At 60.1% G+C, this 63487-nt stretch overlaps 5 protein-coding genes across 20 annotated transcripts in view; 2 read left to right on the top strand and 3 right to left on the bottom strand.

Moving 5' to 3' along the window:
* The window catches only part of TMEM269 (transmembrane protein 269), a 4209-nt gene extending 1097 nt beyond the window's left edge, over nucleotides 1–3112 (top strand). Inside the window, exons 1-6 of one of the 2 annotated variants that reach the window (XM_054849555.1) lie at nucleotides 1–356; nucleotides 2012–2159; nucleotides 2250–2347; nucleotides 2437–2580; nucleotides 2672–2872; nucleotides 2976–3112. The exon at nucleotides 1–356 is cut by the window's left edge and continues 1097 nt beyond it. In XM_054849555.1, the coding sequence (XP_054705530.1) occupies nucleotides 332–356; nucleotides 2012–2159; nucleotides 2250–2347; nucleotides 2437–2580; nucleotides 2672–2872; nucleotides 2976–3085 (726 nt within the window). In that variant the 5' untranslated portion in view covers nucleotides 1–331 and the 3' untranslated portion in view covers nucleotides 3086–3112. Of the gene's footprint in view, nucleotides 357–2011; nucleotides 2160–2249; nucleotides 2348–2436; nucleotides 2581–2668; nucleotides 2873–2975 lie in introns of both variants that reach the window. The other variant, XM_054849554.1, reaches the window with a different exon arrangement.
* Nucleotides 3113–4041: 929 nt separating this feature from the next.
* SVBP (small vasohibin binding protein) lies at nucleotides 4042–5073 on the bottom strand. Its single transcript, XM_054849556.1, has 3 exons — nucleotides 4963–5073; nucleotides 4373–4494; nucleotides 4042–4271 (listed from the first exon to the last, which is right to left on the bottom strand). The coding sequence occupies exons 2-3, from the start codon at nucleotides 4490–4492 to the stop codon at nucleotides 4185–4187; spliced, it is 207 nt and encodes a 68-aa protein (XP_054705531.1). The 5' UTR covers nucleotides 4493–4494; nucleotides 4963–5073; the 3' UTR covers nucleotides 4042–4184.
* A 1892-nt stretch (nucleotides 5074–6965) lies between these two features.
* ERMAP (erythroblast membrane associated protein (Scianna blood group)) lies at nucleotides 6966–10870 on the bottom strand. Its single transcript, XM_054849529.1, has 6 exons — nucleotides 10703–10870; nucleotides 9433–9842; nucleotides 8798–8893; nucleotides 8073–8329; nucleotides 7868–7983; nucleotides 6966–7734 (listed from the first exon to the last, which is right to left on the bottom strand). Exons 2-6 carry the CDS (start codon nucleotides 9838–9840, stop codon nucleotides 7184–7186), a joined length of 1428 nt encoding a protein of 475 aa, XP_054705504.1. The 5' UTR covers nucleotides 9841–9842; nucleotides 10703–10870; the 3' UTR covers nucleotides 6966–7183.
* A 7040-nt stretch (nucleotides 10871–17910) lies between these two features.
* ZNF362 (zinc finger protein 362) lies at nucleotides 17911–30565 on the top strand. 10 transcript variants are annotated; one of them, XM_054849526.1, is made up of 11 exons: nucleotides 17926–17983; nucleotides 19925–20009; nucleotides 22223–22250; nucleotides 22359–22421; nucleotides 25677–25740; nucleotides 25902–26148; nucleotides 26291–26612; nucleotides 26718–26942; nucleotides 27989–28067; nucleotides 28181–28339; nucleotides 28417–30564. In XM_054849526.1, the coding sequence occupies exons 5-11, from the start codon at nucleotides 25678–25680 to the stop codon at nucleotides 28531–28533; spliced, it is 1212 nt and encodes a 403-aa protein (XP_054705501.1). In that variant the 5' UTR covers nucleotides 17926–17983; nucleotides 19925–20009; nucleotides 22223–22250; nucleotides 22359–22421; nucleotide 25677; the 3' UTR covers nucleotides 28534–30564. The 10 variants fall into 10 exon arrangements, with proteins under 10 accessions (XP_054705503.1, XP_054705501.1, XP_054705498.1 ...); XM_054849523.1 differs by having other exon boundaries at nucleotides 22223–22421; XM_054849518.1 differs by lacking the exons at nucleotides 22223–22250; nucleotides 22359–22421 and adding an exon at nucleotides 19788–19814 and having other exon boundaries at nucleotides 17955–17983; nucleotides 28417–30565.
* A 748-nt stretch (nucleotides 30566–31313) lies between these two features.
* PHC2 (polyhomeotic homolog 2) lies at nucleotides 31314–41599 on the bottom strand. 6 transcript variants are annotated; one of them, XM_054849512.1, is made up of 15 exons: nucleotides 41430–41599; nucleotides 38736–38924; nucleotides 38483–38641; nucleotides 38327–38404; nucleotides 38065–38226; nucleotides 37450–37554; nucleotides 37167–37380; nucleotides 36170–36495; nucleotides 35016–35175; nucleotides 33337–33545; nucleotides 33113–33242; nucleotides 32816–32930; nucleotides 32590–32731; nucleotides 32193–32499; nucleotides 31314–32114 (listed from the first exon to the last, which is right to left on the bottom strand). In XM_054849512.1, exons 2-15 carry the CDS (start codon nucleotides 38877–38879, stop codon nucleotides 31960–31962), a joined length of 2406 nt encoding a protein of 801 aa, XP_054705487.1. In that variant the 5' UTR covers nucleotides 38880–38924; nucleotides 41430–41599; the 3' UTR covers nucleotides 31314–31959. The 6 variants fall into 6 exon arrangements, with proteins under 6 accessions (XP_054705487.1, XP_054705486.1, XP_054705488.1 ...); XM_054849511.1 differs by having other exon boundaries at nucleotides 32816–32952; nucleotides 33114–33242; XM_054849513.1 differs by having other exon boundaries at nucleotides 32193–32442; nucleotides 32816–32952; nucleotides 33114–33242.
* Between the last annotated feature and the right edge of the window lie 21888 nt (nucleotides 41600–63487).

Here is a 63487-nt window from a genome sequence, read left to right as displayed (position 1 = left end):
CAGCCCTGGAACGGGCGTTACAAGGCTGGCATGGGAGCCGCGAGGCTGGCACGGGCGCTGTGAACCTGGCACGGGTGCCATGAGGCTGGCACGGCCGCCTGGCCCCCCCCGGGGCAGCTCCTCCTTCGCCGGCAGTGCCAGGCGCCTCCGAAAGCCCCCGTGTCCTCTGGCCGGACCCACCCCCGGCGCGGTGACTCAGCCCGCGAAGCCTTTCCTTATATAACGCGGCGTCGCCGTCGCGCCGGGGCGAACGCCCGCCGAACTGCCCCTGCCTCAGTTTCCCCCCCGCCTCGGCCGGGGCGTCACCGCTGCCACCGCCACCGCCGCAGCCATGTGGATGGTGTCACCGCCGGTCGGTAAGTGCCAACTTGACGCCCCGACGCCGCTCGGCTCCTTCGCGTCTTTCCTACACTCACCCACCCCTCAAAAATCGCCGTTTTGGAGGGTTTAGCAGAAAAATAAGGGTCACGGGCTGAGCGCTGCTTGCTCAGCCCTGCAAATTGGGGCAGAAAAGCAGAAATAACAATGAAGCAGCCCCAAAAAGACAGGTTAATTCTGCAGCTCCTCCGGCTGAACCCCCTTTTCTCCTCGTCCCTGGGGGGGGGTGAACCCCCCCAGGGGGCACAAGCCCCCCGTAACGCACATGGGGTCACCCGCGAAGAACCAAAACCGCTGTTTTTTACCCCAAAAAGAGTAGTAAAGAGCACCGGCAGCGGCGTGGGGTTGAGAAAGTCCATCCCACCCCGGCCCTTTGGTTTTGGGGTTAGAAATGACAACGGGCAAGTTTGGGCACCGCGGCGACGCCCAGGGATTATGATGCTCGCTGGCGCCTGGATCCGGTGTAGCGGCAGCACCGGTAACTCTCCCCAGGGGCCTGATCCTGCCCAGCACTGGGGAGGGTGGGGATGGCGATGGCGAGCCCCAAAATCGCCGGGTTTTGCCCCGTTTCGCCTTTGGAGACCCCAAAACCCACCGGATTAGCCCCAACCGAGGAAAAGAAGCAGGGGACGGTGCCGGGCATGCGCTCAGCTCCCCAAAAAACCACCAGATCTGGTAAAGTCCGAGGCGGTGGAGCAAGGGCAGCAGCAGATCGAGGGGGGATTTTCCATCCCCACCTGCCCAGCTCAGCCTGTACCGGCGGCTCGGGGCGCGGTGTCCAAAGGTCACCGGCGGTGGCCGCATCCATCCCACCGTCAGCACGCTGAGCCACCGACCCCGGCAGGATTCCCAAACCCAGGAATTTATTTTAACCCCTTGCAAATTAGGGTGGCTTTGGTGGTGGGTTTTTTTTATTATTTTTTAACACCCCAGGAGCCGTTTTCAGCGGCGTTTTGACGCCGGGACGGTGATGAATCGGCCTGGGCTCAGCCGGGAGCGGGTAAAAGGGGGGGGCGGCGAGGGGAGGGGGTGGTTTTTGTTTTGCTCTGACGTGCTGTTTTCTTTCAGATGAAGGATCTCACCAGCTTGCCTGGCTTTGGGACCACGGCAAAGGCAGGGTGCAAAGCCCACTAGTAGGACATGACCCTTAAACTCTTTCTCTAAAGCTTAGCTCTATAGGTACATAAGATCAATAGAGCTTAAAACCGGGGTTGGCTTTTAGTCTAAGCTTGGGTTTGGATTTATTTTTCTTTTTTTTTTTTTTTGCGGTTCTTTTATTGGTTTATTTGGTTTTATTATCACCTCCGGCGGGTAGATAAGAGGCAGGGCTTGCAAAACCAAGAAAAAAAACGTAATAAAAATCCCGCTGCTCGCTGAAAGTTTGGGAGTTTCGGTTCGAGGAGGGGGAACAGCCAGCAAGGCTCCCGCCATCGGCAGAAACCCCCCCCTCCCCGTCCCCCCAAATCTCCTCCAGCCCCTTCCCAGCGCTGGAAGGGGTGGGGGGCTGCGGGGTTTTGTTGTCCCCCCCTTTCCCCAGCATCGACTCGCTACCTCGGCGGGGGGTTTAAACACCTCCCCGGCTGGAAATCGGCCGCGGGTTCTGCTCTTCACCGGCCGCCTCGGCGGGTTGCAGGTATTTTCCAGTCCACCAAGAAGCTGTTCCTGAGCGAGCGAGCGGGCCGGGGTCAGACGCTGGAGTTCATCCGGAAAAATGCGGCTAACGGGCTCTCGGTGGCCAATCTGGTGGCGGGGCTCTCCTCCGTCCTCTGCAGCCTCAACAGGTGGGGAAAAAAAAGGAGAAATGGGGTAAAATGAAGGGGGTTAAGGGAGGGGGTGTCACCCCAGTTTCTTACCCTCTCCATCCTCCCCAGGCAATACCACCACTCGTGCTGGCTGCTGCTGGTAGGATTCCTGCTCGATCTGGCCGATGGCGCCGTCGCCCGACGGCTCGACGCCTGCTCGGCGTTGGGTGAGTGCATCCCGCCGCCCCAGGAAACCCCCCGCCGGGTTCTCCCCCTCCCCGTCGCCGTCTGGCAGCTGCCCGTTCGCTGCCCGCAGGTGCCAAACTGGACGATTTCGCCGACTTCACCACCTTCGGGCTGGCTACGTCTCTGCTGCTGCAGCCACGGGGCGTCCTGGACGGGCTGCTGGCCATTGCCTATGTGATGGCCGTATTCGCTCGCCTGTGCTTCTTCTCCAGCGGTAAGCCGGGCGTTTCGCGGGACGGCAGGGAGGGGCGGAAGGTTTTGGGGTGATTTTCCCCCCCCTCGGCTGAACGTCTGGCACCCAGCAGGGATCCCCTTCACGTACCGGGGGCTGCCCTGTCCCTACGCCTCCTCGCTGCTGGCGGGCACCTTCCTGCTGACGGGGGGTAATGTCACCCTGCTCTGCGTCGCCGCCATCGTCATGATCCTCTTCATGGTCGATCGGGGTTTCTACCCCCACGACAAGGTGCTGGAGTCCCAGCTCTGGAAGAAAGTGGTTTACGCCGGAGGTAAGGACGAGGACAAAATTAAGGCAGGGGGGTTAATTAAACCCACCGAGATGGTGGCGGAGGGGGAAGGAGCGGATCCCACAAAACGTTTCCCGATCTGCAGGGGTGGCCGCTGTTCTCTTCTCGCCAGCGGCGGTGGCTTCCGTCTATTGCCTCGCCTGGTCGACGTCCTACATCATCTTCCCCTGCGCCGTCTGGAGCTGCAAAGCCTAACCCTCGTCTCCGCCTAGTAAAGCCTTCCTCTTCTTCCTCCTCCTCCTCCACCGGGATGATCTCCCTCCGCTCTTCTCGCTGAATCTGAGCCACAGCAGGAGCCTGGTTAGAAAAGGGAAATGAGCAGTAGGAAAGGCTCTGCTTCAGGGGACCCCCAAAATACCCCCCTGCGCCCCGTCCCCCGAGGGGGGGACACGAGTGAACCCTCGTCCCCCACTACGAGAACAACAGCTCCGCCCCAGAGACCCCCAAACCCTTCCCCGTGCGAGGGGAACGTGAAATTTAGGGATCGCCGCCACTGTATGTTGTTAATTTATTACAAGGGGGAGGTTTACACCCCCAAAAAATGAGGACGCCCCCTCCCTGGGGGGGAGGAGGCCGCTGATCAAATCTCCAGAGAGTTTTTGAGACCCGATTCACCAGCAGAGTTTTGGTATTTATTAATTTTCCCGTCGCTGTATAGAAAGAATCTCTCTAATATTAGTGTTTTATTTCCCCCCCAACACTTCTCGGTGTTCGCTTGCTGGGGTGCGGGAGGGAGGCGGAAGGGGAAAGCGGGATTTAAAGCCGTCAATCCGAACTCTCTGGAAAGCCAGAGGATGCCGGACCGCGGCGGCTGGAAAGCCGAGGGCGTGTGGGTGGAGGAAGGAAACGAAGGTCAAACCTTGCGCCGAGCTGCGGAGAGAAACACTCGGGGTCCCCGGGGAGGCTCCTGCGGCACGAGCAGCTGCGAGAGCTGGATGCGGCCGAATCCAGGCACCGGCGGGCCAGGACCTTGGCGGGGAACCGGTGGACCGAGGTCCGGCTCGGCACAAAGAAGGCCGGAGCTGGCAGCCGGTGGCCGCAGCTGCTCTGGCCCCCGGCCCTGATCCAGCCACCCCCGCGCCATTCCCACCCGGCACCGGGGTGGGACGGAGCCACCGGCGCTGCTGAGGGAAACAGGAGCCGGAGAAACGTGGAATCACCACAGATTTTATTTAAAAAAAAAATCAACCAAACCAAAATGTTTGGTAATAAATAACAAAGGGCTTAAAAAAGGGGGTGGGTGGGCAGCAGATGGGGGAGCCTGAGGTCGTTTTGGGGGGCCACGCGTGCCGCCTCACTCGCCGGAGGCCTGCATCTGCTTGCAGAAGGAGTCGAACTGCTGCTGCTCCAGCTCCGTCATCACTCGGTTGAGGGCATAAATCTGGGGGAGGGGAGAGGGAAAAGAGGTGATGGGGGGGGTTCGGCCCCAGCGTTGCTGCCGTCCCCCCCCCCCGTCCTGCTGTGACCCCCCCGGTCGCTCACCTCCGCCCTCTGCCTCTGCTTCAGCTCCTGCTGGGCTGATTTCTGCTTGGCCTTCTCCAGCCGGGCTGACGGCTCCCGGGGCTTCGGCCTCTCCTTCCGCCCTGCCCCGCTCGGCTCCATGGCTGGAGCAGTGGGGGGGTGGGGAGGGTCACCTCAGGGCCCCCCTCCCCTCCTGCCAGCCCCACCGCCCTCAGCCCCCGGCCGGCCCCCATGTCCACCCCTGGTTCCACAGCCCCCTCGGCCTGCAGCTCTACCCCTGCCCCACGGCCCGCAACCCCCCCCCGAGCCAACCTCAGCTCCCATAGGGCCCCCCCAGCCATCCTGAGCCCCGCAGGTGCCCCCATAACACCCCCCGTGTCCCCCGGCCCCCTCAGCTGCCCCATCTCCCCGCACTCTGCCGCACAGCCCCCTCACAGCTGCCCCTCCATCCCCACAGCCCCCCGCTCCCCACAGCTCCCCCCATCCCCACAGCCCCCCGCTCCCCACAGCCCCCCTCCATCTCCACAGCCCTCCATCTCCACAGCCCCCCATGCCCACAGCTCCCCCCATCCATCTCCACAGCCCCCCCCAATCCCCGCAGCCCCCCGTACCGGCGGGGCCTTGCCCGGGCCAAGATGGCGGCGAGGCCCCGCCCACTCGGGGCGCAGCTGTCCGGCCTGCGGCGCACGCGCAGACGTGCCACAGGCGCGGCGGGCCTTCCCCCAGCGCGCATGCGCCGGCGCCCACCGCCGTGTGCCCAAGCGGGGCCAGCGAGAGCGCCGCGGAGTTGAACAGCGCCGCCTGGCGGGCGGGCGGGCAGCCGCGGGGGCGGTGCCCCAGTACGGTCCCAGTGACCCCAGTACGATCGGCACGGGGCCGCTGCGCCGTCCTGCACTGCCCTATAGCTCAGCACACCCTATAGATCACACCCCCTGTATATCACACCCCTATACATCATACCTGCTATATATCATCACACCCCCTATACATCATACCTCCTATATATCACACCCCCTATACATCACATCTCCCATAGCCCACCCCTATACATCACACCTCCTATATACCACACCCCTATACATCACACCCCCTATATATCACACCCCTATACATCACACCTCCTATATATCACACCCCCTATACATCACATCTCCCATAGCCCACCCCTATACATCACACCTCCTATATACCACACCCCTATACATCATACCTCCTATATATCACACCCCTATACATCACACCTCCTATATATCACACCCCCATACAGCATACCTCCTATATAGCCCACCCCTGTACCGCCTGACACGCGCAGCGCCCCACAGCAGTGCCCCACACTCCATGTCGTATCCCCTATACGTATATACATATATATACCTCCCGCGGCCCAGCCCCTCCCTGTGGTCCTACAGATAGCATCCCCTATATGGGAGCTGCTCCTATACATAGGCAGCAGCCCCTATAGAGACCCCTCCCCGCCCCCCCGGCGTCCCCGGGGCTGTGACAGCGTGGCACACGGCATACCACGGCACAGCACGTATGGCGCGGCACAGTATGGCACACCACGGTACGGCAAAGTACGCGTCATGTGGCACAGCACGGCGCAATACATACATCACGGTGCACCAAAGCATGGTACAGTACGTATAGCACGGCACAGTGTAGTACGTACGGTGTGGCGCAGCGTGGCACGGTGCAGTACGTACGGCACGGCACAGTCCGGTGCACGATGGCACAGTGCCATACATACAGCATGGCACAGCACGTATGGCACAGCACACCACGACACGCTGTGGTACGTATGGCGTGGCACAGCACGGTGCACGATGGCGCGGTGCCGTACACGTGGCACGGCACAGTATGTATGGCACGGCACGGCACGTACGGTGTGGCACAGCACGGCGCACCTCGGCACGCTGCAGCACGTACAGCACGGCGTAGCGCAGCACCTATGGCGTGGCACAGCACAGGCTGGCACAGCCTGGTACGGTGTGTATGGCACAGCACACTGCGGCACAGTGTGGTACGGCACACCCCAGCGCACCGCGGCACGGTGCTGTACCGGCAGCATGGCACGACACGGTGCACCACGGCACGGTGCAGTACGGCACAGTGCAGCACGTACGGCACATCCCAGTGGCACCACGGCACGGTGTGGTATGGCACAGCACGGTGCCGTACCCGCAGTATCGCACACCCTGGCACACCATGCACAGTGCAGCGGTGCCGTACCCGCAGTATGGCACACCCCGGCATGGTGCAGCGCATACGGCACACCCCGGCGCACCGCGGCATGGTGCCGTACCGGCAGCATGGCACGACACGGTGCACCACGGCACGGTGCAGTACGGCACAGTGCAGCACGTACGGCACATCCCAGTGGCACCACGGCACGGTGTGGTATGGCACAGCACGGTGCCGTACCCGCAGTATCACACACCCTGGCACACCATGGCACGGTGCAGCATGGCACGGCACGGTGCCGTACCCGCAGTATGGCACCCCCCGGCACGGTGCAGCGCATACGGCACACCCCGGCGCACCCCGGCACGGTGCCGTACCAGTGGCACGGCGCGCCCCGGCAGCCCCCCGCCCAGGGGTTCTCCACCACCCAGCCCCTTCTCTCCAAATCCTTTTATTGCAGCAGCCCGGCCCCCCCGCGCCGGGCCCCTCCTGGAAGCGCGGCACAGAGCGAACGGGGGGTGGAAACGCCGGATCCCGCCCAGCGCCGGCGGCAGTTCCTGGGGCAGGATCGGCCCCAACCTCCACCAAACTGCGGGCGAACGCCCGGGGAGGGGCGGGCGGGCGGTGGGGGGCAGAAGCCACCCCCCCCAGTCAGATGCGAACAGTGTTGATGCGCAGGGGCTGGACGTTCTTCCCGTTGGCGTGACTCTGCCCGGGGCTGAAATACGAGCAGAGCTTGCCGGGAAAGCGCTCCCGGAAGGTGTAGAGCCAGGACATGTCGTCGGCGTTGTAGAAGATGAGGAGCCCCTTGTCGTAGTCCAGGAAGACCCCCACCTTCTCCAACTTGCTCTTGACGTTGAGCCGGGTCCAGGGCTCGGTGCAGGCGCTGTACTGGTTCCCGTCGTGCATGACGATGCAATAAAACCCCCGGCTGGGTTGGATCTGGATGCTGCCCTTGCGGGTAACGGCTTCGTGGGCCAAACCGATCATCCACTGCGTCTTCTCGGAGACCACCACCTCCCAGTAGTGCACCCCGCCGCCGAACGCCTCCGAACCCAAAACCGAAACCTCCACGTCGAAGCGTTTGGGGGAGTCTTGCAGCGGCTGGGGGTGCAGGTTGCCGTACGCCACGATGGTGCAGTCGTCGGAGAGGATCAGGCGGTGGTGAGCCGTGCCGGGGTCCAGCGTCAGCGCCGCCGGCACTGCGGGGCGGGGGGACACACACAGACATCAGCGCAGGTTGGCTAAACCGCGGGGGTCACCGGTGCGCGCCCGTCCCTCGCCGGGAAGCCTCCCCCCACCCCGCCTCCGCCGCCTCGTCCCCGCGGCTCTCACCGGGATGAATGTCCTGGAAAAGGGATTTCCAGATGGTGTACTGCAGCGGCCCCATGTACTTGGAGGTGGGGAAGTCCTCGTAGGTCAGGTTGGTTTCGTGGATTTTCCCCTTCAGCCTGCGAGGGACACGATGGGGAATTGGGGGGGGGGACACCCCCACACCCCCCCCCGCAGGGGACCCCGGCGTCGCCTCGGTGCCGCTCACCTCTCGGAAAGGGACGCGACGCCGGCTAAAAAGACGTGTTTGTCGGCTTCGGCCAAGCGCTCCTGGAGGATCTGGCTGCCCTCCTGCACCTTGCGGAGCTGCTGGCTGTACCGCTGGATCTTCTGCTCGATGTCGGTCAGCGTCCGCGCCGTGTCCGCCTCCAGCTCCTCCAGCATCGCCTTCTGCCGCTCCCGCAGCAGCCGGTGCAACCGCTCGAAAGCCTCCCCGATAGTCACCCGCAGGCTCTTGGCTGAGGACTTTTTGGGGTGCGGGTGGGAGTCAGGAACCCCCAAACCCGCCCCGACCCCTCCATGAGTCCGTAATTGCCCAAATCAACCCCGTTAACCCAAACGATCCCGCGTGCTCCGAGCATCCAAGGATGGATGTTTGATCCCACGCCCCTACAGAAAACCTTAAAAATCCCCCCAAAACCCCAGGAATGGAGAGAAAAATTGAACCTCGCTGACAGTTGAACCCCTGAGCAAGGAGAAAGCGATAAATATAAAATACAAATTAATTAAAAAGATAAATAAAAGTAGCCCTGAAGGGAATTAAAGAGGGATGAGCAACTTGACGGGTGGCTTTGTTGAACAACGGGGTTTTGGAGAAGGAAAAAATGGGGCAGATCCCTGAAAGTGAGGGGTTTGGGGTCTTTGGAGGTCCCCAAATCAGGTCTGCAAGGCTTGGGGTGTTACTGGGGGGCACGGCCGCGTCCCCGCTCGTACCTTGGTCTCGGCCAGCTGCCGCTTGAGGAGGTGCAGGGCTTCGGTGTGGCCGCGCTCGCTCTCCTGCAGCCCCTGGAGCTGCTCCTTCAGCTCCCGCTGGGGAAAAAACCCAGAAAATAGGGGATTTGGGGGAAAAAAAAAAAAAAAAAGATCCCAGCAAGCAGCTCTCTTGCCAAAAGCCGGCTCGTGGGGTTACGGGGGACGTGGGGTTACGGGGGGCGTGGGAAAGGGGGTGCAGGGGGGGTGCAGGGGGTGCAGGGGCACGGTCGGTCGCTGCTGGCACAGGGGTCCCGTCCAGGGCAGAGCTGGGGGGTGGATGATGGATTGGGGGGCAGCTTGGAAGACCCATGGGGGTGCGCGGCCGGCTGGATTGGGGGTCCCAAAGGACCCCCCAGTGCGGATGGAGCCGGGGGGGATCCCATGGGGGCAGCCCCAGAAGTGTGGACAGACGGACGGGGGGAAACCCCGGGGCCGCCCCTGACCAGGACAGAAAGGGAGCAGGGACAGACGGGCGGGAGGTGACGCCCAGGCAAGAGGGGACAGACGGATGAAGGGGCTCGGAGGAGCCGCTCGGGGCAGGGGACCCTGCGGGGATGGTGCTCCAGGGCCAGGGAGGGACGGAGGGACGGACCCACCTGCAGCTCCTCAAAAGCGTCATCCACGTTGGTGACCTGGTGCTGCTCGTGCACGGCGGGCTCGTCGCAGAAGAAGCAGACGACGGCGCGGTCGGTGAGGCAGAAGAGTTTGACCTTCTCGTGGTCTTTGCAGGGGAAGGGGCTGCGCTGGGCGCCCAGGATGGCGTCCAAGGGAAAGGCGCTGTAACGCTCCACGATGTTGGCCAGCTTGAGGCTGGGGACCAGGGTGGGTTCGGCGAAGGTTCGGCGACACTCGGGGCAGTCGCGGGTGCCCTGGGGTTCCTGCCGTACCCAGTGCTCGGTGATGCACCGGCGGCAGAAGTAGTGCTCGCAGCCGAAGCTCACCGGGTCCTGGTAGATGCTCAGGCAGATGGAGCAGAGCAGCTCGTCCTTCAGGCTGCAGGCCATGGCTGGGGGGGCAGGTGGTAAAGGGGGGGGCCTGGGCAAAGGGGAGGAGGTTGGGGGGGGGGAATGGGGGGCCTGGGCGTGAGGCTGCACGTGAGGGGGCTGGGGAGGGGGGTTGCAATGGGGGAAATTGGGGGGTCAGGTTGCAAGGGGGGGGATTGGGGGGTCAGGCTGCAGTGAGGGGGCTGGAATGAGGGGAGTTGGGGGGTCAGGCTGGAATGGGGGGGCTGGAATGGGGGGAGTTGGGGGGGTCGGGCTGGAATGGGGGGGATGGAATGGGGGGAGTTGGGGGGTCAGGCTGCGATGGGGGGGAAATTGGGGGTCAGGCTGCAATGGAGGGGTTGCAATGGTGGGGAATTGGGGGGGGTCAGGCTGCAAGGGGGGGAATTGGGGGGTCAGGCTGCAATGGACAGGTTGCAGTGGGGGGGAATTGGGGGGGTCAGGCTGCAATGGGGGACAATTGGCAGGTTGGGCTGAAATGGGGGGGTTGCTATGGGGGGACTCGGGGGATCAGGTTGCACTGGGGGTAACTGGGGGTGAAGCCAACATGGGGAAGCTCCAGGGGGAGATACAATGGGGTTGCAATGGGAGTGGAAAGGGGGTGAAGCTGATGTGGGGGGGGTGCAATGGGGGGACAGGGGGTGAAGCCCCAGCCCGGCGGTGAGGCTGCAGCGGGGGCCCCAGGGGGGCGGCTGCCATGGGGGGCCGGGGGTGAAGCCGCACCGGGGGCCCGCGGGTTCGAGACCGCTCCCCGCTCCCGCCGGGACCCGGGTTCGAGACCGCTGCCCGCCCCGCGCCCCGCCAAGACCCCGGGTTCGAGCCCACCCTCCGCCTTCTCCCGGCCGCCGGCGCCCGCTGCCCTCACCCAGCCGCAGTCGGTGCCGGTGCCCGGTGCGGGATGGAACGATCCCGCCGCCGCCGCCGCCTCACAGCGCGCCCCGCCGCGACGGGCGGGGGGTGGGCGAGGAGGAGGGGGCGGGGCCGCCCGGCACTTCCTGCCCGCCCCCCGCCTCCTCCTCCCCCCCCCCCCGCGCAGCCACAGTGGTTCCGCCCCCGCCCCAGTGTCCCCCGCGCGGCGCGGCCCACCGGAGCGCACCACCGCCCGCCCGCGGGGGGGGAGAGGGGGGCGCTCTTAAAGGGGCCGCGGCGCCGCTTGGGGGGGCTCTTAAAGGGGCCGCGGCGCTTGGGGCCGCCCCCCGGGGCCACTCCCCGGGCTCTGCCGGGGGCTCCAGCCCGACCCTCGGCCCCGCAGCACCCCCCTCCGCGGCACCTCCACTCGCGTCCCGCCGCCTCCAGCCGTCCGTCTGTCCGGCCATCCGGCCGCCACCCGTTTGCCCTCCCAGCCCTCGGTCCGTTCTGTCCCTCCGTCCGTCCGGCTGTCTGTCCGTCCCTCAGTCCCCCGTCCAGCCACCTCCCTGTCCATCCCTCCATCCCCCATCTGTCCATCCTGCTGTCCTTCCTGCCGTCCCTCTGTCCCTCCATCCCTCCATCCATCCATCCCTTTGTCCATCCATCCGTCTGTCCATCCTTCCATCCATACCTCTGCCGTCCATCCATCTCTTCATCCATCCATCCCTCCATCCCTTTGTCCATCCATCCGTCTGTCCATCCTTCCATCCATACCTCTGCCGTCCATCCATCTCTTCATCCATCCATCCCTCCATCCCTTTGTCCATCCATCCCTTCATCCGTCCATCCCTCTGTCCGTCCATCCCTCTGTCCATCCATCTGCCCACCCCCAGCTTTCCGTGCCCACCCCACAGTGTCGTCCCCGCAGGGCACCCATGGGGACAAGGGACCGGGCACACCACAGGTGACACTGGCACAGCTATTGCTGAGAAAACACCCCTTTTCCCGGAATTTTACCAATTTGACCACAATTCACATTGAGAGGACTTTTGGGTGACGGGCATCTGCTGTCCCCTCCCATGGTCACCATGATGCTCGACCACGGTGGTGGGACCTATGGGGACCCATGGGGACCTATGGGAACTTATGGGGACCTATGGGGACTTATGGGGACTTATGGTAACCTATGGCAACCTATGGGGACCTATGGGGACTTATGGGGACCTATGGGAACCTATGGTGACCCATGGGGACCTATGGGGACCTATAGGGACCGGAGGGCTTTGCCAGCACCGGCTGCCCCACGGCGAAGCTCTCACCCCCCCAAAAGAGCCTGGGGAACCCCCCGAGGACCAAGCAAGCCAGAGGATGGGTCCCCCCAGCCCCGGGGCAGGAGGGGGGTGGCGGGCAGGGGACGAGGGGGTCTGGGGCCGGGGAACGGGGGCGGAGGGGGGACACGGGCACACGTGGACACACACACAGTTCCCGGGGCGGGGGGGGTTAAGCTGCATATTTCGGAGGCAGTGTGAGCGCCTGGCCGGGCGCCAAAGGGAACAAACTCTTCGGCTTTCACCGCCGAATCGCCCCGCTCCGGTTACCGGCACCCCCATGTCCTCCATCCCCCCTCCAGCACAACCCGGGGTACCCCCCCCCCGCCGTATCCCATCCCCTCCTTTCAGGGAATAACCACCCACGTTGTTCCTCTTCCCACCAGGCCCGAAAAGCTTGGAAAAAGCCAAAAAAAAAAACAACCCAGAAAAAAAATTTAAAAAAAATAAACCCACATGGGTTTGGTTTTTTCTGCTTGTTTTTCTGCATTAGGAATTCAGGTCTTGTCTCCCCTCCGGGACCCACCGGGGACCGAGGAACGGCTGAAATTAAATCATCAAAGAGCCGCGCCGGCGCGCCGGGATGGGGCCAGCTCTGCTGGAGAAAAAAGAAAAATCACCTTTTTTGTTACCCCAAATCCAGCCCAGCTCAGATTCAGGGCCGGAGGGGTCTCCCGTCCTGGGTCGTTAACGGGTTATGATTTAATTTGTATCCCAAAAGAGCCGGGAAATTTGGGCGACGGAGAGCATCGTCCTGCCGGACCACGTGGCGGCCAGCCGGGGTTGCCGTCGCTCATCCCGGCGGCTCGTTAGGCAACGAAGGGAAACCGCGGGGCGGGTGTGTTTGGGCAAACAGGGAAATTAATCCCGGTTAATTAGTAAATTGGCTTCGTTACCTCCAGGTAACCCCAGCACGAGCCGGGAGGGGGGCTCAATTCCCTGTTTTTTTTGGGGGGCGGGGGGGGCACGCAGCCCCTTTCTCTGCCGTGGCTCCATCGTGCCAGAGGACGCCGGGACGGCACGAGGGTCCGGGCGACGCGGCAAAGCGCGACGATGCGCCCGCCGGGCAGGGAAAACCCTGCTCCTTCCCACGTGTGCCGCGTGTGCCGGCTCTGCCCGCGGGATGCCGGCGGGAAGGGAGGCCCCCGAACCGCCGAGCTGGAATTTTCCCTCCCCGGCGCCCGATGAAACGGCGCTGCCGGCGGGATGGGCACGCCGGGACGTGCCCGCTTGGCTCTCGGTATGCGTGCTTCCATCCCGGCACGCTGGCGGAGAGCCGGGAGCATCCCTCGCCGTTTGTCGAGGCCTCCCGTTATCGGAGCCCGCCTTGGTGCTGGGTTTTAAGCCCGGCCTGGCTAGGCTCGGTTTAAGGAGTCCCCTCCTGATGGCGTCGCGGGAAGGGGATTTTAGCTGAAACCCCCGCCACGGAGAGCGCGAGGACGCAGGAAGCCGCCCCACGCTGACGCTTTTCATCTCCTAAGTGCTTTGCAAACATTAACTAATTAATCCTAATTAACTCATTACCTAATTAGAACCAAACGGCCCTCCCGTTTACCAGGAGAAAGGAAATTCGTGCGCCTTCGTTTCCACCCCCCCCCAGACACCCCAAAACCTCCATCGGCGTTGGCGAGGACCTCGGCGCACGACCTCCGACCTGGATCACCATGAGTCCGGGGTGAAAAAACCCACTTTACGGGTTCGTTAGCCCCAAGAAACTGGGAATAAGGATTTCCACCCGTCCGGGCTGAGCAGCACTGGGAACGCTGGCATCACCGACACCCGGCGCGGCCACGCCGTCGCGGGGACACCTCCTGCAGGGCAGGCGGCGGGCGCTTTCGGCATTTTTTCATGGAAAACGAGGGATTTCTTGTGAAGGAAGCGAGCGGGTGGGCGGGACGGAGGCGTTTTGGAGAGGCGATTCCCCAAGGATTTCCTGCCCGGAGTCCCGCAGACGGGGACACGGACCTTGGGGACACCGAAGCAGCTGGCCGGGACCCCCTGCGTCGCCCCTCAGGGACCGCGGTTTCCCACCGGCACCCCCAGGCCGCCCTCCAGAAACATCTCCCCTTCTCCGCCGAGCCAGCCGGAGGGGGTTCGCCGAGCACCGGTGCTGTGCCAGATGGATCCGGCGTGACGGCCATGCCGAAACGGGAAGGAGCCGCCATTCCAGGGGGAACGCACAGGTGTATTGGCCCCGCGGCTTTGCCGAACCCCCCGCGGCGGTGATTTACGGCGGTGATTTACCTCCGCTCCTGCCTTCCTCTCCTTTTAATCGCGGTCGGATCTATCCCGGGGGCAAAACCAGCCTTGGAACCATCTCGTTGGGTTTTTTTTTTTTTATTTGGGAAGACGAGCGCTTATTTCCTCCATTTTACACCCCAGGATGGAGACGGGCAAGGGTTTATTCTTATTACTTTATTTTTTTAATTTTTTTTTTAATCCCTGCATACCAACCACCTCCCCAGGAAAGGGGCCCCTTTCCCACACCCAAGATTAAATCCACCCAACGTAAGATCGGGAAAAAAAAAAGCCCGGAGCGTTCCTTATCTCAACAAGGACGGTCCCAGGAGATGTTCACCAACCCTTGACGGACCCCCCCCGACGTAGGTTTGGGGTTGGACAAGAATCCTCTGAAACGGTGCGGAGGTTTAAAACTGCCGGTTTCATAATCACGGCCAAAAAAAAAAAAAAAAAGAAATATTAAAAATCCCGGCAGCCGAAAGCCCCGGCGCTGCGGCAGAAGTGAAAGCGCCGATGAAAATAAACCCAACGGGGGGGAATTTGGCGGCGGCGGGGACAGACACCGGTGGCTTAAAGGACACCAGGGAAGCTCCGAGATGTTCCAGCCTGTCCTGGCGTCCCGTTTTGGGGTGACACCAGCGTCGAGTGGGAACTGCTAGGTGTCGACGTCTGCAAATCAGATGAAAAGGGAGTTTTTGAGCTGCTGGCTGAGGTCCTTGGCTGAGTCACGGATAATTAATGGCCCTGGGGACCGCCACGATGGGGAAATGTTGGGCGATGGGGGATCCCAGGCCAGTCAGCTGGGGGTGGTGCTCGAGAAGCGGAGGGGACGTGGGTAGGGGACGCAGCCAGACACGAGAGGGCACTGGGGGTGACAGCGCTTCTTCCCCAGCGCCATCACCTTGGCCAGGACCTTCCCCAGGGTCTTCATGCTTGCCCAGGGCAGCTGTAGATGGATGTCCACAACTCAGCGGAGATCTCTTGGAAGCTCATCCCACCTCATCCCATCCCACCTCATCCCATCCCATCCCATATTACCTCATCCTATCTGAACTCAACCCATCCCCATCCCATCCCCATCCCCATCCCCATCCCATCCCATCCCCATCCCATGTCACCTCATCTCATCCCAATTCATCCCACCTCATCCCATGCCACCTCATCTCATTTCATCCCATCCCACCACATCCCATCCCCATCCCATCCCCATCTCATCCCATCCCATCCCATCCCATCCCCATCCCATCCCCATCCTATCCCATCCCATCCCCATCCCCATCCCATCCCCATCCCACCTCATCCCACCTCATCCCATCCCCATCTCCATCCCCATCCCCATCCCCATCCCATCCCAATCCCATCCCCATCCCATGCCACCTCATCTCATTTCATCCCATCCCACCACATCCCATCCCCATCCCATCCCCATCCCATGCCACCTCATCTCATCTCATCCCATCCCATCCCATCCCATCCCCATCCCATGTCACCTCATCTCATCCCAATTCATCCCACCTCATCCCATGCCACCTCATCTCATTTCATCCCATCCCACCACATCCCATCCCCATCCCATCCCCATCTCATCCCATCCCATCCCATCCCCATCCCATCCCCATCCCATCCCCATCCTATCCCATCCCATCCCCATCCCATCCCCATCCCATCCCCATCCCATCCCCATCCCCATCCCATCCCCATCCCATCCCCATCCCACCTCATCCCACCTCATCCCATCCCCATCTCCATCCCCATCCCCATCCCCATCCCATCCCCATCTCCATCCCACCTCATCCCATCCCCATCCCATCCCAATCCCATCCCCATCCCCATCCCATCCCCATCTCCATCCCATCCCCATCCCATCCCCATCCCATCCCAATCCCATCCCCATCCCATCCCCATCCCATCCCCATCCCAATCCCATCCCCATCCCAATCCCCATCCCCATCCCATCCCCATCTCCATCCCACCTCATCCCATCTCCATCCCACCTCATCCCATCCCCATCCCATCCCAATCCCATCCCCATCCCCATCCCATCCCCATCTCCATCCCATCCCCATCCCATCCCCATCCCATCCCAATCCCATCCCCATCCCATCCCCATCCCATCCCCATCCCAATCCCATCCCCATCCCAATCCCCATCCCCATCCCATCCCCATCTCCATCCCACCTCATCCCATCTCCATCCCACCTCATCCCATCCCAATCCCATCCCCATCCCATCCCCATCCCCATCCCCATCCCCATCCCATCCCATCCCCATCCCATCCCCATCCCATCCCATCCCCATCCCCATCCCATCCCCATCCCATCCCATCCCCATCCCATCCCCATCCCCATCCCATCCCCATCCCATCCCATCCCCATCCCATCCCCATCCCATCCCCATCCCCATCCCCATCCCATCCCCATCCCATCCCCATCCCATCCCATCCCCATCCCATCCCCATCCCCATCCCATCCCCATCCCATCCCATCCCCATCCCATCCCCATCCCCATCCCCATCCCCATCCCCATCCCATCCCATCCCCATCCCCATCCCCATCCCATCCCCATCCCATCCCAATCCCATCCCATCCCATCCCATCCCCACCCCACCCCACCCCACCCCATGGACACCCCCCGTACCAGTCAGGGCTCTGCCCACTCAGGGGACCCCCCCTCCCCCATTGCCTTGACCACCCCGTTTGGGAAAGGGCGAAAAATCCCCATTTTATTTTTTTTAAATTATTTTTAAATCGGAACCTCAGCAGCCTGAACGTTGGGGGGACGGGGGGGGACCCCAGTGGGACCTGCCCCCCCCTTCCCTCGTGGGCTGTGTGTGCAGGGTGGGGGCGAGGGGCTGGGGGGGACCGTGGGATCGAAACGCTGGCAACCCCGAGAAAGAAATGGAAAAGTAAAATGGGGGGGTGGATAAGGGCCGGGGGTGGGGGGTGCAGGGCCCCCGGCATGGGGTGGGGGGTGCAGGGTGGTGACTGGGGGTGCACGTGCTCCCACGGTGCCCAGCGGAACCCGAACTGCTGGGGGTCGGGGGGGTGTATGGGGGTGTGGGGGGGCGGGATGAGGGGGGCAGTGTCTGGGGTGGTGGGGGGTGTCTGTGGGGGGCAGGGTGTGTGTGGGGTGTCTGTGGGGGGTGGGGGTGTGTGTGTGGAGGGTGTCCGTGGGGGGTGTGTGGGGGGGGTGTGTGTGGGTGTCTGTGGGGGGCAGGGTGTGTGTGGGGTGTCTGTGGGGGGTGGGGGTGTGTGTGTGGAGGGTGTCCGTGGGGGGTGTGTGGGGGGGGTGTGTGTGGGTGTCTGGGGGGGGCAGGGTGTGTGTGTGTGTGGGGAGCAGTGGGGGTGTGTGTGTGTGGGGGGGGTGTCTATGTGTGTGTGTGGGTGTGTGTGTCTGTGAGGGGGCAGGGTGCGTGTGTCTGGGGGGGTGTGTGGGGGGGCACGGGGTGTGTGTGTGTGGAGCAGTGGGGGTGTGTGTCTGGGGGGGGTGTCTGTGTGTGGGGGGTGTGTGTCTGTGGGGGTCTCTGTGTGTGTGTGTGTGTGTCCGGGGGGGTCCCTGTGTCCGGGGGGGTCCCCGTGTCTGGGGGGGGCGGTGCCGGCCGTGCCGGGCGCGTCCCGCGCTGGGCGGGCGGGGGCGGGGGCGGGCGCGGGGGCGGGCGGCGCGCGGGGCGCCCATCTTCCTCCGTGCGGCGGAGCCGGCGGGACGCGGCGGGGGCAGCATGGCTGTTGGTATAGGAAGTGTCTCTTTTTTTTTGTTGTTTTTTTTTCTCTCCTTCCCCCCCCCCCTTTTTTCCCCCCTCTTTTTTTTTTCCCCTCTTCCCTCCCCCCCCCCATCCTTCCAAAGCACTTCCCCCCCCTCACCCCCCCTCACGGCCCCCCACCCCCTCCCCTCCCGCGCTACGTTTGGGGGGGGGCGGCTTTAATTTAAACTCTTTTTTTTTTTTCCCAAATTATTATTCTCATTCCCCCCCCCTTTTTTTTTTCCCTCACCCCCCTTCTCCCCTCCTCGCAGATCTGCAGAATATGGCGTCCCCGTCCTAGCGTTTTAAAAATAAGCCGGGGCTGCCATTTTTGTTTTCCTTTTGTCTGCGAATTTTAATAAAACCGTCTGAGAATGTGGGAGAGGCGACGGATGAAGGGGGGGGGAAGCTCCTAGGCCGGGCCAGCCCCCCCCCCCCCCTTCCCCTTTCCCTCCATCCCCATCCCCCGGCCTTTTTGTCTGGAAGAAAAAAAAAAAAAAAAAAAAAAGCCTCCCCCCCCCCCCCAATTTCCCCTCCCAGGTCGAGGATTTCAACTTCACTTAACGCCAAACTTCGCCTTTTTCCACCCCTTTTTATTATTATTATTTTTATTTTTACCCCCCCCCCTTTGCACCGGGGAGGAAGAAGAAGGAGAAAAAAAAAAAAGAGGGGGGGGAAAGGGAGGAAAAAGGGGGGGACATCCAGGAAAATCCCCATTTTGCTGGATTTTCTCTTTTTCTCTCCCTCTGGATGGTCTAATGGAAAAGTTAATTGCAGCCGAACGTACCTATTTTTGTGGATGTTGCATGTTGGGGGGGGTGTTTGCATTTTTATTTATTCACGGCTTTTTTCTTACGCGGGGGGGGCGGAAGAAGCACGGGGGGGGCGGTTATCATTATCATCATCATCATCATCATCATTTTTATTCCTTTTTTAATTTTTTCCCCCCTTTTTTCCCTTCCCTTTCCTCTCTTTCCGCATTAACCGGTTTTGTCTCCAAAGTGGTCTCGCTGGCTGGAAGGTCTAAGGGAAAGGGGGGGCTGGGGGGGGGAATATTTCTTTTTTTTTTTTTTCGCATCGCGCTTTGGCAGGAATGCGGCAGCTTTAGCGAGGGACCCAAATTTCCGTGGCGGTACTTAGAGAGGTCTGTCTGTCCGCCTGGACGTATATTTAGCCATATACTATTTATACATCCATAATCTCCCGGCCACGTCGGGGGGCCCGGGGTGGGGAGCTTAAAAATCCGGCGTGGCCGCGGCGAAACCGAACCAAGATGCGTTTTAACCCAGGAATGATTAATTTGCTGATTTTATTATTTTTATTTTATTTTTTTGTTTTTCCTCCAGCAAATACCCCGCAAGGTCGGAGGATGCTCCTTGTTTTGTTTTGTTTTGTTTTGGGGTTTGGTTTTTTTTTTTGGTTTTTGGTTTTTTTTTTTCCCCCTCCTGCGGTCCTTCGGATATCAACCGGGTTTTTTAATCCGGGGAGGATGAAGCGGGTGATAGCGGCTTCGAGCCTGAGGCCTTTTGAGATTATAAAGTGATATTTTAGCAGAGAGGTAAAAAAGTTTTCGGGCCCTCCCGGCGTGCAATTTGCCGAGAGGCGGAGGGTCCGGGGCGAGGGGATGGATTTCAACCCCGATTTTCCAGCCAGCTCCCCATCCCTCGGTTTCGGAGGCAGCTTGGGGCTAAACCGGGCTTAACAAAAAAAAAAAACCCACCCCAAAAAATTGCTTTTTTTTTTTTTCTTCTTTTTTTCTTTTGCTTTTTTTTTTTTTTTTTCTCTATTTTCAGGAAAAACCCCACGTTCCCACGGGTCGGGTAGGTCGGAGCCGCTTCGCTTTTGTTCCTTCGCTCTGGGATCTCGCGTACCGGGGGCTGGCGGTGGGTTCGGGGTGTATGAAGTTGTCCTCCTCCTTGTCCCCCCGTAGAAAAACGCCCCGCGTGCAGCACCCGGTCTCAGCTAGAGCTGGAGATGGACGCGGATAAGGGGAAGCAACGCCAGTACTCGCAGAGGTGGGCATTATTAGGGCAAAAAAGGGAAAAAAAACCCCCCACCACCCTATATATATATATATTTACGCGGTAAAATAATGTATATGGGCTCAATGGTGTGCATGCGTGCGGTTATGGATGTGCATGTAAAAATAATATGTATGTGCACATGATAACGTGGGTATTAGCGTGTGCGTATATATATTTATATATAAGTGGCGGCAGATTTTGGGCCTCCCTGGGGGATTTTGGGGGGGTGGGGGGTGGGGGTGTCACCTGCCGGCCCCCCCACCCCGCGGGGAGGGGACCCCGCTCACGGCGTAAGCGTGACCGCTTGAAATTGCCATTTGACGATAACGTGTCTTTATATCCGTAAAATAATCTTTTTCTCCCTCGGAACACACCCCCATCCCCCCTCACCCCCCCCCCCCCAATTATTTATTATTTTTCCCCCCCTTAAAAACCGCGGATTTTCGGTCGGCGGGTGCGATGTCACGACAAGTGCATGGCGGGTTGGGCGCACGCTCGCTGCCTCCTCGGGGTGACACCCCCCCCAGCTGACTGTGCCTCGGTTTCGCCACCCGCCGCGGCGGTCCCGTCGGTGTGCGGTGTCACCCGTGGGTGCTCTCCGGACCCCCGCACCGCTGCCATGGGGGGTGGGGGGCTGGCTGCACCACCCCCCCCCCCGGAGCCGGCTGGATTGTGGGTGCCCGGGCAGTCTCTTTTAGGGGGGTGGGTGTATTTGGGGGGCTGGGGGAGCAGGTGCCCCCCCCCAGCACTGGGGAGCGGTGTGTTTTGGGGGGGGGGTGGGGCCGGCGTTCCCTGTGTGCTGTCCCCACGTCCCCGTTGGGTGATGGGACGGACGGACGGCGTTTTGACCCCCCCCGAGGATTTGGGGGGGGGGGGCGTGTGCCGCCTCGACCCCCATCTTTTGGGGAGCGTTGTCTCCCCTCCTTCGCCCCCCTGCCCCGGGGAGGGGGCACCCCGCCGTGCTCCCCAGCCTGGCTTTGCCCCCCCCTTCCGCTTCCCGCCGGCGCTCGGCTCCCAGTCCCCGCGCCCCCCCTTTTCCCACGCGGGGACCCCCAGCCCAGGACGGGGCTTCCTTCGCTCGGGGGCTCGTTTTGGGTTGATTTGGCTGAAAATCTGCAGGAGAACCACCAGCGAACGGCCCTTTTGGGGGGGGGGGGGGCGGAAACGCGGGGTTTAATTGGTTCCATCTTGGGTGAATTCTTCTGGCGCGCGGTTTGGCCCCCCCCGTTCCCCCCCCCCCTTTCCCCGAGCGATGGGGAATTTTGGGTCTCGCCCGTCGTTTCTGCTTCCTTGGCCTCGCCTGCCTCCTGCCACCGCTGCTTTGGGGTAAATCCCGCCCGGATGAGGACAATCCGGGCGGGCAGGGATGCGGGTTCCCCGAGGACGGGACCGGGATGCTGCTGGACGCCGTTTCCCACCCCGGCGGCTCCGGGATGGGTTTTGGTTTGGGGCTTTTTTGGGTTTTTTTGTGGTTTGGTTTTTTTTTATGTTTTTTTTTTTTCTGGCAGAAGGGCACTCTCTTTCCCTCGGAAAATCCTGCTGCTCCGGGCAAACCCTGCTTGCACGCGGCGGGGGGGGAGCGTGTCCTCACGGAAGGGGGGGGGGGCAGGGAGAAGGGCCGTGACCTCCTGGTGTTTTGGGGAAACTGAGGCACGGCGTTGGGGCAGAGCCGGGTGCTGCCCTCGCCCAGCTGCGGGAGGTGGGGGGCACGCAGCTACGCCGGCGTCACCGTCCCCCGTCTGTCCCATGGCGGTGAGGGCGTGCTGGGATTTTGGGGGGGGGGGGCAGGAAGGGGGGTGACACGCACACAGGGGACCTCACCCCGCTTGGCTTTCGCCCACCGCGCCGTCTCGGGCCGCCGTCGGCTTTCCTGCGCTCGCTGCTTGGCACGGAGGTGGCGGGGGGGGGGATCTCTGTGCCCCGATGCTCTCGCTGGGACCCTTGGGGACAGGACGCTGCGGTCGGGGACCCCGAGGGCTCCGCTTCTTGCTCGGCCGATGGCACATCCCACCCCTCCGCTCCCCCCGAATCCCTCCCCTCGCTTCTCATCCCCCCCCAAATTTCCCGGCTTTACCGGCTGGGGCGATCGCTCCCCATCCTCAGGCTTTACCGGGACGTTGGCCCCCTTATTTTTTTTTTTATTTTTTTACATTTTTTTTTCGGCGATGCCGTGAAAAGAAATCTCTTCTTTCTTTTTATTTCAGCGAAGGCGAGACAGAGAGGGCTGCCAAGGTAGAGGCGTTCCCTAGAGAACTGTAGCTTGACTTAGCGGCAGTTGGGTGGGAACTTGGAGGCTCTAGTGAGCTCGTGCCCACCCGTGCCATCATCTACCTCCATCAGTCTGGAGCCTCATCGACACGTCTCCCCAGGCAGCTGCGGCCACCTGGCTTCTGAGCCCAGCCTGTGAGTACCAAAACACCGGCGTCCTGCCGTATCTCGCCGCCGCCGCCGCCGTCCCTTTCCCGCCCCGGCATCACCCCTGGCCCCGGCTGACCGGCTCCTCGCGTTCTCTTCCTTCCCCCCGCGGGTGCGGAGGCGATGATTTTAAATTTTTTTAATTTTTTTTTTTGATTTTTTTTTCTGGTGTCTTTTTTGTTTTTAGGGTCGCCCGGTTGAGCGGCGACGCCGGGTACCGCGCCGTCCCGCCGGAATTTGGGGGTTCGGCCCCTGGTTTTTGGGGTCCCGCGCATCTTCCCGCATGTCCTTCCGACATCCGTCTCCTCCGGCCGTGCCCGCTCGGGCGGCCGCGATGCTTTTGGCACCCACCCCTGTCCCTCGGGACGACCCTTGCTGTCCCCTCGCCAAATCCGGTGCCCGCGCAGGATGCCGAGGGGGGGCTTTTCCTCTGCCCAGCCAAAAACTGGGGGGCACAGAGAGCCCCAACGCACCCTGCAGAGCCGGGGGGAGACGCGCTGCAGCGCTCCCCACCCTTCATAATTTCCATTTTAATGGACTTTCTTCCTTCTTTTTTTTTTCCCTTTGCTGTGTGTCAGCTTCCATTTTTCATAGTTAGCTGAGAATATAGGAAAAGGGAGGTTTTTTATATATATACATATAAATTTTCCATCTGCTTTATATCCCCTCCTGCTCCCTCCTCCAGCCATCCCAGCCCTGGGAGAGGGGGAAGCCGCTCCCGACGAAATACCGCACGATTTCTAACATCACATCGGGACAGGAACAGGGATTTTTTTTTTTATTATTATTTTATTTCATTTATTTTTTTATTATTTTTTGGCACGCCAACCATTTCTTTCCTCTCTATTCCGGGCAGGTTCATCAACTTCTGAGCGCGGTGGTTTTGCAAATAGTTTATAATTTATTTAATAAGACCTCAGGTGGAGGCAGAGTGGCGGAGATACACGTGACATTTGCGCTTTTCGCCCCAAAATTCCCTTCGTGCCTTTGCCAACACCCACCCCTGCCCCCCCCGCCTCCAGCTTTGCACAAGGGGTCCTGGGACTGTTCGTAGCGCTTCGTGCCGTGTCCCGGTGATGGTTCGGGGGCCGTGGCGGCGTTTCCATCCTTGGTGCCACTGATGGCTCCGACGGAGCCCGGCGTGCTGTCGGGACGGGGGGACGGACGGACGGAGGGTGCGGGGCACCTGCTGTGACGGGGGAGCAGCTCCAAAAAATCCCTTTTCCAACCACAGCTCCGCTTTCCTGTTTTCCCACGCCGCGGGGCTGCCGCCGGCCGAGCCGGGACGGTGGGGGGGCGTGCCGGGGTGCTTGGCTGCGTTGGGGGGGGAACACACGCACAGACGGGACCCGGCGCCCTCCTGCCTGCGCTCTGCCCACGCTCTGCCTGCGCTCTGCCTGCCCCTTCTGCCTGGCTCCATCCCGAGGGCTTTTCCCTGCCCCAAACTCCTCTTTCGGCCCCGGCACACCAGCCCCTCCGCCGTCACCCCCCACCCCGCAGTCCCCCATCCCATGGACCGATCCTACATATACATCTATATATATATACACATGTAGCCGGTGGGTAAACTCAGGCGTGGGCGGTGTGCGGGTACATATATAATCTATATAAAAGAGCCGGTGACGGGCGCGCACGTGTACGGGAAGGCGTGTTTAATAGCCCCAGCAATTGCCCTTCTGGGCGCGCAGGCGTGGGGCAGAGCCGGGGGGGAATACGGCGGATGGAGAGAAAATGGGGGGGACACCAATCGTGCCTGGGGAGATCGCGAGGATCCGGGTCCACTTTCACTTGAAAAAGCCTAAATTTGGTGACGCGGAGCGGTTCGAGGCAGGAAGGGGGAATTTCTGAAGCTGGTCGGGATGCTCGGTGCCCGGGTGGTCTCCCGGCACGGCTGCGGCGTTGTCGCCCCAAAACGCGCCTTGTCCTGTGCCGTGCTGCTCCGTCGGGCTGTCCCCTCCTCCCTGCCTCAGTTTCCCCCAAAAAACGAGCCTGGAGGGCTCCAGCCCGCGGCCGGGGCGGCCGTACAGGTGCTGAGTCCCTGGTGGGACCAGGACCCCCTTTGCCAGGTGCTGCCCGCGGAGAGCTCGGGGGCCGATTTAAACCGAGGGGCAGCGAGCGAGTGCGGGGAGGAGGAGGAGGAGGAGGAGGAAGGCTCATCGCCCCATCCCACCCCAGGGTGCTGGTTTTTCCGGGAGCAGAGCTGCTCCCGCACGCCACCGGCACCCTTGGGAGGAGGAGGCCGCCCGCCCGCCCGGCAGTCGCAGGACCCCATCCGAATCCCCGCAGCCGTGACCCGGGGCTCTCCGTGCCTCAGTTTCCCCAGCCGCCGCCCTGCCGTAGGCACCTCGCCCCCAATTCCCGCTTTCAGGGATGCGCTTTGCCGGAGGTGCCGGTCGAGTTTCTCCCGGGATCCCGGCCGCGGCCTGGTTTATATTCTGTCCGGAGCTCCTCGGGGACCTCCGCTGTACGTTCCGCCAGAGGCCCTTAACGACTTCGCACCCCGGTAACGGGGTTTGCCGGCGCGGCGATGCCCGTTTCTGCCGGCGTCGTTTTCTCGCCGTCCCCCTTTCAGATGTTTTCTATTACCCGAAAATGGATTTAGAATTCATTTTTCCCAACGTGTTTAAGCGTCTCCGTAAATCTCCCGGCCCCGCTGCAGTCGGTTTTCCTGCCGAGCCGCTCGTCGCGGGTCGCTTCGCTTGGAGTTGGGGGGGGCTTTAGTTTTTTGGGGGGTCGGGGGATTCTGCCGGGGTCGGCTTTGCCGCTGTCTTGCTCGTCCTCTCCCATGGCAGCGTCCCGTCCGCCTCCGTAATCCCTCCTGGAGATACCGGCGGAGCAGCGCGGATACCTCTGGGGTTTGGGAGATTTGGGGGGTTTTCCCCAAATTTCCTGATGCACACCCCCTCACACGCCTTTGCCAAATTGCATCCTCGGGCGCTCGCTGGCGTTTTGGGGTGTTTTGGGGTGCTCGGCATCGCCCTGATCCCGCAGGAATTTCCAGCTGGGAAGATGCTCCAGAGGTTCCCTGGCCCTGCCCGCTCCCTGCCCGCTCCCTGCCTGCTCCCTGCCCTCTCTTACAGGCCGGGTGTTGGTTTTTGGGGTGGGGGGGGTTGGTGTCGGTGGGGTTCGAGCCCTGGAGGGGAGGCGGGGTGGGGGGTGTCCGTGTGTCGCCCGATGCTGCCCCGTGACCCCCCCCGTAACCCCCCCCATAACTCCCCCCGTAACCCCCCGTCTCTCCCGCAGGATGGCGGAGCCTCGCTTCAACAACCCCTACTTCTGGCCGCCCCCCCCCACCATGCCCAGCCAGGTAGGGACCCCCCCGCCCCGGGACAGCGGGATTTCGGGGAGGCGGGAGGACAGACGGACACGGGGGACACCTGGAGCGGGGCGGGGGGGGGGCAAGCTGGGGGTCCCGGTTCCTCCACCCCCGACCCACCTCTCTGCTTTCTTCTCCCCCCCTCCGCCAAGCTGGACAACCTGGTCCTGATCAACAAAATCAAGGAGCAGTTGATGGCGGAGAAGATCCGACCCCCGCACTTGCCCCCCACCTCCGTGGCCTCCCAGCAGCCCCTCCTGGTGCCCCCCTCGCCCGCCGAGAGCAGCCAGTCCATCATGTCCCTCCCGAAGCTGCAGCAGGTCCCGGGTCTCCATCCCCAAGCCGTCCCCCAGCCCGACGTGGCTCTGCACGCCCGGCCGGCCACCAGCACCGTCACAGGTACCGCCGTGGGGGGGGGGGCGGTTTGGGGAGAGATCCCCCCAATTTGGGACGCTGCCATGTGAGAAGAGGGGACGGGACCCTCGCGAGCGTTAACACACCCCCCCTTTTTTTTCTTTTTTTTTTTTTCTTGCCCCGCCAGGGTTGGGGCTGGCTTCCCGCGCGCCGGCGGTCAGCACCTCGGAATCCAGCACGGGGACGGGGACCACCACCCCGTCGACCCCCACCTCCACCAGCCAGAGCCGCCTCATCGCCTCCTCGCCCACCCTAATCTCAGGAATCACCAGCCCCCCCCTCCTCGACTCCATAAAGACAATCCAGGGCCACGGCTTGTTGGGGGCACCCAAGGCGGAACGGGGCCGTAAGAAGATCAAGGCGGAAAATCCTTCGGGACCGCCGGTCCTGGTGGTGCCGTATCCCATCCTGGCCTCGGGAGAGACCGCCAAAGAGGGGAAGACGTACAGGTAGGCACCCACCCACCCGTTTTGGGAGGGGGTCGGGGTGATGGCGGGGTGCCCCCCCCCAAGCCCAGCCCGGTCCCTGCGGGGTTCTCCCCCCACCCTCTCCAGGTGTAAGGTCTGCCCCTTGACGTTCTTCACCAAGTCGGAGATGCAGATCCACTCCAAGTCGCACACAGAGGCCAAGCCCCACAAGTGCCCCCATTGCTCCAAATCCTTCGCCAACGCCTCCTACCTGGCCCAGCACCTCCGCATCCACCTGGGCGTCAAACCCTACCACTGCTCCTACTGCGAGAAGTCCTTCCGCCAGCTGTCCCACCTCCAGCAGCACACCAGGTGAGGGCACGGTGTCCCCGCGGGGCCGGGGGGGGGACCTGGGAGGCTGGGGGGGGCCCTTTAGCCCCGTCTTCCCTCAGGGGGGTGGCGGGGCACGCACCCAGCATCTCCTGTGCCGTGCTCGTTGTCCCCACCATCTTCTTCATCCCTGCCATACTCCTCTGTCCCCACCGTGCTCATCATCCTGAGCATCTTCATCATCCGTACCGTACCAGTCTGTCCCCTCTGCCTTCATCATCCCCACCACGCTCATCATCCCCATCACACCAAGCCGTCCCCACCGCCTTCATCATCCCCACCATGCCAATCCATTCCGTCTGCCTTCCATCATCTCCAGCACCTTCATCATCCCCACCGTGCTCATCTCCCACACTTTTGTTGTCCCCACCATGCTCATCATCTCCATCACCTTCGCTGACCCCATCACACCGAGCCGTCCCCACCACCTTCATTGCCCCTCCACACTCATCTGCCCCCACCATGCCAATCCATCCCCACCACCTTCGTAATCCCCACCATGTTCATCTCCAGCACCTTTGTTGTCCCCGCCATGCTCATCATCCTCACCACCTTCACCATCCCCACCACTCTCATCCATCCCCACCATGCCAATCCATCCCCACTGCCTTCATCGTCCTCCACCACACTCATCATCTCCAGCACCTTCATCATTCCCACCATGCCAATCCATCCCCACCACCTTCGTTGTCCCCTCCACGCTCATCTATCCCCACCATGCCAGTCCATCCCCTCTGCCTTCGTCATCCCCACCATGCTCATCATCCCCAGCATCTTCGTCATCCCCACCATGCTCCTCATCTCCAGCACCTTTGTTGTCCCTGCCGTGCTCATCATCCTCGCCACCTTCATCATCCCTACCATGCTCATCCGTCCCCACCATGCCAGTCCATCCCCTCTGCCTTCATCGTCCTCCTGGCTCTCAGCCCCGGGTCCCCCCCGTGTTGTGGGAGCAGCGCTGGCCCTGGGGGGGTGCTGGGGCGGGGGGGTGGGCAGAGAGAGGCCACTGACCGGACGTGCCCCCCCAGAATCCACACCGGCGACAGACCCTACAAGTGCCCGCACCCCGGCTGTGAAAAGGCCTTCACGCAACTCTCCAACCTCCAGGTCAGCTCCGTGGGGCGGCGGCGGGCGCAGCGGGAGGGGGGAGCGGAGCCCCAAACACCCCCCCACCCCGGTGGCTGCCGTGCCCCCCCTGACCCCCCCGCTCCGTTTCTCAGTCTCACCAGCGACAGCACAACAAGGACAAACCCTACAAGTGCCCCAACTGCTACCGGGCGTACACGGACTCGGCCTCGCTGCAGATCCACCTCTCCGCTCACGCCATCAAACACGCCAAGGCTTACTGCTGCAGCATGTGCGGCCGCGCCTATACCTCGGTGAGACACGGGGGGGGACGGACACCCCCGAAACCTCCCCCTCCCCGGCCCCCCCGCTGAGCCCCCTCTCCCTGCAGGAGACCTACCTGATGAAGCACATGTCCAAGCACACGGTGGTGGAGCACCTCGTCAGCCAGCACTCGCCGCAGAGGACGGAGTCGCCCGGCATTCCCGTACGGATCTCCCTCATCTGAGCGGGGACGCCTTCGGCAGCGGGGAGGCGGGGAGGGGGGAGAACGGGACACCCCCAGACCGAGGAGGAGGAGGAGGAGGAAGAAGCGAAGCCCCCCCCCAGCCCAGCCCCGGTGGGACGTGCCCCGGGGCCGTGTCCCCCCCCCACCCTGCTCCGCGTCCCCGCAGGTTTGGTGACATCCAAAGACGGTTTCAGAGCACTTTGAATCTCTGCGGTTTGGTTTATTTTTTTTTTTTTTAATTTTTTTTTTTTTCCGGGGAGGGGGCAGCAGGGAGAGGTTTCCCCTTCTCCCGCCAGTCCCTGCCCCCTCCCCTCTCATTTTTTTTGGATACAAATATATATATATATTTATTGGCCAAGAAGTTGGTGCTGCTAAAAAAAAAAAACTAAAAAAAAAAAAAAAAAACCCAGAAATTAAGACCCAAAACGAACCGTGGATGGAGAGAAAAAGAAAAAAAAAAAAAAAAAGAAGCTGGGGGGGGTCCCGCTGCCGCCACCCCCCCACGGACTCTCCGGCGGGAGCATTCGGGACTCGGGGACCGCGGCGGCGCCGCCTCTTTGGGGACGTTTGGGGTTGATTTTTAAACATTTGGGGGGGGGGGGGGGATGTGTGTGTGTTTATTTTTGGGGTCCCTTTTGAGGGAGAAGCCGGCGGATGGAGCCGCGTCCCTCCGGGGCTGGATCCGACCCCCCCCAGTTCCCAGGATCCCCAAAACTCCGTCGTGGGGGGGTTTGGGGGGGGGGGTCAGTCGCTTTGCCTTGTGCCCGCCGGCCCCGGGCGCCTGTACATAAACCCGTGTATAGAGCCGGGGGGGTCGCGCCCCCCGCAGAGCCGCGACAAAAAACTCATCTATATTCTCTACTCTTTGGTTCCGTTTTTGGATATTAACTGTGTTATTTTTTTATACACTTTTTAAGCCTTAACTCATCGGTTATTTTGGTTTTTTTTGGTTTTTTTTTTTTTTTTTGTGTGTTGTTTTATTTTCCCCCAGGGTGTTTTATTTACCTTGCTTATTAATTTTTAATCCCCCCCCACCCCATTATTTTTTATTCCCCCCCCATTTCCTCATTTTCCCCCCCTTGATGTTGTACGATACTCAATATTGTAATCTTTTTTGTCAGCATGTTAATACTGTGTAAATACGCCTCTTATACACTTAACACCCCCTTTTCCCTCCCCCCCCCCCTTCCCCTCGTTTTGGGGCTTTTTTTTTATTTTCCTCGATGGAAATCCAGGCCACGCGTCCCTAGAGCTAGTTCTTACCTTATTAAAAAAGGAGAAAAAAAATAAATAAAAGGAAAAAAAAGAGAAAAGAAGAGAAAAATAATCAGAAAAAAAAAAAGCCCTTCCCCCCCCCCCGCTGTCTTGCATTGTGGTTCACGGAAAAGCTGGGGGGGGGAACCGCGGCCTCGCCGGGAGCGTTCGTGGTGTGGAAAAGGAGTGAAACCCCCCCAAAACCGGTGCCCGTTTCCAAAAAAAAGGAAAAAAAAAAAAAGAAAGAAAAAAAGAAGAATAAAACAGAACAAAAAACCCCCCAAATTAATCAATTTTGTTTGTGTTTGTTGCGGAAAAGCCCCCAAAAAATTGAGACTAAAAGTGGAAATGGTGGCGGTGAGCGAGGGGCCGGTGGCTCCTCCGGGGACGAAGGCGGTGGCCCGGTGAAGCCGTGGGTCACCCTGGCAGCGGGTGGGGGGTGTCCCCAGGGGAGCAGCAGCATCTTGGGGGTGAAGGTGGCAGCTCTGCGTCCTGGGGTGGGGTGGCCTGGGGTGGGGACCCCCCCGGGGACCAGCAGGTCTGGGGGGGACACGCCAGGACCTGCTGCTGCTGGGGCACCGGCCCCAGGGCCACCTCGGCATGGCCACCACGGCCAGGGCCACCTCGCCACTTTGGGGACACCACACCAACAGGGTGGCAGCTCCAGGGACCCCTCACAGCCACCACCTCCAGAGATGTGTCCCCAGCTCCAGGGACCCCTCACCACAGCCACCACCTCCAGAGACGTGTCCCCAGCTCCAGGGACCCCTCACCACAGCCACCACCTCCAGAGACGTGTCCCCAGCTCCAGGGACCCCTCACCACAGCCACCACCTCCAGAGACGTGTCCCCAGCTCCAGGGACCCCTCACAGCCACCACCTCCAGAGACGTGTCCCCAGCTCCAGGGACACCTCACCGTGGCCACCGCCTCTGAGGACGTTCCCAGCTCCAGGGACACCTCGCTGCTGTGGGAACCCTCGAGGACATCACGTCACCACCAGCACCTCTGGGGACACTTCACCACTGCAGCCACCACCTCCAGGGACACCTAACCATGGCCACCGGCTCCAGGGACATGTCACCATGGGCACCAGCTCCAGGGACACCAAACTGTGGCCACGGGCTCCAGGGACACCTCACCACCACCAGCATCTCTGGGGACACCTCACCAGCTCCGAGGATGTGTCACCATCATGCGTAGGAGCCCCAGGGATGTGTCACCAAGGCCACCGGCAGGTGTCCCCTCCCCACCTCACGTACTCTGGGGCCCTGTTGCAGCCCCGAGATTTTGGGGTCACCCTGCAGACATGGAGGGGTCCACCTCCATTCTGGGCTCCTCAGAGCCCCCCCCCCCCCCCGAGTCAAACGGGCCAGGGGGGCAGCGGGGAGGTGACGCCCATCACCCACGGAGCGTCCCACCACCCTCGGTGGCACCTGGGGACATCCCCGAGGTGCTGCCTCAGTTTACCTGGGAAGGAAATGGGGGGGGGGGGGGAAGAGGAGGAAAAGTGGGGGGGCCCCAAGATTTTTTTTTTTTCTTCAGTGTTTATTAAAAACAAAACAGGAAAAAAAGGGGGTGTGGGGGCTGTGTGTTTTTTTCCTTTTTTTTTTTTCTTTTTTTTTTCTTAAAAAGACCGTGGCGGCCGGGGGGGGTGTGGGTGTGGGGGGGTCCTTACCTGCCGGGGGGGGCACCCCTCGCCGCCACCTTCCTCTACTAAGATACCCCCAAAACAGCCCCAAGCGTGGGGGTGACGCCTTCTCTGCGCCCCGGCACCCCGAGACACTTCCCCCCCCCCCCCCCCCAATGTGGGGCTAACACCCCCCCAGGGCTGGTAGCCCAAATCCCAGCTGGGGGGGGGGGGCACATGTTAAGGCAATTGTCCTGCTTCGCCCTGCCGTTTTGGGGGTTGGGGGGACACAGGGAGGACATAGGGACCCCCCCTCCCTGCTGGAGAAGAGGAGGGAGGGGGTGACCCCCCCCCATATGGGGGACGCTATTGCTACGGGCTATATACACACCCCGGGGGACGTGGGGGGGGCCGGGGGTTGGTTGTGCTCAGAAGTGGCTCCCCCCCCTCCAGCCCCCTCCCCACAGCCAGACAAGGGGTTTGGGGGGGCGGGGGGGTGTGTGTGTGTGTGTCCCATGGGTGCCACCCTCCCCTCCACCGGCTCTAGGAGTCCTTGAGCATGCTGATGCGGGCGTAGATCTTGAGGGCCGGCCCCAGTTTGATGTTCATGGTGCTCATGAGATGATCCTCCTTCAGCAGCAGCAGCGCCTGCCCGTCGATCTCCTGCGCCCGGAACTCCTCCGCGATCTCCTGGCAGCCTGCGGGGAGGGGGCCACGCTCAGCAAACCCCCCCCCCAACCCTCCCTCCAAAGGATTCATCCCTAAATATTCCTCACCTGGTAAGGAACGGATGAATTCATAGACGTCCTCCACGTTCCACTTGCTGGGTTCGCTGGGGAGGAAGCGATGGCCGATACTCGCCAAGTCCCGGACGTGAACGTCGGGTAGTTCCATCTCGCGCAGTTCCAGGTCTCGCTCGCCCTGCCGTCGGCGGGACGTGGAGGAACTGGCCGAGATGGGGGAGAGCGGTTCCTCGTAGCTCGAATTATCCGAACAACGACTCGAATCTTCTTGGCTGTGGTTGAGCTGCAACGACGCCGTCACGGAAAGAGGCACCGAACCCGGCGGGAGGGAAACCGGCGGCTGCGGGACGGAGCAGCGCCGGCCTCAGAGCCCACCCCGCGTGCGTCGCCCTGAATTTGGGGACAAATCCCGCCCGTCCCCCGCCCTCACCTGCTTCTTGGCGTCTTTGCTGAGGGTGGGCAACGTCCCCTTGCAGGTTCGACGGCGGCCGTGGGGGGGACCGCCGGGTTTTTGCAGCTTGCTGCGATCGGGGTGGAACAAACCCACCCGCTTTGTGCACCCCACGTTGTACCTGCGGGGAGGGGAAGGGGTGAGGGAGGGGGGACAGATCCCGGCGGGGGGGGACGGGGTTTTTTTGGGGGGGGTGTGGTGTTACCTCTTGGCACAAGCCATGGAGCAGAAGCGCTTGGAGCGCTTGAATTTGTAAGCAAAGTCGACGCGGCCGCAGAGCTCGCACTTCAGTTTGGGGGGGTTCCCCTCCTCTTTGGATTCTGGGGGGCGCGGAGGGACACCCAGAGAGAGAAATGCAACCAGCTCAGCCGCGGGGAGGGAGGGGGGGACACACGACACCCCCAAAACATCACCCGGCTGTGATGGGGGGGTGGGGGGCTCTACCACACCCCGCTTGGCGAGGAAATCGTTTTTTGGAGGGGGGGGGGGGGCCGGGCGCTACCTTGTAAATAGGGTTCCTCCATTTCGGAGTCGGTGGTGGTGGTGTTGTCCTGCTGCGGGAGTTTCTCAGCCAGCAGCTCCTGCGCATACTTCTTCTTCAGATTCCCCACCAGCAACGAGGAGCGCCCCACCTGAGATGGAAAAACACTAGTGGGTTCCGCCCCCCCACCCCCCCCAATCCAGCTTCACAAACAGGACTAAGGATACGGACGGGGGATACGTTACCGGGAACGGTTCTGCCCCTTCCTGGATGACGAAGCCCTCGATAACGTGGGTGAGAATTTGGGGTTTCACGATGGCCTGGGGCGGTTTGTTCTCACCATTGTGGGGGGCAGCGCCGGCGACGGTGGAGGCAGAGCTCCCGGTCCCCGAGGTCATGCCGGGAACGCTGGCGAGGGTCTGGGGCTGAGCATGAAGGCGGTCGGCGGGCGGCTCTGCGGGGGCGAAAGGAAAGAAGGGGGGGGGACACACGACACACGGGTGGTTACGGGGGACGCGGTGACGCCGGCGGTGACGCCGGGGCCTGTATTACCATACAGCTGGGCTGCTTTGGGGAAAGGGGAGGGGAAGGGGGGGGGAGAGCAGCTGCTGCCGCTCCCAGTGTGGCCCAGTGGGTCCCAGTAAGCACCGATATGTCCCCAAAGGTCCTCGTGTATCCCGGGAGGGGGCTCCAGGGAGCCCCAAAATCCCCCAGAGCGCCCCAAAGAGCCCCCAAATATCCCGGCGGTCCCCGGACAGCCCCCAAATACCCCGGCAGAGCCTCAGGAGCCCCCCGAGGCGCCCAGCAAGCCCCCAGTCCGCCCCAGCACAGCCTCAATACATGTCAGCAAGGCCCCGGTACGCCCCAGCAAGGCCCGATCTCCCCGGGAAAGGCCCGATCTCCCCCAGTACGGCCCAGTACGCCCCAGTAAGGCCTCATCTGCCCCCGCACGGCCCGGTAGGTGCCGGTAAGGCCCCGGCAGGCCTCGCTAGGCCCCGGTAGGCCCCACCACCTTTGTCCGGCGGCCGGACCCGCTCCCCCCCGCCCCTACCTGTGCCCGGGCCGCGGCGGCGGGGCCGGGACCGGGGAGGGGGGGGAGGAGGGGGGGCGGATGCGGAAGTGAGGTCAGCGCCCGCCGCCCCGCCGGGCCGAGCCGGGCCGGACCAGGCCCGAGCCTCGTCGGGGCGGATCTGGGCGGGGCCGGGCCGCACTCACCGGCGGCGCTCAGCGGCTCGGAGGCCCCATGGCGCGGACAAAGGCGGAGGGAGCGGGCGGGCGGCGGCGGCGGCGGAGCGGGGACAAAGGCGGCGGCGGCGGCGGGGCCGGGCCGGGCCGGGGCGGCGGCGGCGACTGCGCGGGTGAGGGCGGGGCCTGGCGCTGGACACGCCCCCCGCGCCTCGATTGGCCGCCGCCGCGCGCGCGCGCCCACGCCGCCACCAGAGGGCGGAGCCGCGGGGGGGAGGGGGGAAGAGGGGGTAGGGCCGATGGGCGGGGCCTCGTGGAGGGGGCGGGGCCTCGGGAGGGGCGGGGCCACACCGCCCCCAGCAGCCGGAGCCGCCCCCCCCCCCTCCCCGTGCCCACGCGTGGGGGGGGCCGGTCCCGCTGGCGGGGGCCACCATTCCGCTGCTAACGGACCGGGGACCCCCTCCTACAGCCAGAGAGGACCCCTACACTCAGCCCGACACCCCCCACCCACTTCTGTCACCCGTGGGGCGATGCCATGAGCACCCGTGGGCTCACGGAAACCCCCCCGAAGCACAGCCCCGCCCCACGCGGGGTCACAGCTGAAGCCCTGCCGGCGCCGCACGCCCACCTGTGCCTCAGTTTCCCTGCACTGAGGCCCATCGGGGTGTGTGCGTGACGGGGGGGGGGGGGCAGCTCCACCCCACGAGTGGGTGCCCGTGGGGGGTGGCGTGGGGCTTACCGTGAGCGGGGGGCCGCTCGCCCTCGGGGGTGTCGGGGCCCGGGGGGGCAGCGGGCGGCGAGAGGGCGGGGGGCTGCGGCGGGGCGGCGGGCGGGCTCTCGGCGCTCCTCGGGGCGGGCAGCGGGTCCCGGCGGGCGCCCTCGGGGACCCCGAGTGGGGGCTGCGCGGCGGGGGCACACGCGTGTGCAAGGGTCAGACACACGTGCGTGGATGGCGATGCACGGGCGTGCACGCATGTGCATGGATCACGTGCATGTGTGCGCGTGGGTCGGGCACACACACGTCCATGGATCGTGCACGCGCGTGCACACACGCACGTGCGTGGAGCTGGCACAAGTGCTTGCACACACATGCACGGATCAGACACGCGTGGATCAAGCACACATGCAACACATGTGCGTGGATTGGGGGCACACGTGCACGGACACGTGCATGGATCAGGCATGCGAGTGTGCACACACACGTGTGCACATGCATACGGGTGCCTGGAGCTGGCAAGCCTGTGCACACCCGTGTGCATGGATCCAGTACACACATGCATGGATCTGGCACGAGTGTGTGCACGCATGCACGATCAGACATGGATAAAGCACACGTGCACACACATGTGCATGGATCAGGCATGCATTTGCACAAACACACGTGCACAGATCAGGCAAACACATCCACGCACATCTGCACGGACCACTTACACACGTGCATGGAGCTGGCACGAGTGTGTGCACACATGCAGGATCTGACACACATGGATAAAGCACGTGTGCACACACATGCATGGATGAGGGGCACACATGCACACACACGCGCACGGATTGGGCATGCATTTGCACGCACACACACACATCCACGGATGAGGCAAACATCTGCACAGACCAGTTACACACTTGCACGCACACGGAGCTGGCACGAGCGTGCACACACACACACACGCATCAGACACACATGCATCAAGCACGCGTGCAAGGGCCAGGCACACCTGCACCCCCCCCGAGCACAGACCAGGGGCGCGCACGCGCACACACACACACGCACGCGTGTGCGCAGATCAGGCCCCCCCCATCCCTCCTCCCCACGCACACGGACGCCCCCCCCCCCATCCCGCCCCCCCAAACCGTGCCGGGGGGTTTGGGGGTGCGGGGGGGGGCGCCCCTCACCGTGGCAGCAGGCTGCAGCTGCAGGATGACGGCGGAGGCGTGCTGGAACTTGCGGGGGGCAGCGTGGCAGCCGGGGTGACCGTTGGGGGGGCCCCCCTCGCCCCCCGCTCCTTGGGGAACCCCCGTTTTGGGTTGGGGGGCCGGGCCGGGGCTGGCGGGGGGCAGGGGTTGGAGTTGGGGGGCCGCGGGGGGGCCCGGGGGGGGCTGCCCACGGGGAGCCAGTTGCTGCTGCTGGATGACGAACTGCTGCTGCTGCGGCTGCTGCTGCGGCTGCATCGGCTTCGGCGGCTGCTGCAGGAACTGGGGGGGCTGCAGCGGGGCGTAGGCTGCGGGGACAGCGACGGGGGGACAGGGACCCCCCCCTCGTCACCGACACCTCAGCCCCAGGGGACCCCACCCCCAGGATTTGCCTGCTCCCCCCCTCCCCCCCCAAGGCTTCTTCTCACGCTCACATCTGTTCACTCTGGTGCCTACTGACAACGAGCTTTGCCAGCTCCTGGCGCGGATGGGCTCAGGCTGCCCCGGGGGGGAGGGTGTCCCCCTATTTTGGGAGCTGCATCAGCACAGCACCCCCAGGATCCATCACCCTGTGGGGTCCTCTGCCCCATACCCTCACTGCTCCAGCCCCCTGCACCCCACTCCAGAGGCTCACCCCACGGGGGCCCGGGCCCCTACGGGTGTTGTGGGTGCTGGGTCCCGTCCCAGGCAGGGCCCCTGACGGGGGAGCAGGCCCACAGATCCCAAATACAAGGGGGATGCCAACATGCAGGAAACACCAATGCAGGAAACCATCATTAGGTTTCAGAGTGAACACCCCATGAGGCTGCTTGGCCAAGGGCTGCACCCCCCCAAGGGGGTGGCAGCACGCCCATGAATTGGGGCTGCCTGTCCCACGTACGGACCAGAAAACCATTGTTAGGTTTCAGAGTGAACGCCCCACCTCGTGACTCCCCCAGCACCCACGGGTGCCCCCCCTCAGCGTGACGCAGCACCTTACCTGGGGTGACAAGCGGGTGGGCGGCAGCGGGGGCGGCGGCACGGGCCAGGGGGTGGGCGCGGGTGTCAGGCCCCTCATTTTTTTTGAGGTGCTCGGCAGGGGGGTCGGGCGGGGGGCCCCGGGGGGGGCCGGCCCGGGGTGGGGGGCCACCGGGGGGCTTCATAGCCAGGGCGGGGAGGTGGGGGCCGGCGGGGCGCAGGGCCAGGCTGTGCACCTGCAACGGCAGCGGGTCAGGGGGGTCCCGGAGGGGGGATTTGGGGGGCTGGTGGGTGGGGGAGCTCACCTGGGGGGCAGCGGGCGGCGGGGCGGGCGGCGGTGCCGGCGGCGGTGCCGGCGCGGGGCTCTCGGGCCGGACGGCGCTGACGGGGCCCGTGGGTGTGAAGATGAGCTGGGGAGGGTGACAGAGAGTGGGTGCGTGGGTCCCTACGGGGGGGATGGCACCCCGTGTGTCCCCCATGGGGTGGGGTGTGGGTAGGGTGACACGTGTGTCCTCCTGCCTGTGTCCCCAGGGACCCACGGGGCCAGGAGGGGTGCAAGGGACGGGCACCCTATGGGGTCTGGGCACCCCCCAAAAGGCAAAGAGCACCCTCGTGGGCTTGGGCACCCCGCAATGGGTGGGGTGTGGGTGCCCTGTGGGTCTGGGTGCCCCACAGTGGGGCAGGGGACACCCTATATGGTGATGGGCACCTTGTGGGTCCCAGACACCCCACAGCAGGGTGAGGGGCACCCTATGGGGTCAGGGACCCTCTAGGGTCCTCGCCACCCTGCAACGGGGCGATGGGGACCCTCTGAGTCCTGGCCACGCCCCAGCAGGACGATGGGCACCCCACGGGTCCCGGTCACCCCACAGTGCCGTGGGGCAGGGTGCCAGACACGACGGTCGCCCCCCCGCCCTTACCATCTGCGCCCGCAGGTACATCTGGGCCTGGCTGGCGGTGAGGGCGGGCGACGCGGCGTTACCCAGCAGCACGGCTTGCTGCGCAATGCCCGACGCCCCGGGGGCGACGCTCTGCGCCCGGTTCAGGAGCTGCGCGGCCGCCGGCGACGTTGCCAGGTTGATCTGCAACAGGGCGGCGGGAGACGTTGGGGTGCCGCGCCGGATCGGCGGGTGGGAGACGGCGAGAAGGGTGCCGGAGGGGGACGGGGAACGGGGAACTCACCGTGGGTTGCTGTGCCGGCGTCGGCTGGGCGCCATTGCCGCCCGAAGAGCCGCTCTGCCTGTTTGCCGCCAGGCTCGCCTGGGGAGAAGAGCTGAGCGTCAGCCGTGTGCCGCCACTGCAGCACCCATGGGTGCCCCCCGGGGAGGTGTCCCGTACCTGCTGGACGGCGGCCAGGCTCTGGAGCTGGGCGCTGGTGAGGTGCTGCTGCTGGAGCGCGGCCGTCTGCAGCATCAGGTGCTGCTGCTGTGCCGCGTACATCTGCTGCAGGTACTGCGCCGCCGTGTTGGGCTGCCGGTGCAGCGCTTGCTGGATCACCTTTTTGGGGGCGCGAACGCATCACCGGGCTGCACCCCGACCCCAAAACGCCACCCCCACCCCCAACCTTCAACGCTCCCCCGAAATGCCGTACCTGGACGGTCTGGCGGTCGGGGATGCCGCTGTAGACGGAGATCTGGGGAGCAGGAGGGCGGGCAGTGCCGGTGCTGCTGGGCGTCGTGGTGGTGCCGCCGGCGCTGCTGGAGGGCGGCGGTGCCGGGAGCTGCTCGTTCTCCATGGCGGTTTGCCGGGGCGCTGCGAGGCGGCGGGGGTCAGGCTAGAGCTGGCAGGGGAGGGAGGGCGAAAAAGTGTGAAGGGGGGCACCTTGTGGCACCCAAAGTTGGCACCCGATGTCTGCTCTGAGCCTTGGCGCAGCGTTACGGCCGGGGTGCCGGTGTGCCCGTGCCGATGGGCGTGCGGGGTCGCTGCATCCCCCCCCAGGGTGTTTGAGATGGGGATAAGACCCCCCCCCCCGATATCGATGGAGAGGGAGGAAGAGGATGACGGGGTGGAGGAAGGATGGTGGGAGGCCCCGTGGTTCATCCTCTCCCCTTAAAGAGGGGGGTCAGCGGGTCCCCCACCCCCCCCCAGGGTGACAGGGGCTGGGGCCCCATCCTGCCCTGGGTGCTGGGGGAGGAGGAGCCCCCAGGACGGGGGGAGATGGGGACAGAGGGCCGGCTGGGAGGGAGGCAGAGACAAAGGTAAGGATGCAGGGACGGACAGACGGACGGGAGGGGGAGAGGGATGAAGGGACGGACGGACAGAAGGAAATGAGGGAAGGGAAGGAGGGAAGTAGGAAAGGGACAAAGGACAGGAGAGAAGGACAGAAGGACGGATGGAAGGAGGATGGGACAGAAGGAAGGAGGAAAGGGATGGAAGGAAGAAGAGAGACTGAGGGAGGGAGAGACAGAGGTAGGAAAGGACAGACAGAAGGACAGACGGAAGTAGGAAAGGAATGGAGGGAAAGGTCGAAGGAGAGACAGAACGGGAGGAGGAAAAGGATGGACAGAAGGATGGATGGAGAGGGAGGGAAGGACGGACTGAGAAAGGATGGATGGGAAGAGGAAAGGGATGGAAGAAGGGAAGGAAGGATGGACAGACAGACGGAAGGACAGAAGGGAAGAGGAAAGGGACCAGGGGGCAGCATCACCATCACCACCGCGACCATGGTGGCCATGAGGCTCCGTGGTCACCGACAGCCACCCAGAGCCACCACGCTCTGGTGGCCTCGTGCATGCCAAGGGACCTCTGGTCACCTGCCCGTGACACCCATCCCTGCCGAGCCCCTGCGCTGCCAGGCAACGGGTGCTACCGCCATGGGTGCCACCATGATGGGTGCCACCGCCATGGGTGCCACCATGGCAGGACCAGGGACAGCACGCGGGGCGCTGCAGACCATGGACAGCGGCCACGGTGGGTGGCCTTGGTGGCCACGGTGGGTGGCCTTGGTGGCCACGCCACAGCATGGCCCCACCAACCCACACCAGCCACCTCCAGCCCCAGCCCGGCACCTGAGGGACGTGGCAGTGGCGACGTCCCCGGCCTCGGTGGCCCGTGGGGTTGTGTCCCCTGAGGGCATCAGTGCCCCGGATCATGGGGTGGGACGTGCACGTGTCCACGGGGGGTGGCGGCACGTGTCCTCACCGCTCCTTCGTGTGGCCGATGACACTCCCAGCCCCGTGTCTGTCCGCTGGCACGTGTCCACCACGAACAGGAGAAATTTTGGGAAGCGCTTTTCCCTGCTGAGCGGCCACGGACTTTTTATTCCCCCCTAGACGACCCCGGTGGCATTGGGGTGACACGAGGCCACCACGGTGACAAACGGAGGAACCACGCCAGGCCCATCTGGAGCCACAAACCCCCCGGGAGGAGCACGGCGCAGAAACCCCCCGGCAGCTCCCATCGTCCACCCGCCGTGGGTCCGAGCTGCCCTGCACCAAACTCCCGTGGACTTTGGGGTGTCACGACGGGGGGGACCTCACTTTTGAACCACAGCTGACAGACACAATCCACTTCTGATACCTGCGAACCGCCCCAACACCATGAAACCCACCCAAAATAAGAAAAGAAAGGGGAGGAATTCCCTGGCTGAGCGATGGCAGGACCCACCACGGGTGGGGGGCGCGGGGGGGGGGTGTCCCCCAGCCGGCATGGGGAAGAGCCATGGAGCTGGAACTCCCCAAAATGGGGGTGAAAAATTACGGGGGGGTGTGGGGAAATCATAGCAAGGGTGGGAGGTAACGGGGGGGGTGGGATAGGACAGAGGGGGGCAGACAGAACGGAGGGGGCTGGAATAGTAAGGGGGTGCAAAATCGAAAAGGGGGGTGCAAGAGAATGGTGAGGAGTGGGATACGGTGGTTTGGGGGGGAACACTAGGGGGGGCGGCATGTGACAGTAAGCAGTGAAACATGACGGCGGGGGTGGGAAGTAATAATAAGGGGGTGCAAAACCAGAGGAGGGGGCGCAGGATGACGGGGAGGGGTGGGAAACGCTAGTGGGGGTGGGACACCGGGGGGGGCGGGGAACGGCGGGGGACACACGGACACCGGCGGGGGGGACACACGGACACCGGCGGGGGGGACACACGGACACCGGCGGGGTCAGGGCCGGGCCGGGCGGGCGGCGGTGGGCGCCCCGCTGGGTAAACTGAGGCACGGCGGGTCCCGGGGCGCATGCGCGGCGCGGCCCCCCCTCACCCCACCCCCCCCATCCTTCTCTCAGTCCCCCCCGGCCCCGGCCCGGCCCAGACAAAGCCGCCGGGGCCCGGTAGCGGCGGCAAGCGCGGTACCTGCGGCCCGGGCGGAGCGGCTCCCGCCGGCCACGGCCATGGCCCAGGCGGCTCCGGGGGCGGGCGGGGGGCGGAGCGGGGGGTCCCGGTGCCGGTGCCGGTGCCGGCGGGGCCGGGCCCGCGGCCGCTCCCTCCTCCCTCAGGCGGCGGCGCGGCGGCCCGATGCCATAACTCATTTGCATTCCTCCGCGCGTCACGTGGGACGGCCGGCCAATCACCGCTCCGCCCGCCCCGACGGACACGCCCACCGAGCCCCGCGCCCGCCGCGACGGCGGCCGCCGCTCGCGCTCGCTATGGCAACGTGGGGAGGGGAGGGGGGGTCGCCATGGCAACGGGGAGGGGGGAGGAAGGGGGGGGGAGTCCCGGCGCCCGCCCCGGGCAGCGGATGCGCCCCGAGGGGGGGGGGGGGGGCGGTACCGGAGAGATGCTGCGGTACGGAGGGGGTGGGTGGCACCGGTCCCCGTGTCCCCGGTGCTGCCTGGGGTCACCCCGGGGTGTCCAGGGCCGGTACCGGCGGGGGGATGCTGCACCGGAGGGGTGGTGGCACCGGCCCCCGTGCTGCCTGGGGTCACCCCGGGGTGCTCCCGGGGGTGCTGAGGGCCGGTACCGGCGGGACACCGCACCGGAGGGGTGGTGGCACCAGTCCCCGGTGCTGCCTGGGGTCACCCCGGGGTGTCCAGGGCCGGTACCGGCGGGGGGATGCTGCACCGGAGGGGTGGTGGCACCGGGCCCCGTGTCCCCGGTGCTGCCTGGGGTCACCCCGGGGTGCTCCCGGGGGTGCTGAGGGCCGGGCAGGCGCTGGGTGGGTGCTGCTCCCGTCCCGTGTCCCCGCCGCTGAGCGCGGTCACCCTGGGGCCCACCCGATTCTCCGCGCCGCAGGGACGATGCCGCCGCCGGGGCCGTTCTTTGCAAGGAGGGGTTTTGGGCGCTGAAATTTGGGCTGCTAATCGCGCCTCATTAGCCGCTGGCTAATTAACACCTCTTCATCCGGGGTGCCCGAGACAACCCGGCAGGTAACCCCCAAACGCCCGCGGGGCCGGCCGGAGCCGGAGGCCGCTGGGTGGGTCCCTGCCCCCCCCCCCCCCCCCCCGGGCAGGACCCGGACTTTGCCCCCCTCGGGAGATCCGGCCCGGGGGGGGCGAATGGTGCCGGGCCCCGGGGCCCCGGGTGCTGGCCACGCCACGGGCTGGAAAATAAAAATATCTGCTGAAGGGCTCGGGGGTCTGCAAGGGGGCTCAGGGGTTTGGAAAAGGGGCTTGGGGGTTTCAATGGGGCTTGTGGGTTTGCAAAAGGGGCTTGGAGGTTTGCAAGGGGGCTTGTGGATTTGCAAAAGGGGCTCGTGGGTTTCAATGGGGCTTGGAGGTTTGCAAAAGGGGCTCGTGGGTTTGCAACAGGGCTTGTGGGTTTGCAAAAGGGGCTCGTGGGTTTCAATGGGGCTTGGAGGTTTGCAAAAGGGGCTTGGGGGTTTGCAAGGGGGCTTGTGGATTTGCAAAAGGGGCTCGTGGGTTTGCAAAAGGGACTCGGGTTTGCAGTGGGGCTTGTGGGTTTGCAACAGGGCTTGGGGGTTTGCAACAGGGCTTGGGGGTTTGCAAAAGGGGCTTGTGAGTTTCAATGGGGCTTGGAGGTTTGCAAGGGGGCTCGGGGGTTTGCAAAGGGGACTCGTGGGTTTGCAAAGGGGACTCGTGGGTTTCCCTGTGGCACTTGAGAATTTACGAAGGGGGCTTGTGGGTTTGCACGTGAGGCTCGAGGATTTGTAAACAGGACTCAAAGATTCGCAAAAGGGGCTTGAGGATTTGTGAGGGGGACTCGTGGGTTTGCGATGGGGGCTCGTGGGTTTGCTACGGGGCGCATGGTTTTGCAACGGGAACTCGTAGGTTTGCAACGGGGACTGCGGGGTTGGCATGCAGGCCCTGAGGGTTTGCAAAGGGGACTCAGGGATTTGCACGTGGGGCTTGAGGGTTTGCAGACAGGACACAAGGATTTGCAAAGGGACTCGTGGGTTTGTAAAGGGGGCTTGTGGGTTTGCAAGCAGGACTTGAGATTTGGAAATGGGATTTGAGGATTTGCAGCAGGCCTCGAGAATTTGCACGCGGGGCTCATGGATTTGCACGCGGGGCTCGTGGATTTGCACGTGGGGCTCGAGGGTTTGCAAAGGGGACTCGTGGGTCTGCACATGGGACTCGGGGGACTGCGCGTGGCACGTGAGGATCTGCATGCGGGGCTTGTGGGTTTGCAGGGGGGACTCGAGGATTTGCAAAAGGGGGCTCGTGGGTTTGCAAAGGGGGCTCGTGGGTTTGCACGTGTGGCTTGTGGATTTGCAAAAAGGACCTGGGGGTTTACAAAGGGGACTGGTGAGTTTGCAGTGGGACCTGTGGGTTTGCAGATGGGGGGAGCAGGAGCCCCCCGGGGGGGGGGGGTAAAGGCCAGCAACCCCCTCCTGTCTCGGGGGGTCCATCCCGGCTGCGGGCATTGGGGGTTCCCCCCGGCCCCCCCCCCCCCGTTTGGCTTTGTGAGGGCAGGTGCTGCCCTCTCCTGCCTGCACTGGGGGATGGCAGGGCTCCGGGGGGGGGAACTGGGGGGACTGGGAGGGGCTATGGGGGGCACTGGGGGGACTATTGGGGGGAGCTGGGGGGGGCTGTGAGGGCACTGGGGGGAACTGGGGGAGCTGTGGGGGTTATGGGGGGGCACTGGGGGGCACTGGGGGGGCTGGGGGGGTTATGGGGGGACACTGGGGGGGATGGGGGGGTTATGGGGACCCCAGGGAAGGGTCCTGGGGGGGATCTGGGGGGACGTGCGACGGGCGGCGGGACGGCTGCCCCCCCCCTTTTGGGCTTCGTGGGTGCTGCCGCGAGAGGGCGATGCCTGCCCACGCTGCCCGGAGGGGCCTGGGTGGGCGGGGCTGAGCCCTTTTTTTCCCTTCCCCCCCTTTTTTCCCATTTTTTTCACTTTTTAAGCTTTTTTCCCCTCCTCCCCCCTCCTCCCCCCTTTCCCTCCCTTCCCCCCCCCTTTCCTCCCTTTTCCCCCCTCTTTTTTTATCCCCCTCCCCTTTTTTTCCTCCTTTTTTCCCCCAGGACCTCCCGGGGTTCAGGATATTCTGGGCCCACCCGAGCATCCCTGCCCACCCCAAAACCACTTCAGCCCACCCTGTGACCCAAATCTCAGCCTTTTCACCCCAAAAATGACATCACCAACGGTGGCCGAGATCGGACAGGGTGTACCACCACGGGGAAAAGATGACGCCCATCAAGGCCACCTCCAGCATCCTTTGCCCTGGAGATGGGATGTCATTTTGGGGTACCCCATCCCGCATCCCAACCCTCATCCCCGGCTCTGTATCTCTGCACTGAACCCCCCACCCCCCCCCCCCAAAAAAAAAAAAAAAAAAAAAATCCAAGCGATGCCAAGATCCAGGCGTCCCGATGCTCCTCGTGCATCCCGCCGGCACTGCGCCACGATGATGCCGGTGGGATGTAATTCCTGATCGCTCCAGGGAACCGGGCAGGAAAAGCTTTTAAGCAAAAATCCGTATTGTTTCCACGCAGCGGGGCGACCATTCAACCTCAAAACACGCTCAGGGTTGGGTTTCCAGCCGGAAATTTCCCTCCGAAGGTACAAAAAGCCACGTTTGGCCCCCAAAAAATAAGGGGGGGGGAGAGCTGGAAAGAAAAAATTCCTCTGCCTCCCCGTGCGTTCGGGCTCTGCAAATATTTATGTGGTTCAAAAAGGTCCCAAGGGAACAAAGCACGGACGCGGCGCGTTCCCCCCCGAACAATGAAGCCGGATATTTTCTGATGTGAGCGGAGCCGAAGCCGGAGCCGATTCATATCCGCCTACCTGCGGCCTCCAGCTGGTTTAAATCCCTCCAAAAAAAGGCAAAATCTTATTTTTTTGGGGGGGAAAAATAAAAGACTTTTTTGGGGAAAAAAGTTTTATGGGGAAAAAAGGGGGATTTTTTCAGGAAAAAAAGACTTTTGGGGAAAAAATTTGCTTTTTGGGGGCAAAATAAAGGCTTCGTATGAGCGCCAGGCTCCCACCTCCCTGCGAGCGTCCTTAGCGTGGTGGGGGGGTCGCGCCGTGGTGGTCTCCAAGTTGCTGGCGCGCGGCGTCACCGCGTCCCTTTTTTAATGAAGGCGGGGTGATTTAATGAGGCTGGGAGCTCGTTACCCCCAAGGGACCCCCATCCATCCGTGCTTCCCTTCCACGAGCATCCCGGGATGCTAAGGTCACCGTGACGACCCGAAGCATCACCCCTCCACGCCTGGAGACCCCCCCCCAACCTTGAGCATCCTCCGTTCCCGGGAAGGAAAGCGAGGAAAAGGGAATGACCGAGGTTATATAAATATTTTGAGTCGGCTTTGGGGTTTTATTTAATTTCTTTGCGATGGATTCGGGTATTTTTCCAAAGGAAATCGCAGGCTGACGCGGTTCCCCCCCGCCCCCTCGCCCTCCCCGGCTTCTTCTGGATGTTCCAAATCGGGGGTTTTTTGCACAATTTTGTCTGGTTGCAGGGTGGGGTTTTGGGGTTTTTTTTTTCAATCCCCCCCATTTTTGCCCCAAATCCTTTGGTTTCTGCTCACCGAGCAGAAATTACAATTTCCATCCACTTGGTGTCAGCTCCAGCCCCCTCTCCGGCCCCGCTGTCCGTCCGTCCGTCCCAAAGCACCCCAAACCCATCAGCGTTGGCTTCTTTGGGGGGGACGCACTCACCTCCCCGCAACTGAAGCCTTAATTTACCGTCATTAACTATTACCGGGTAACGAATATCCCATAGGATCCATATGGGAGTGATTCAGCCCCTATTTTTGGGCTGGAAATCCTGCCAGGACCGGGAACCCAGCACCTTTTAGTGCTTTAAATCTGCTCGTGTCCCCCTTGCATCATCTCCTGTGGCAATTAAATCATGCCAATTAATTCGAAAAGGGTTTCAACTCTGGGATGGGGAGGGGGATATTCCAGAACGGAGCCGCTGCTCTTGGTTGCAGTGTGAATTTTTTTCCCCCGGGGCATTTGGCTCCGGGGTTTTTAGCACTGGGGCACCGGGGAATTCAGCGTCGGTGCGTTTAGCGTCGGTGCGTTTAGCAGAAGAGCATTTAGCACCGAAGCGTTTAGCTCTGGGGCATTAAATATTGGTGCATTTAGCGTCGCTCCCGCGGCGCTGCATTGCACATCACCCCCCAGCGAGGCCGCGGCTCCAGCCCGGGTGCTGCTGAGTTTACGGGCAGGAGGGATTTTCATGTGTCCTACCCAGACCCCAAGCGAAAACCCAGCGCTGGGGCCGAGCCCGGGTTTTCTCACCCTGCAAAGCTGGTGCCCCCCGTGCTTCCAGGGCAGCGCAGCGGCTCCAGCTGAGATTGCAGCAGGCTCCTCGGATTTTCTAAAGAGCAAAATAAACCTTCTGCAGCGGAGCCTGAGCCTGGACACAGGCAGGGTGCTGTCCTGCAAGTGCTCAGACGAGAGCCTTCCACGAATTGCAGCGCTGGGGAGAGGGTTGCAATGCCAGGGAGAGGGTTGCAACGCTGGGGAGAGGGTTGCAACATTAGGGAGAGGGTTGCAATGCTGGGGAGAGGGTTGCAACATTGGGGAGAGGGTTGCAATGCTGGGGAGAGGGTTGCAGTGCTGGGGAGAGGGTTGCAACATTAGGGAGAGGGTTGCAATGCTGGGGAGAGGGTTGCAGTGCTGGGGAGAGGGTTGCAACATTAGGGAGAGGGTTGCAATGCTGGGGAGAGGGTTGCAACATTAGGGAGAGGGTTGCAGTGCTGGGGAGAGGGTTGCAATTCTGCAAAAGGCGATGCAGGGGAAGGCTGCCCCACTGGACGCTGCCCCGCTGCCCGCAGGCACGCTGTGGCAGGGCAACGGGATCTCCACCACCCGGGGACAGGGTTGCCCCAGCACCGTCCCTCTTCCTCCTCCTCTTCCTCCCCTGCTCCAGCCCGGAGGTGGCCGGTGGCCGGCTCCGGCTGCGGGGAACGCAGCGGGTCCAGCAGAGAGCAGTGGTAACACACTGGCGTCCCGCTGCCTCTCCCTCGCCCGTCCCGGCCTTTCCAGCAACTTTTAATTTCCCTGGAAAGAAAAAAGTGGAATTTGCCAAAAATTTTGAGCTTAATTAATAAAAACACCCAATTTTTCCTGGTGGTGGAGGTGGAAAGGGAGTGGATGGAGCCGGCAGCAAAGATTTGCGGCCTGAATTGAGACTGGTAATAGCAAAGAAAATAAAAAACCCCTGCTAATAGCAAAAAACCCCTTGTAAAAATAAATTATAAGCTTCTCTATTAAATTATTCTGCCCCGCTGGAGCTGGACACCCGTCGCCTTTGATCCTCCCGGTCCCGTCCCGTTCCCAGCCCGCGGGACGGGGTGAAGGAGACCCGGACGGTAATGGGCACTGACAGCTTGGAAAAGCGAGACGGACGCTTCGTTAATGAGCCCTAACGAGGCCAAGGGGCCCGATGAGGCCGACGGCGGGTTCTGCTGAGCCGGCTGGGTTGGGAGCGATGGGGTGATGCCCCGGCGAGGCGTTGGGCTTGGCGAGGGGGAGGCTACGAGAAGAGATTTGCTTTTTCTCTCTTGGCTTTCGCGCATCCCTCATTTTTCCAACGGGAAAGAATTAATTAAAGGAAATTTAACTGGAGATACGGGTTGGCGAGCTGGGGGCTTGGGTGGCTTCTGAAATAGGGTGGGACAGGGAGCTGGTGAGCTTGCAACAGGTTTGCAATGGGCTTGCAAAGAGTTTGCAATTGATTTGCACAAGGAGGTTGAAAAGAGCCTGCTAGGTTTGCAATGCGCTTGAAATAAGCTTGCAAGGGGGTTGCAATGGGCTTGCAAGGGGGTTGTAATGGGCTTGCAACGGGTTTGCGATGGGCTTGTAGTGGGTTTTCAAGGGGTTTGCAATGGGCTTGCAGCGGGCTTGTAACGGGTCCATAATGGGCGTCCCAGGTTTCCAGTGGGCTTGCAATGGGCTTGCAACAGGTTTGCAGGCAATGGGTCTGCATTGCAAAGCCACTGCAATGAGTTTGCAATGAACTTGCAAGGGGTTTGCAATGGGCTTCCAGGGTTTGCAAGGGGTTTGCAATGAGTTTACAATAGGTTTGCAGTAAACTTGCAATGAGCTTGCAAGGGGTTTGCAATGGGCTTGCCATAGGCTTGCAATGGACTTACACTGGGTTTGAGAGGGGCTTGCAAGGGGCTTGCAATGGACTTCCAAGGTTTGCAATAGGTTTGCAGTAAGCTTGCGATGGGCTTGAAAGGGGCTTGCAAGGGGTTTGCAATGGGCTTGCAATAGGCTTGCAATGGGCTTACAATGGGTTTGCAATGGGCTTACAATGGGTTTGCAACGGGCTTGCGAGGTTTATAATAGGTTTGCAACAGACTTGCAGTAGGCTTGCTATGGGCTTGCAACGGATTTGCAATAGGTTTGCAATGAGATTGCAAAGGGTTTGCAACGAGCGTGCAATGCGTTTGCAGTGAGCTCGCAACGGCCTTGCGCCAGCTTCCATCGATACGGCGGGCAGAACTACCGGCGCATCTCAGGAAGCCGAATCCCAGCTCCCGATTTTTGCACCTCCTCCCCAAGAGCAGGCTGGCCCGAGCCGGCGCCGAGGTTTCCCAACGCCCTGGTGATGTTTCCAGCGTTCCCAGGGCCGGCTCTCCTTTCGGACCATCCAGGGAGAGGTTTTATTTCAAGCTGCCCCCCTGCCCTTTGCTTTGCTTTCTGGGATTTAAGGAAAAGCAGCTGCTAAAAGTGGGAGATTAAAGAGTCGCATGAAGCCAAGGGAGGGTGGAAAAACCCCGCGGCGCTGCAGAGCAGGACCCCGAAGGTGCGACGGCTGCGTGGGGCTGCGGCTGGTGACGCGCGGGAAGTCGGGACGGCCGAGATGAAGAAAGCCCTGGAGCCTCCGAGTAACTGGAACCAGAAGGGAGGGAGTCCGGGCTGGGAAATTCCACCCAGGCAGGCTTGCAGCGCGGGGGGTTCTTTGATCCGGGCGTCGCTTCCCGGCTTCTTCCTTCCTTCGGTGATGGGGGCGCGATGGGCTTGCGATGGGCTTGCAATGGGCTTACAACAAGCTTGCAACAGGCTTGCAGCGGGCTTGCAACGAGCTTGCAAGGGGCTTTCAATGGTCTTTCAATGGCTTACAACAGGCTTGCAACAGGCTTGTAAGAGGTTTACAACGGGCTTGCAGTAGGCTTGCAATGGGCGTGTAATATGCCTGCAGCAGGCTTGCAAGGGGCTTGTAATAGGTTTACAATAAGCTTGCAACAGACTTGCAATGAGCTTGTGACAGGCATGCAGTGGGCTTGTAACAGGCTTGCAATGGGCGTGCAATGAGCTTGCAAGCGACTTGCAACAAGCTTGCAACGGACTTGTAATAGGCTTACAACAGGTTCACAAGGGGCTTGCAATGGACTTGCAGTGGGTATTGCAATGAACTTGCAAGAGGCTTACAATGGGCTTGCAAGAGGCTTACAATGGGTTTGTAAAAGGCTTGCAGCGGGCACGCAACAGGCTTGCAACGGGCTTGTAATCAGCTTGCACAGGCATGCCATGGGCTTGCGATGGGCTTGTTATAGGCTTGCAAAGGGCTTGCAACGGGCTTACACTGGGCTGCTCCTCGCACACCTGAGCGGTCTCACGTCTCCGCTGGTCCCCCGCCCTCGCCTCGCCCCATCTCACATTTCAGCCAAATATTTGGTGGCGTAACGAGGAGATCCCAATTTTCCCACTTACCGAGGGACCTTCCTACGGGCCGGACGTCGGAGAGGGACAGAAACTAAAGAGCATTGCTCCGTGCCGTTTCCCACCCCAAGGGAGACCATAAATCCAATTTATGGTGGGAAACGCTTGGATTTCTCCCGGAAAACGCTAGCGGAGGGTCCCAGCCCTGCTGCTGAGCAGGAAAGGTGCTAACACAGCAGAGGTGAAGCCCAAAAAAATGGGCTTGCAGATCTACGAGAGCCGCCAGCAGCGACCTCCGGGTCGGTCTCCGCTTCTCCCACGGCATCATCTGAGGTTGGGATTTTTGGGGAAGAGCTGGAAAATGGGGTGGTTGTCCTGCCTGGGGCATCCTGGACTCGCTCTCACTCGCCGCCGGGCATCGCTTTGCTTCAGTTGCCCCTTGTTTTTAACCAGGAAATGTTAATTGTCGAATTAGTAAGAATATATTTTATTTTTAATTTAAAAGAAGACCTAAATATGCCCGTAAATTGGGGCAATTATTTGCATTTTTTACCATATTGGTGGGAATTCGATGCTACAGTCAGCCTCTGTTATAGATTTGCATTGCAGAGGAAACCAGCCCTGCTAATTGCAAAATTTCCTTCACTCCAGGCATTTACTCCAATGCAAAAGTCAATAAAATCCCACCACGGCCCTTATCTGATGAGCAATCGTGCATCAATTAAATAAATTAACGTGGATTTGGGGGGAAGAGCTCCAACCTGGCTCCCAGCTCCGCAGCATCCCCTCCCTGGGGCCAGCTCAGCCGTTGACCCAACCCAAACCCAAGCGTTCTCGCTGTCCCCCTACTCTTCTGGGGACTTTCCTTTGGGAAAAGGGAATAAAATAATCCTTTTTCCCTTAAATAAGGATTTATTGCCTTTTTTGTGATCCTAATTTATGGCTTTTCTACCTCTTGATACCATATCACGTTGGGTATGGCTAACCTGCTAGTGATGCTGAACTCTGTTCTCCATCATTTTGCCCCAAATTGAGGACAAAACGCAACAACCAACTTCTTTTATAATAAATCCTGCATTAATCTCTCTATATTCTATATTTTTTGTTTTTTTCTGTCAACGGGGCTACTCTACCGGTGGGATTTCTCTTTGCTTTCAAGCTTTTCCCTATTTCCAGTGGGATCTGATGGTGCTTTCAGACCCCATTTTGCACCGTGGGAGATATTCAGCATCACCCCCTCAAAAAATTACACATATCCAGCTCCGAATTGCAATGGATCGGGGATGGAAATGTCTTTTGCTGGAAATTTCCCCAGCCATCTTATTTGCAATCCCAAATCCCGATTGGCGGAGCAAGATGCTGAGATGAAAGCACCGAAGAGGAGTCATTTGGGGATGGAGTTGGAGAAGACATCGCACAACTGGTCCGAGAAGTTTCCAGCCCATCCCAACTGCTTGTTTTCATCCCCGATATCCAAAATAAAGGAAGAGGAGCTCGGGTCGGAGAGTTTTCACCCACGTTGAAATGGAATGATTCACCCGGCCCCACAACCGGTTGCATGGGTACGGTCACCCACGGGTGCGTGGGAACATCCCGCGTGGATTTTTACCCTTCGAGAAACCTCCTGGAGAACCTGCTCCTGGTATTTTGATTTTTCCTGGGAGAGGCAAAGATGTTATCGCCGGTAAATCCTGGTGAACTCATCCAGGTTTGCTTCCCCCTCTCCAAACCAGAAACACCCGCCAAATCAAGCAAAAGAGGAGATAACGCAGGAAAAACAGACACCACCACCCCCGCCCCGCAGCACAATACTCCTCAATTTATTTATAATGCCAGGGAAAAACCTGCGCCGGTGCTGAACCTGCGTTGCGATGCGCACGTGAAGCTAAAATCCCCCCGATTGTTTGGTGGAGCAAATGGAGCTGTGGTTTTTGTCCTGCAGATACGGGGTGTTTATCCCTCCGTGCGTGCAGTGAGCAGCAAGTCGATGTCCTCCCTGTGCTCCCCACCGTGACCGGGGATGCGTGACGATGTTCTGATGCTGCTGGAGATGCTTCACAGCCCCTTGCCCAGCTCCTGGGCATCTCCCAGGGAGATGTTTTGTTGGAGAAACCACCCAAATTTTCAAAAAAAGACATTTTCTAGAGCAGGGATGAAGTGCTGCTGCCAATTAACAGAGGATTTGGGCTCATTTTGAAGCCCACCATGACGTTGCTTGGCCATCCTGCTATCAGATGGTGTTGTGGAGCTGCAAAACCCTTGTTCCCTGGGTACATCCATCCATCGTTTGGGTGCAATCACCTCCAAAATCTTTACATGCCAAGAGTCCGGCTCTAACGAAGATGCTCAAACCCCATATAGTTGCTCATCACCAGGAATTTCTCCTCCAACCATCTCCCCGATGGTCCTACCACCCATCGGAATCGATCTGCTTGGATCTTGGGAATGCCGGTGAGGAAAAATAAACACGGCGAGCTCTTCCCAGGTTATTTAACGTGGCAGCGAGCCAGGCTCAGTATCACCTGGTGGGCACAGTTCCGGATCCAGGCCCTTATCTCCAATGGCAGAAGATAAACAGTGGATTTAGGACTTAAACTGGACTTAGGTGGGATGGGCTTGGTTGTTAAGATTGGTATTGGCATGGTGAGGATGTAATTAGCTGGAAATAGGTGGCTTGTCTATTATATATAAATATTGAGTGTGTAAGTCTATGAGTGGGTGACCATATCCCATAGCTGCATCCAGCCTGATTTCCTGTTGCTTTTGGGGCACATAATGCCATTTTAGGGCAAAATAAACATGGTGTCACCTCCAGCTGCTTTACCCAGACACATCATACGCATCCGACCCCAAACCAATGCAAGGTTTAAGCTCCCCCCTCCAAGACCTTCATGGATGATGCTCCAACATTCTTGCCGTATCTCCTCCAGCATGGGATGGAGCCAGGACATGGCTGGAGCTGTGCAGCCTCATCCATCCCTGTTCAGCTCCTCTCCAAACAGATGGTTTTGAGCCACCTTGAGGTCATTGACACAAAGTCTTCCACCAACTCAAGCCCTCCTTGTTGCTCTATTAATAGATTTGGGGGCCAAAAGCTGCCTTTGTCATCCCTGGGAGCAACAAGGAGTGCCTGGGCGTGCAACGCTTCTTCCTTGCTTTGCCCAGCGCTGAGCTGTTGCTGGTTGAGTTTCTCCTCCAGCTTCATTTTCCAGCTGATATTAAAACCACGTGGGCCACAAAGCCTCGTTGCACCGCGTTGAGTCACATGCAAACGAGAGCGGGGAGCATGCAAAGTTATGGATCTCCTGATGCAAAGCTCCTGTTGGCTTTGCTTGCAACTTGGTCCACCCAAAGTAATTGAGATCTTCAACGTTAGCTCCATCTCCTCCTTTTCATGGCTCTGTTCTCCAGCCCAGCCTTATTGCATCTCTTGCTCACATCAAGATCTTCATCTCTTGTTTACACTGAGATGTTCATCTTTTGTTTACATCAAGACCTTAATCTCTTGCTCACACCAAGACCTTCATCTTTTGCTCACACCAAGAGCTTCATCTCTTGCCCACACCAAGACCTTTCTCTCTTGCTCCCACCAAGAGCACTGCGAGTTGGATACACAGTCCCAGACGAGACTCAACCCCATTCCCACCACTGTTTCCATGGGGTTGCATCCTCCTGCTTTGCTCTTGTGGCCGTGATTATTTGTCTACCACTTGGCTTCTTCCTTTTCCTACCCTTTGAAACAGAGTTTTTGCTTCCTTTGGAGTTGGCATGAAGTTCCTGTGCTCTCCCGGCAAAGATGTGAATAACGTAGGGTTGGATGAGCCACGCTGCTCCAGGGAGAAGGATGAGAGAGAAAAAGAGGTTAAGATATCAACCTGGCTTTCTCCATTCTCTTCTGGCCAGGAGAAGTCACAGCCCCATGACTAGGGAAGGTGACAGCTCTCTTCTTGAGGAGTAAGATGGTATTTCCAACATGCTCTTGATGTTAAGAGCACGGCCAGTCAAGACGTTTGCCCCTTGGGCTGGCGGCACTTTCTTGGGACGATGTGACTTGTTTGGAGACCCCTAGGTCAAGAGAAAGAGGAGAAGGACCAATGTGGGGTCACCAAGATGCCCAGGTCAACACACGTTGGGACATATGGGGTGCTGGGCTGGGGGATGCTGATGAAGAAGAGGGTAAGGGGAGGATGTAACCACAACCGCAGCAACGTAGAGGGTGTTCCCAAAGAGCACGGTGCCAAACCTGCCTGAAAATCCAAATTTACCTTAAAATAACCTCAATTCCAACACGCTCCAACACACCATCTCCATAACGTGGGGCAACGCAAGCCCTGGAGATGCAGAAACACCCCCCGGTTTCAGCCCTCCTTCTCCTCTTTGCATTTTCTAACTCGGTAGCAAACCCACAACGCAACCGGGGGAACCTCAAACAAAAACCCTGCGAATTATTTCAGCTCAACAGGTCGGAAGGAGGCCAAGACGCTGGCAGAGCTGTCGCTTTCTGTTTTCCAGCTCTTTGCACCGGTGGGAGAAATTTAATGCAAATAAAAACCCCTCCACATCCACCCTCGCCGACCCTATAGAACAGCCGCAAATGCCGCGCGTCCGATCACAATATGGGTCGTAGCAAAGCCCATCGCCCCGCTCCAAATCCACCCGGCTCCGATGAAGCCCTTGGCGGGGAAAATCCATGGCAAATGTCTCAACTGAGGGTTTTTCTCCCCCCAAAAAAATCCTTCCCGGCAGAGTTTTCCGAGAGGCGGTACAGCCCGGGTTAGCATCCCGACATCCCAGGTACACGTGGAGGGGGAAGATGCCCAGCGCGTCGGGTCCGTCCTGATATTTAAAGTAAAAAAAAGGGGGATTTAAGTTGTATTTATGATTTTTGTAGCCCTGGGGGGGGAGCTTTTAAATCCCCCAGCCTGTGCTATCCTAGGGGTTATAAATTTTTTATATATATATATATATATATATAAATTCTATCTAATATATGAAGTTATTTATGTACATATATTTATAGGCAATATATAAAATTATACATATATAACCCCTTTTCCCTGCAAAAGGGCTTGCTTGGAAAGGGAGAACCCAACCTCAAGCTTAGCTGCCTCCAGCTTAATCCCCCCCGCCAGCTCCTAACGAAGAATAGACCCGTTATTCACTAAACGGTGAAATAAAACTACAGATGCTCGAAAATATTTCCTGCTGGGGCACGTGCCCCTAAATCCCAGGTTTGCTGCTTAACCCAGGTTTATCTTAATCTCGACCCATAACGCTGCCCTCAAACATCCTCCTGCAGCTTTTAGGCTCAGTTTTATTGTTTTTAAGGTGAAATAAGTGGGTTTTTTTTCCAAAGCATGCCTGGGAATAGAAGTGGATGTTAGAAATCCAGCCAAATTTTCATTTTTCAGGCTAAATAAGAGCTCCTAGAGACAAGCAATGAGAAGTGCCAGCTTTTTTATTTTTAATGCATTATGCATAAATTGAAGCCTGGGTTTTTTTTGCTTTGAAGATGCCCCCAAACTCCCTTTCTTTTACGGCCAGGAAGGCGAGGGAAGCGCGAGCATCCCTCCCCGGGTTCGGATGTGACCCTCGCGGGGAAGATATTTGGTGCCGAAGCCGGCGAGTGCCGGGACTTGCAGGCAATAAATTTTGCAGCTTTTCACAGGGGAAGGGAAGGTGCTTTGCAAAACGGCGCTCGGTCGGGGGGGACGAGGTACCGGAGCCTCAGGTTGGCGAAAAGGGGCTCCGCCTTTGGAAAAAAGCACCCCAGGGTTGCAAAAAAGGGGTGGTAAATTCGCGAAACGGGGTCCCGGGTTCGCAAAAAAGGCACCCCCGATTTACGAAAGGCATCTCGGATTTAAGAAAAGCGCCGCCCCCCCCCCCCCAAGTTTGCAAAGTGGAGCCCCAGGATTGCAGAAAGGGGTCGTAAATTTGCAAAAAAAGGGGTCCCAGGTTGGAAAAAAGGGGTCCCAGGTTTGCAAAAAAGGGGTCCTAGATTTGCAAAAAGGGGTCCCAGGTTGGAAAAAAGGGGTCCCAGGTTTGCAAAAAGGGGTCCCAGGTTTAAGAGAAGGGACCTCAGGTTTGCAGAAAGGAGCCCCAAGTTTACGAAAACTCACCCCAGGTTTAAGAGAAGGAGCCCTGGTTTGCAAAAAAGGCACCCCAGGATTGCAAAAAGGGGTCGTAAATTTGCCAAACCAGGTGTGAGTTTTGCAGAAAGGCACCCCGGATCTAAGAAAAGGCACCCCAAGTTTGCGAATTGGAGCTCGAGATTTGCAAAAAAGGGGTCGTAAATTTGCAAAACGGGGTCCCAGGTTTGCAAAAGGGCTCCTGGGTTTGCACAAAGGGCCCCAGATTTGCATTGAGCGGCGAGTTTGCAAAAAGGAGCCCCAGGTTTAAGAAAAGGCACCCCAAGTTTGCAAAAAGGAGCCCTAAGTCTGAGAAAACTCCCCCCAGGTTTAAGGAAAGGAGCCCTGCTTGGCAAAAGGGCACCCCAGGATCGCAAAAAGGGGTTGCAAATGTGCAAAACCAGGGGTGCGGGTTTGCAAAAAGGCACCCCAGATTTCAGCAAAAAGGGAGCCCAGGTTTGCAAAAAGCAGCCCGAGGGTTGCGAAAAGGCACCCCAGCTTTGCGAAACGGGGTCCCGGCTTTGCACAAAGGCGCCCCAGAATTGCAAAAAGGGGTTGCAAATTTGCAAAACGGGTGCCAGGTTTGCACCAAGGGTCCCAGGTTTGCACCGAGCGTCCCGGGAGGATTTCCCACCCCGTCCCGTGCGGGAAACGGGTCTTGAACCCCCAAATAGGTGCGAAACCCACAACAGCCTGGTTTCGGGAAATGCCGGAATTGGGAGCAGCCCCTGGCTGGGGGGGCAGGTTTTATCCCCGTGTGATTCCCCCCGTTAACCCGCTCGGTGCTTCAGCCCCGCGCCGCCGCGTCGGCCACACCAGCGGGGAAAAACCACCCCAAATTCCCCATTTGGGGCAGAGAAGGCTTTGCCGGGGCCGGTTGCACCCCAAAACCTGCGCGCCCCCAAAGCTGGGCTCAGGGGTTGGAGCAATGGGGGAAGGGATCTGGCAGCCAGCGGGGGCACATGGGGACACGGGGACACGGGGACATGGGGACACGGGGACATAGGGACGTGGGGACACAGGGACAGGGGGACACGGGGACACGGGGACACGGGGATATGGGGACATGGGGACGTGGGGACACAGGGACATGGGGATATGGGGACGTGGGGACATGGGGACATGGGGACATGGGGACACAGGGACATGGGGACGTGGGGACACAGGGACATGGGGATATGGGGACGTGGGGACATGGGGACATGGGGACATGGGGACACAGGGACATGGGGACACGGGGACATGGGGACATGGGGATATGGGGACGTGGGGACACGGGGACATGGGGACACAGGGACAGGGGGACACAGGGACACGGGGACACGGGGACATGGGGACACGGGGACATGGGGACGTGGGGACACAGGGACAGGGGGACACGGGGACACGGGGACACGGGGATATGGGGACATGGGGACGTGGGGACACAGGGACATGGGGATATGGGGACGTGGGGACATGGGGACATGGGGACATGGGGACACAGGGACATGGGGACACGGGGACATGGGGACATGGGGATATGGGGACGTGGGGACATGGGGACATGGGGACACAGGGACAGGGGGACACAGGGACACGGGGACACGGGGACATGGGGACACGGGGACATGGGGACACAGGGACATGGGGACACGGGGACACGGGGACATGGGGATATGGGGACACGGGGACACGGGGACACGGGGACAGGGGGACGTGGGGACACGGGGACATGGGGACATGGGGACACGGGGACGTGGGGACACAGGGACATGGGGACACGGGGACATGGGGATATGGGGACATGGGGACACGGGGACACGTGGCGCCTCCAGCCCGCCCCCCCCCGACCCGTTTTTTCAGCATGGGGTCCCCCAAAAGATCCAATTTTGCAACGTGGGGTCCCCCCAAAGACCTTTTTTTTTTTCAGCATGGGGGTGCCCCCAAACCCCACATTTTGCAGCACAGGATCCCCCAATAAACCCAGTTTTGCAGTGCTGGGGTGCCCCAAGACCCCCGGTTTTGCAGCATGGGGCCCCCCAGACCCATTTGGTTTTGTGCAGCACGATGTGCCCCCCCCGACAGCGTTGGGGCCCCCCAACAAACCAATTGTCGCGCCATGGGGGCCCCTGAGAGACCCAGTGTTCCACCATGGGGTCCCCCAATAATCCTAATTTTCCAGTCTGGGGTCCCCCAAGAGACCCCCTTTTTTTTTTTTTTTTTGGCAGCATGGGGGGGTCCCCCCCAAAAACTCATTTTCCCAGCACGGTGTCCCCAATAAACCTGTTTGGGGTCCCCAAGGGCATGGGGTCCCCCAATAAATCTGTTTTTGCGGCGGGGTTCCCCCAAGAGACTCATCCTGCAGTGGGGGGGTCCCCAGGGAACCCCAGCAGCCCCCCCCACCCCCCCCTCCCAGCTATTTTTTTTTCTGCAGCCCGGCCCCCCCCAGAGGGATATTTTTACTGCTAGAGCCGGCCTAAAGATATCTGGCCTAAAGATAAACCCGGCCTAAAGCGCGCAGCCCCTTCATGTGCCCCCAAACCCCCTTTTCTTTCCATCCCCTGTCTCCCAGGAGCCCGCTGCAATAATAGAAATAAAAAATAAATAAAAATAAAAAATTAAATAATAAAAAAATTTAAAAGATAGATAAAATAAAAATAAAATATAAATATAAATATAAATATAAAATAAAAATAAATAGAAATCATAATAATTAATAATTAATGCATTTGAGAAATGAAGTGTTTCATGGAAATGGTTTTAAATAGGGTTTTGAACGGATTTAGCCCCATTTTGTCATAGACAGAAATTGCAAGGTTGGAGGGTGAACATCCGCTGCCGGGGGCGGAAGCACTCAGGTAGCCAGAAAACGCTCCGCTAAGGCTGGAGACCCGGAAAAAGGGGCTGGAAATGGGTAAAATTCAGTGTTTTACTGGAAGAATAATACGGAAAGAAAATCACAAATAATATGAAAAGGAAATGATGGAAAAGTAAAATGATGCAAAAGTAAAATGGTGCAAAACTAAGGCAAAAATGAAAATAATAAAATGAATAATGTAAACCCGAACAAATCAAGGAATGTAAAAATGAGAATAATAAGATAAACGATAGAAAAAGAAACGAACGCAAAAATAAAACTAATAAAATAAATAATAAAACCCTGCGTGAACAGAAAAATAAACTAGCACAAAATGAAACTACTGCAAAAATAAAAATAGTAAAAGAAATCATAAAAAAGTTGAAATAATACAAACCCAAAGGAATGCAAAAGTAAAGAAATGCCGTAATAAACTAATGGGCGAAGGAAAATGCAAAATTAAAAGTGGTAAAATGAATAAAAATTTAAAAGAATGTAAAAATAAAAGAATGCAGAACTAAGAGTACAAAATTAAAAGAATGGAAAAATAAAAAAAATGCAAAAGTAAATGTAAAAATAAGAGAGCAAAAATAAAAGGATGGAAAAGAAAAGAATGGAAAATAAAAGAATGGAAAAATAAATGGAAAAATGAATGGGAAAATGAATGGAAAAATGAATGAATGGGAAAAATACAAGAACGGAAAAATAAAAGAATGGAAAAATAGAAGAATGGAAAAACAAACGAATGGAAAAGCAAAGCCCCTACAGCAATAACCCCCAACATTTATCATTTTCCTGCGCCCCCCCACGTGCTCCGCCGGGAACAGCGACGCCGGGACGGGAATGACTTTGCGCTGGAGCGGCTGAGGAGCGCTCACACCTCCTGCTCCTCCCCCTCCTCCTCCTCCTCCTCCTCCCCCCCTGCCCCCCTGCCCCCCGCCCCCCCCCGCGGGGGGTTCCCGCCGTTTGTCCCCCCGCGCCCTTAGCACAATGCACATCCCGCCTTCAATAGCGCCGGGAGGGGGTTTTTTTTTTTTTGGCTTTCCTGAATCAAATAAACACGGTTTTTTTCCCACCTTTCTGGAATTTTCCTGACCCCGCGAATGCCCCCGTTTGTGCTTTATTTTATTATTTTTTATTTTGTTCTCCGGCTATTCCGGGAAGAGGAAAACAAACCACGCAAGCATCAAAAAAAAAAAAAAAAAGCCCCCAAAAACCTCCTTGGACGTCAGGTGACGGCAGAGAATAATATCCGAAAAATGTTAATGCCTGGAAAAAAATAAAAAAAAAGAAAAAAAAATCCGTCGCAGATTAAAGCTCGTTAGAAAAGGCCTTTCCTAACGAGCGCGGGCGGTGGGATGCGGGAGGATGCTGCGTCTCCTGCATCCCTGCCTGCGTCACTGGCCGTTGGTACCCAACGCCAGCGGGATGCTAAACGGGGGGGGACATCCCCCAAAAAACCCCGTAACCCATGGGTCGAGCTTTTTTTTTGGAAAAATCCTCCCCCCCCAAAAAAAACCTCACCCCCCCTCCCCCGCCATGGGATTTAAGGGCTCAGGGCCGGCGCCACGCGCGTCACGAGTTTGTACGGTCTCAGCCTTCTCGCCGGCCCCACTTTCCCTTCGCCGGGATATTTTTTTGCTCCGTGCGTCCTGCGGAAAAGGGACTTAAAAAAAAAAAAAAAAGCAAGCAGCTTGCCGCGGGAAGGATTTGAAATTTCTCACTCGTTATTTATTAGTAGCATTTATTTAGTATGTTTGTTCATTCTATTTATTTTCATCATAGTTGTATGATATTGTCTTTTATTTATATAGAATTATAAATAATTATTCTATTATGTTATATATATAAAATACAGTGTATATATAGTGTATACATAGTTTATATGTAGTATAGTATTGCGTATAACAGCACATTATTGTATATCTATGATATAACAGACATTACCTATAATTTTATTAATCCATAAATATAATATTTTTAGAATATATTACATATTTATATAATTTGGAGCTTTCTAGTGCAAAAAGGACCCATGTATATATTTATATATAATTTTGCAGCTTTCTGGTGCAAAAAAGACCCCACCCCCCCCCATATATTTATTTTTATATATAATTTTGTGGCTGACGTGCCCGAGCATCTCCGCCCGGCTCAGCACCCCGCATCCCGGCATCCCGGCTGGGTACCAGCCCTCGGCTCATCCCAAACCAGCGTCCTCGGGGGTTTCCTCCACAAGGAATAACCTTATAGTGGGAATTAAACGCTTCCAGATGTTCCCTGGCATCTCAGATCCAGATGTTGATTAATTTTGAATGGTTGCGAAACTCGAATTTTTCCAAAATTTTGGAAAATTTGATATTTTGGGCAAAATCTTCCACGCAGAATTATATTTATTATCTTTTTTTTTTTCCCCCCCGGCTTCTTTCTCCCAATTTGATTTTATTTTCACACCTTTCCAACCTCCTTTGGAAATTCATTTGAGGGATTCGATGGGAAAAGAAACGAGCGGGGCGGGGGGGGGTTGTCTATAAGAAAAATCATAAATACGCTCTTTTTGCGGTGGGACACGAATTTTTCGGCACGGCGACGGAGGATTGTACGGCGTCGTGTCGGATTTGGAGCCTCGATGGAAAATTACCGTCGGGCGAACAAAGAAATCCGGGATTTGGGAGCGGGAAAGGGAATAAACAGGCGGGCCAGGAAGCTGGGAGGAAACCTTGGGCAGGGGAAGGGAAGGGAGAGAAAAGCTCGCGCCGTGGGGGGCAGAGAAAATAAACCCCCGGGGAGGGGCCGGGGCCGTGGGAAAGGGGGCGAAGGGCTTCCGCACCCCGAAATCCCCCCAAAATGGGGATGAGGTGGTGACGGCCACGGGGGCGAAGCGTTTCCCGCGCACTCGAGGCCGTTGGGGCGAGCGATGGCGCTCGGCGTTGTCGCGGGGGGGTTTCACGCCTGCAGCCTCCCCAGCGCCCGCGTTTTGGGGGGGCGGGGGGTGTTTTAGGGGGCAAAGGGGTGATTTCTCCTTCCCTGGGTTTATTCAGCCTCGTATCTCTTGGCAAGCAGTAAGTGTGCGAGGGAGCAAGCGTGCAAGGGGAGCGGGCATGCAAAGGGAGCAGGTGTGCAAGGGGAGCAAGCTTGCAAAGGAGCAAGCGTGTAAGGAGAGCCAGTGTTCAAAGCATGCAAGGAGAGCGAGCGTGCAAGGGGAGCAAGCATGGAAGGGGAACAAGCTTGGGAACAAGCTTGCAAAGGGAGCGAGTGTGCAAGGGAAGCAAGCATGCACAGGAGCAAGCGTGTAAGGGTGGCAAGTGCACAAAGCATGCAAGGAGACCAAGCGTGCAAGGGGAGCAAACGTGCACAGCATTTTAGGGGAGAAAGCATGCAATGGGATCGAGCAGGCAATGGGATCAAGCGTGCAAGGGGAGCAAGCGTGCAAGGGGAGCAAGCGTGTGAAGCGTGCGAGGGGATCAAGCAGGCGCGGGAGCAAGCTCGCAAAGGGAGCAAGCGTGCAAAGCACGCAAGGGGAGCGAGCACGCCAGGGGAGCGGGCACGCAAAGGCGCAAGCGTGCGAGGGCAGCGAGCGTGCAAGGGGAGCAGCCCCTCACCGTGATCTCAGGGCTTTGCCGCGCAGCGGAGCGCGCTGGGAGCGGGGCTTTGCAAAGCCAACACCGCCCGACCCGGCCTGGCCCCGCAGCCTTCCACCCCCCCGGGGCAAAATGTCCCCGTCTGATACTGAGCGTTAAAAAAAAAAAAAATCATCCTTTTGTATTTCATTTTTCTTTATTGCCTTTTAGAAAATAAACTTTAAAAAAAGAGAGATTTGAAACAAAAAAAGTGGCGCGCAAGTTGGGGGGGGGCATCCGGCGTTAGCACCCACGTCCCCCGTGCACCCAGGGCTGGAAATGGTCACTTTTAGGCGTTGGGGTTTTTTTTGGGTGCAAATTGCCTAAATTTGGCTCGAGAACAAGCAGATGGAAAGCGGGTGATGCTGGGGGGGCACACGAGCCCCCCCAGCCCCGCAGTTTGGTACCCGCGAGCGGTTTTGGCTGCTGGAGGGGACCGTGACCCTGGGAAAAAGAGCTGCCCCCCCCCGTCCCAGGGGGATGTCTCGTCCCAGGAGGGTGAATCCAGCTCCGGAGCATCCCGAAAAATGGGAACCGGGGGATGAAGAGCCTGGGAGAGGCAGGGAGGAGGCAGCTGCCTGCTCCTGGGCAAGACGGTGCCCATCACCCCCGCATCAGGCCGCTACATGCCCAACCCCGCTGCCCTCCGCCCTTGTGCAAGAGCTTGGTATGAGGAAGAAACTCGTCCTGCTCCTCCTCCTCCTCACAGCTTGGAAAGGGTGCTGGAGCCTGGCTGGGGCGTCACCCCAAAATCCATCCCCCACCCCGTAGTGACCTGTCCCCTGGTGTCCCCACCGTGTC

Source organism: Grus americana, chromosome 21, assembly GCF_028858705.1.
Source record: "Grus americana isolate bGruAme1 chromosome 21, bGruAme1.mat, whole genome shotgun sequence".
In the NCBI taxonomy this organism is placed as follows: Eukaryota; Metazoa; Chordata; class Aves; order Gruiformes; family Gruidae; genus Grus; species Grus americana.
This window is presented reverse-complemented; position numbering and strand designations above follow the sequence as displayed.

Bases quoted from the DNA above. Each gene is read 5' to 3' on its own strand.
- ERMAP (XM_054849529.1), bottom strand. From the start codon at position 9,840: ATGGCCTGCAGCCTGAAGGACGAGCTGCTCTGCTCCATCTGCCTGAGC. The intron at 8,894-9,432 runs GTGGGTCCGTCC...TTTTTTCCCCAG, and splicing joins ACGCTTTTGAGGAGCTGCAG to CGGGAGCTGAAGGAGCAGCT. The intron at 7,735-7,867 runs GTGAGAGCCGCG...CCCGCCCCGCAG, and splicing joins TTTCCAGGACATTCATCCCG to TGCCGGCGGCGCTGACGCTG.
- PHC2 (XM_054849511.1), bottom strand. From the start codon at position 38,879: ATGGAGAACGAGCAGCTCCCGGCACCGCCGCCCTCCAGCAGCGCCGGC. The intron at 35,176-36,169 runs GTGAGGGGCGCC...CCCGCCGCGCAG, and splicing joins AGCTGCAGCCTGCTGCCACG to CCCCCACTCGGGGTCCCCGA. The intron at 33,243-33,336 runs GTAACGTATCCC...TTTCCATCTCAG, and splicing joins AAGGGGCAGAACCGTTCCCG to GTGGGGCGCTCCTCGTTGCT.
- SVBP (XM_054849556.1), bottom strand. From the start codon at position 4,492: ATGGAGCCGAGCGGGGCAGGGCGGAAGGAGAGGCCGAAGCCCCGGGAG. The intron at 4,272-4,372 runs GTGAGCGACCGG...CCCCTCCCCCAG, and splicing joins AGCAGAGGCAGAGGGCGGAG to ATTTATGCCCTCAACCGAGT.
- ZNF362 (XM_054849518.1), top strand. The intron at 26,943-27,988 runs GTGAGGGCACGG...GTGCCCCCCCAG, and splicing joins CACCTCCAGCAGCACACCAG to AATCCACACCGGCGACAGAC. The intron at 28,068-28,180 runs GTCAGCTCCGTG...TCCGTTTCTCAG, and splicing joins CGCAACTCTCCAACCTCCAG to TCTCACCAGCGACAGCACAA.